At 36.4% G+C, this 72,089-nt stretch overlaps 3 protein-coding genes across 4 annotated transcripts; all 3 read right to left on the bottom strand.

The window, feature by feature from the left end:
• Positions 1–28,179: 28,179 nt before the first annotated feature.
• Positions 28,180–32,451, bottom strand: LOC140144008 (protein turtle homolog B-like). Its single transcript, XM_072165836.1, has one exon. The coding sequence runs from the start codon at positions 31,196–31,198 to the stop codon at positions 29,588–29,590; it is 1,611 nt and encodes a 536-aa protein (XP_072021937.1). The 5' UTR covers positions 31,199–32,451; the 3' UTR covers positions 28,180–29,587.
• A 1,513-nt stretch (positions 32,452–33,964) lies between these two features.
• LOC140143993 (uncharacterized) lies at positions 33,965–38,081 on the bottom strand. Its single transcript, XM_072165821.1, has one exon. The coding sequence runs from the start codon at positions 37,635–37,637 to the stop codon at positions 35,910–35,912; it is 1,728 nt and encodes a 575-aa protein (XP_072021922.1). The 5' UTR covers positions 37,638–38,081; the 3' UTR covers positions 33,965–35,909.
• Positions 38,082–51,446: 13,365 nt separating this feature from the next.
• On the bottom strand, positions 51,447–55,000 carry LOC140143995 (uncharacterized). 2 transcript variants are annotated; one of them, XM_072165824.1, is made up of 2 exons: positions 52,817–55,000; positions 51,447–52,741 (listed from the first exon to the last, which is right to left on the bottom strand). In XM_072165824.1, the coding sequence occupies exons 1-2, from the start codon at positions 54,987–54,989 to the stop codon at positions 52,482–52,484; spliced, it is 2,433 nt and encodes an 810-aa protein (XP_072021925.1). In that variant the 5' UTR covers positions 54,990–55,000; the 3' UTR covers positions 51,447–52,481. The 2 variants fall into 2 exon arrangements, with proteins under 2 accessions (XP_072021925.1, XP_072021924.1); XM_072165823.1 differs by having other exon boundaries at positions 51,447–55,000.
• Between the last annotated feature and the right edge of the window lie 17,089 nt (positions 55,001–72,089).

Here is a 72,089-nt window from a genome sequence, read left to right as displayed (position 1 = left end):
AGAGTGTTTTTTGTTATGATGTACCTAACACATATTGCCAAAAACTCACTTTTTTGTGATTTTCTTCAGAATTGTTGTTTTTACCCCAAATCTGTATTTATATTAAGATTTATTGATGTCTTGCCTTCATACAAATGTATACTTTTATATGTCTTGTGCGAATAATTACAAAGTTATTGCACTTTTACTACATGCATGTCTGAGAGTACACAGCCTCCTTAACAACAATTGGGCGCTATTAATACACATTAATGTTTTTAAGCAAATAAAATTCCAAAATATGGTACGTTTTCTGCCTTTGCTTGCCACGTGGTAAGCCTATGTTGAGGTTGCGATTATATGTAAAAAAAATTCAAGATGGATACCAACAAGTCGTGTGGCCGAGCGGTCTAAGACCCTTCTTTTAAAAAAATCATATCGCATCGCTATAGACTCAATCTCGATAGCCTGAGTCTCGCTGGGAGTCTTGCTCTCTCGTGAAAGTCGAAAGTTTGCAAAAAAATATTTCAAGTTTGTAAAAAAAATATTTGAGTTTGTAGAAAATCATTTCAGTTTGCAAAAAAATATTTGAGTTTGTGAAAAATAATTTTAAGTTTGCATGTCCCTCATGGTACACCGTAGTTCAGGGACTGTGCTTTTAAAAAACCCGCCAGATCGCAATCAGGCCATTGACCTGTGTAGTGGTCATACGTTGCTCGCTCAACCATAACATCATGACTGTCCCTAATAGCTACTCATTAATAATGCGTTGCGTCAGGTCATGGACTCTATTCAATAATTTTAATCCTTTCTTTAAGGTCAATAGATGAAAGGGAGACCTTGAAAAACAGATGCGTGTTTCTAGATAATATTTTATCATCCAAGCTGGTGATCTAAGATATTTCTAGGAGGCGACACTTATTAATTCATACCGCTCACATCTTTCTTCATCCAATGGACTTTGGGGAACTGCTGAGATAATAAGTGGATGTTACAATCTAATCGGCTACAATCGGCATAGTTGATGATATCTGATTCTGATAATTCACTAGTAGCAGCGAAATTACAGCGCTTTGTATCCTCTGGTGCACTATATAAATCTTATATGGATTCATGTTATTTATTTATTTTATAAATATTTCTTGTAAACACAATCTAATGTGGTGCTCACTACATGTAGAAGGCCTGGTCTGCAAATGTTCAGTGCATAAATCTAGTAAAGATAAAGCTTCATATGTTTAGTGTAATCAAATGAAATACCAAAGCTGGATATTATACAATCGTGATGCATTCCTTCTTGTTATGAACGACAAGTATTAACTTTGATATTATTATGGCAATATCCATTCCCTTCTCAATTGATTATGCTTTCTTTTCGAAAAATAAACCATGAGGCCTAGAGGCCATGATATAAACCTATATTCGGTATGCGGAAACCTTCCACGGTTAGGGCGGCGCTTGCACTCGCATATTCGCTAAACTGTCGCCTCCTTCATTTGCCAACCTTTATCGAGGGGCGTGTTTGAGGTTTTATAGTCATACATGTAGGCCTACCATTTTTCACCCTGATGTGGCAGTCAACGTCAACGCGTTGAAGCAGCTGTTTCGCTCGCGCATCTATGTGGCGTATTAAGCGTGTGCATGTGTACACCAGCGCTTTGACCGAACGCTAGTAATTATTTGGCTGTGCCCAATTAAATGCTCACTGTACTGACATCACTACCACATCAGGATGAAAAATCGCATATCGCAAACCAGCCAAATTTGTCATAGGTTTGAATTGTAATAGGAAAACCGTGAATATATGGTCTCAAACTCTGAAACATCTGAGCAGAAACGTGTCCTTTTTACTGGTTTAAAGTGAGTCTGTAGCTGTCGCCATCTTTGGAATATAATACAACATTCTCTGGCCAAACATCGGGTTAAATGTAAGTAAATAGTTCAAATCGTCTAAATTCAATAATATCAAACAGTCACGGACATTAAGTCAAGGCTACATGAGAAGTTTGGGGTAGGTCACGCATTTCCTTGGTATAAAAAACAGCCAAAAGGATGTCCAAAATTCCCTCTTTTATCACAACGCGATTTATTACGAAACAGCATTTTCATAGGGCATACGCTGGTTCTTTCAATTCTAGTTTAAAATCTGTTCGTCACATGCAGTCTGATTTGGTATCTATATGTTTTCATCAAAGTCTTGGGAACTAATGTGGACAGTAGTTTCGTTTAAAAACGGATACTGTTTAAAATATCAGTATTTACGCGAGCGACATTTTGAGTGTGTAAATTGCATTGAAAATTGTCGGCTAAAGAATGCATAAATTAAAATCGCGAACAGTAATAGCAACAATAACTATCTACATTCCAAGCGGAAACGCTTTTCATAAGCATACCACCTATTTTTGGGCAATCTCTGCAACCGAAATATGAAATTCCAGGCCATCTGTAAAAAAAGAGCGTGAGCATATTTTACTATGAACTTGGGACATCAAAACACATGTTTTAATTGGTGTCAGACCTATTTTAATGATACGATAATTATGCCCCCAATAATGGCTTTCATTTGAACTATTATTTGTTAAACTGCTATTTTTACTTTGTGAGAAATTAATGAATTTATCGAAAAACTCGACGGAGAGTGTCACATTAACAGCTACAGGCCTTAAACAAGCAAACAAACCTCAAACAACAAACAGAAAAGAAACCGGTAGAAATTCTATGCTTGGGCTATTCGGGCTCCGGGAATTAATCTCTCAGCCGTTCAGTCGTATGAGGTACATTTTTTTTTCAATCTATTATTTTCTAAAGGAAAACACATCGATGAAACTTTCAAAAAATAATAGTGGTATCAACAAGTTGACATTTTCTTTTACATCATTTTCTGTCAAATCACTGTCCATTAGATTTAGTCCAACTCACCGAGAAGCAATCTATAATTTTGTGATTCATACACGTGTCATAATATTTACAACAACAAAATCATAAATTAATATAAACGTAACAAATTCAAATGGTTACTATGATTATTTTGGCACGCCTGGCTTTTCTTCCTAAATAAGTTACCATTGCACATTTTATTACTTTAAAGTGGCAAAAGTTACTTTCGGGACGGTTGAACTTTATAAAATGATTTGAATACCATCAAATGATCAAACGCTGGAAATTTGCCTCATTTGAGAGCTTTTAGAAAAAACGTTTCATCTGCTTAATTTGCCTGAGATACTGTTATTTTTTTTATGAAACTAATGATTCTCCCGGTTAAAACTTAATGATACAGACAAACGTACTTGCATAAATCATTGAACATGCAACTTCCGAAAACTTTAACAGGCAGAAGTGAGATAAATTTTGAGCTGAGAGAAACATTTAATATTTTTCAATTACTGTGGAGCGATTCTAGAATTGAAATCATTTTCAAAGATACATTACTGAATTTTTGGAGGATAGTCCGATTTCATCCCATGCTCTTTACACTTTTTTTGAATGACATGGACCCACTTCCCAACTAATGCCTGTAGTTCAAATAGTTCTTGTTAAAAATGTGCATTTGATTCGAAGACCCCTTGGCAGTGATCATTGTGACTGAATACTGAATATGTAATTACCGTATGTAATGAATGTAGGTTATAACAAAAGGTTTTTTAAATATATTAGCAAAACAATTTCAGATTTTATAAACTTAAATATCGGTGATTTTTAGGGTCATTCTGACTTGGCATGTTCGTCCGCCCAATAGAACAGGGATCTTGTTCGTCGCTTTATAAAAAGTCTTTTAATTTCCATAAGCATTATTGACACTAAACAAAATATATATCAGGAATCATTATCCAAGCCAAGTGTTATTCATCAACTTTCTATTATCACTTAAGATGATATTCATTTGTTCCTGGAATCAATTAGACCCAATTATTCTTCCTTAATTCCGGAAAGTCTTAATAGTTCTACAGCCTTCCTGTTTACCTGCTTATATGATGATAGGTGGACTCACACATACAATAGTTTCGTTATCATGGTTACTTACAACCAATGTATATAATCACATAACAGACATGGGGTGCTGGTTATTCTGTTTTCTGGAGTACTGCATCCAATTAACAATGTGGTTAATTCACTATAAGCATTCGCGGCTTAGCAGTCATAACATCCGTCTAGAGATCATAAGGTTCCCGGTTCGAATCTGCTTATTTGATGATAAGTAGGTGGACACATACTTAATAATTTCTTGCACCCAATGTATTATAGAAACAGATAATAACAAACATGGGATGGTGGTTATTCTGTTCTCCGGAGTACAGCGACCCATCTTTAAATGTTGTTGATTTAAAGGGCATCCGTACGTGGCTTTAGTGGTCAAATCGTCGATCCATAGAGATAGATCATAAGCTCACCGGTTCCAGTCCTGTTGAATGCAGGATCTGCTTCAACATTTATTTGTGTCGTTCAATTTTATTTGAGGAAAGATATAAGACTGGTATACATCGACTTGTTTTCTGATGGTCCAAATTGACAAGTAAATCATATTTCTTTCTCAACATTTTCAGCTCTTTACATGTGTACCAATTTCCACGTTTCATTCTTCGTCAATTCGACACTATCCAACCTACACAGTCCATACAGGGTGTCTCAAGAAAGATATCACATGTGTCTGCATGCAGATGTGGAAGTTGTTTTATGGCAAACTGCTTGATATGTATTCTATTTTAGTGGGATCATGTCTCAAATTGTACAACATAATGTAATTATGTTATGCTTTGCAGCCTTTGAGCAGCATTCGGTAATTATTGCAAATGCAAAAATACCCTTCTGCCATTTGCATTCTGAAGGACATAAGTATACATCGTACATATAATTAAGAGTGTGAAACCACAGACCCTAGTACGAGAAGTACAGCTACTGTTACGGGGGGTTTGTGTCACAAATTTTTGACGAAACATTTACTGACACTCACTTTTTGAAATGTCTGGAAAAAAAGATAAAAAGTAATGTTCAACGAAAGTTACACTTTTTATGAGACAAGCTGTAAAGTATTCAAGTTATGATTTTAAATGTGACTGTAGGTACCCTAAGTCGCCCGGTTTAAGTCAGATCGCATAGTCCAGCCAGACTTTGACGCATGAGTCATCGGGAAGCGTACACAGTCCTTTGGTTAACAGTCAGGACTTTAACAGGACGTAGCATGCTCTGCAGTACCATGGTGTGTCATTTCTAGTAAACATGAGTGATATTAGCAAAGAAGTTTTCTAGGTTAACATCTAAAGGTTCTTGCCATAATAAGAAAATGATATGATCAGACTAAGATAGTTTTGGTTATGTATCGATAAGCATGAATCCGCCGCCCCTGGTCGGGGCATTTATATATACAAGCTGTGACATCTATGAAAATAACATGAACGAAGTTCAATGTGTTATCATTTCAACCATATGAACATTATGAATGAGTATTGAGCTTCAAACTTTTTAATGAAATTATATCACGTCTATTTTGAACTAATGTCATAATAATCATGATAATGCTGTTAGTGCATAGATGGTTCTTTGCGATGAATGTTTCAGCACTTCTTCAATTTTCAACCTTCGGTGATAGTACTGTTAGTACAGCGTGTCTCAAAATGACTGGTATCGATACCCCCGGTCGGTACCTCCTTTTTAATAGCTTTTCAAAGACATCACATGTATCCGTTATCCAAGTTAAATGTCTTAATCTTAAGTTTATGGCAATCATGGCTATTTTCAAGATGCCAGAGTTAAGGGAAAGATATACGAGTGTCAAGTTAAACTTCTAAATACCATTAAAGCAGACGTTATTATAATATTTTTGGAAATAATTTTTTAACAAAAACACATTTCGGTTGACAATTGGCATCCCTTTTGAAAATAAAATAAGATAAAACAAAAGAAGATTTTCAAAAGGGATGCCAATTGTCAACCCAAATGGGTTTTTGCTAAAAAGTAAATTTCAAAAATATAAAATAACGTAGATACTATTGATTTTGGGATACCCTATTTGCCACAATTGTCAGAATGTTTACATTATGCTTTCAAGACCAATGTCAAATGCATTCAATTTTAAATGGTTGTGAACAGGAACATCGGTTAAGTGAAGCAAACCCCCTATAAATGGCCTTGGAGATCATATCTAAGATATAATATGCGTGTTCAACATTATGATTATACCTTGAAGTTGTTGACCTGTTGGGAGATCCCTGAAGATAATGTTGAATAACCCAGTTAAATGCGTTTTTAAGGAACATGAACGCTAATCAATACTCAAACCAAATTAAAATGGTTTAGGGATACATTCTGGTTAAGTATGTAATTGGAAAATTAGCATAAGACACAATGAACCACAATGACCTCATCCTAATGGCATAGTTCTATAACCTCAATTAAACAATCATAATGTAAAATTTGTCCTCAAGTTGTGCCCTGATAAATGATCATGTTATGGATCCTAGTGAGAAATCTAACTACTGTTATAGTTGCAAGACTATCTTTCTCAAGGTATTTGACCTTATTAGAGATATTCGCTGTACACGGAAAGATTGTCACAAATGATACTATGATGAAATATATAAATAAAGCATGAAGTTGACAAAATAACTTTCTGAGATATTCCAGATTTGAAATCCTGTACGCTTTATAATCAAACCAAATCTGTTAGGATAGTTCCTTGCTTTGGTCATTATTTTCTCCAGAATTTGTTTTCAATTAAATTTGTGATATTTACCAATTAAATTTGTCATATTTAATGGACTGTATCTTCTTTATTGACCAATAGAAATCTTGTAATTTATGACTCCAGATCTAATCTGGGATCCCTGATGAAAGTTCAATATCCTAAAATAAACTGGAATCTTTCAGTAGTTGATCTTAAACATTAGCCGCATATTTGTGAGCACGAGACATACTACTTAATAAGGAACGATGTCCTTTGCAATGTTGACCACATGACATGGATTGACATAGTAGATCATTATCAATTAGCACTGTTCAACATTAATCTATATATTTTGGAACATGGTTATAAGGTAGTTGACCTGACGAAGGTTTGTGTGTTAATTAAGGCTAACATTCTTCAATCATGTCAAACATCACCTTGCGGATTTTACATGTTTTAAGATATTTAAACAACGAACGTCGAACATTATTTATAAGCCAATACTTTCACCATCGTCAGCATCAATCTTTCATGTTTTATCAGGTTTAGGTTAATTACTCCTTTCGGATGACTTCTATGTATATTCGACGCAGCTGCATGACAAAAAGTTGGGTAGGTGGCAGGATGTAAAAATTTCACCAATGTTCAGGTGAATGAATGAGAAGGATCAGGAAACAGGAACAAGAGAAAAGCGGAACAAAGGAAACGAGAAAGTAGTAAAATGCATGAAAACAGATGAAACGAATAAATGACAGACAAAGAGAGTTCTATAAGTTATAGCAAGTTTAATATAAATTGTGGGATAGGCTTTTACCTTCTAATTTTGCGGATAGGTAAGTTCTACTTGTTCTCCGTTGACAAGGGATAGTCTTCGGTGAACGGCTCTTTTCAGAGCCACCAAACCGTCAAATTTAACACATAAGCGAGATCTGCTTGTTTTCTGTTGACAAGGGGCAGTCTTCAGTGAACAGCTCTTCTCAGAGCCACCAGTATGCAAGGGGTGGCCTACATGTCACATTCGTATTGTCCTGAAGAAGTCAGAGCTACTCCTGACGAAAGCTTGACAGTTCTGAACTTGTCCGACGGCAAACCCGCTAAAAACACACTTAGAGTTTAATATAGTGGGGAGACAGACTTAGAGACCGCGAGAGATAAACCAAAAGAAAACAAAGAGGGACGAAAATAAGAAATAAAAAATAAAGAAGACACATTTGACACAGCAAATCATCACATGAGCCAATAAAGAACATGAAATACTTCGCTGGCTGAACATTATATTGGAACACATTAATATTGGTGCATGGCACTGCCAAGTAGAATCATGTCAAAATTCTTAAGTTGGCAATTTTTGAAGATATTTTGACGCCACAAACGACTTACTTGCATAGCAGTCTCTGCTCTACATCAAAAATTATGGATGATAGGAGAAAGCGGCATGTAGTCACACCCAATTATAGCGTGATGTATCTTCTGTAACGCAGACAGACAAGACTCAATCTCAGGAAACAAATGTTCCTCTCCTTTGATTCCGTGCTCCTAGCGGAGTCATTTTGATATATTATATTTATTTATTAATCAAAATACATTAGACTCGGCTGACAAGGTTTATCTACAGAGGACTGTTAATATAATTCGACAATATAATTTCATTGAAAACAAAACAAATCCCTCTTATCGCTCTTGGCGATGAAAGTGATGATGAAGAATTACTACACTCACACTGTAAATAAAAATTACTCAATATTGAGTAAAAGAGGAAAGCTCAACATTGTGCGTCACTTAGTACTCAAATTTTACTCCAAATTGAGAAATAGGTTCCTATGCATTATTATGGCATGTACTGCAAAAGTGTCTTAGCAAGCTTTTGGCTATTATTTTTTAGCTGAAGAAACAAGCTAACACACATTATGTGACGTGTCATTTGGGCACTTTTGGGCAGGTTATCAATTTTGAGGTTTTACATATCGTATATAAAGATTATTTGCTCCACAACGCCGTTTTCCCCAATGAAATCGGACATTCCTAAGCAAAGATATTGAGTTCGTAAGTTATGGTATTATAAAATTGTAAATTGAGATATTGGCCTTAAAAAATATTATTGACAAAGTTTGAGAGTATCAATTGCCTTGAAAAATATCTCAAAATACTAGATGCCAGTTATATTCCGGTCTGAAACTATCAGACAATATTTTAAACATTAATAACATCACAAATTCGCAACAAACCCAAATTGTGAAAAAAGCATCCCGGGCAGATTTTTGGCTATTTCTCCATTTACGATCCTGCCCAAAAGTGTCTACTTTCGATACATTGGATATACCACGTCACATAATATTCAATTGAGGCATTTTTTTGCAGCGAGTCATGTCTATAACCCGAAGACGTGTCTTGCATTACTTCGTGTCTTACGTTTGGAGGTGTCTGGCGTAGAAGCATGCAGATTTACAGGGTGTGTCTTATGAGTAGACTGTGTTTTCACGAGATTTTATTTCTTACGCAATCTTTTAATAATTGTTGATGACATCATGCAGATGTGTCAAATTTGCAAGATATATTTACTATATTTACTTCAAGACCTGATTGTTACCATGGTTACAGTATAGTGACAAGTAAATACTTGCTAATTCTGATCGCTGTTTCAATAAGCATGTTCGTCGTTCAAGCTTTGTCATAGTTGATTGTGGAGTGGCAAGTCGCCAATAGGAAAACTTGTGGTGAAACTAAGAGAGAAGGGAAAAGTCACGATTAGCATTGATGTTAATGAGCTAATTCATCCATTTTATATTTAGCAATGACAGAAAGCAGTGCAAATTTGCTAGCAAATTTCCCCGGGCAAATTTATTCAATCGGAATGTATTTTTCTATACATGTAGTATAATATGTAACAGATCGAGACTCGAAGAGTATTGGGCAAGAGTGTTCTTGAAGTGACCTATCATGCCTATATATTATTATTATGATTTGATGGAAATGTATTGATGTGCCTAAAATTGCGTGTTTTCCTTATTTGCAAACCAAATCTTAATAATGTAAATAGTAAATATGATATATCTGATTAACAATTAAGGTCGTTTGTTTGCTTCTTTAAGATGTGTTTTTCTAAACATTATGTTGCATCACATTTCTAAACAATTGTTTTTTCAATCTGTCATTTTCTAAAGGAAAACACATCGATGAAACTTTCAAAAAAAATTTAGTAGTATCAACAAGTTGACATCATCTTTTCCATCATTTTCTGTCAAGTCACTGTCCATTAGAGTTCGTCCAACTCACCGAGAAGCAATCTATAATTTTGTGATTCATACACGTGTCATAATATTTACAACAACAAAATCATAAATTAATATAAACGCAACAAATTCAAAAGGTTACTACAATTATTTTTGGCACGCCATGCTTTCCTTCCTAAATAAGTTACCACTGCACATTTTATTACTTTAAAGTGGCAAAAGTGACTTTTGGGACGGTTGAACTTTATAAAATGATTTGAACACCATCAAATGATCAAAAGCTGGAAATTTGCCTCATTTGAGAGCTTTTAGAAAAAACGTTTCATCTGCTTAATTTGCCAGAGATACTGTTATTTTTTATGAAACTAATGATTCTCCCGGTTGTACTTAATGATACAGGCAAACATACCTGCATAAATCATTGAACGTGCAACTTCCGAAAACTTTAACAGTCAGAAGAGAGATAAATTTTGAGCTGAGAGAAACATTTAATATTTTTCTGTGGAGCGATTCTAGAATTGAAATAATTTTCAAAGATACATTACTGAATTTTTGGAGGATGGTCAGATTTCATCCCATGCTCTTTACACTTTTTTGAATGACCTGGACCCACTTCCCAACTAATGTCTGTAGTTCAAATAATTCTTGTTAAAAATGTGCATTTGATTCGAAGACCCCTTGGCAGTGATCATGGTGACTGAATACACCGTATGTAATGACCGTATGTAGTTAATATGTAGGTAATAACAAAATGTTTTTTTTTAAATATCGGGTGATTTTTAGGGTCATTCTGACTTGGCATGTTCGTCCGCCCAATAGAACAGGGATTTTGTTCGTCGCAGTATCGAAAAGTCTTTTAATTTCCATAAGCATATTGACACTAAACAAAATATATTATCAGGAATCATTATCCAAGCCAAATGTAATTCATCAACTCTCTATTATCACTTAATAATAAAGACGATATTCACTTGTTCCTGGAATCAATTAGACCCAATTATTGTTCCTTAATTCCGGAAAGTCTTAATAGTTCTACAGCTTTCCTGTTCACCTGCTTATATGATGATAGGTGGACACACACAGACAATAGTTTCGTACTTGCACCCAATGTATAGAATCATATAACAGACATGGGGTGTTTGTTATTCTGTCTTCTGGTGTACTGCATCAAATTAACAATGTGGTTAATTCACTAAGCACTCGTGGCTTACCAGTCTTGATATGTATTCTATTTTATTGGGATCATGTCTCAAATTGTACAACATAATGTAATTATGTTATGCTTTGCAGCCTTTGAGCAGCATTCGGTAATTATTGCAAATGCAAAAATACCCTTCTGCCATTTGCATTCTGAAGGACATAAGTATACATCGTACATATAATTAAGAGTGTGAAACCACAGACCCTAGTACGGGAAGTACAGCTACTGTTACGGGGGTTTTTTGTCACAAATTTTTGACGAAACATTTGAATCTGCAAAAAGAGTACTGACCCTCACTTTTTGAAATGTCTGGAAAAAAAAAAAGATAAAGTAATGTTCAACGAAAGTTACACTTTTTATGAGACAAGCTGTTAAGTATTCAAGTTATGATTTTAAATGTGACTGAGATCGCATAGTCCAGCCAGACTCTGACGCATGAGTCATCGGGAAGCGTAAACAGTCCCTTGGTTTACAGTCAGGACTTTAACAGGACGTAGCATGCTCTGCAGTACCATGGTGTGTCATTTCTAGTAAACATGAGTGATATTAGCAAAGAAGTTTTCTAGGTTAACATCTAAAGGTTCTTGTTTATTAAGAAAATGGTTTGATCAGACTAAGATAGTTTGGTTATGTATTGAGAAGCATGAATCCGCCGCCCCTGGTCGGGGCATTTATATATACAAGCTGTGACAACTATGAAAATAACATGAACGAAGTTCAATGTTTTATCATTTCAACCATAGTTGTGCATATGAACATTATGAATGAGTATTGAGCTTTTTTGATTCAAAGTAGCGCTTCTCTCATAGTATAAATGCTGTTAGTGCATGGTACATTGTTCTTTGTGATGAATGTTTCAACACTTCTTCAATTTTCAACCTTCGGTGGCAGTACAGCGTGTCTCAAAATGACTGGTATCGGTACCCCCGGTCGGTGCTTCCTTTCAGCCTTTCAAAGACATCACTGTATCCATTTAGATTAATGTCTTAATCTTAGGTTAATGGCAACAGCGGCTATTTTGAAGATGCGCAGAGGTACACGTTAAGGGAAAGATATGAGGGTCAAGTTAAAGGGGTACTACACCCTGTGGTAAATTGTGACTATTTTGCATTTTCTCAAAAATAATAACACACTGGTAACAAAAGTTATGTATATTATTGGGGCAAGGAATCCAATTACTACACTGACATTTCGGTGACTCAAGACAAGCGGTTCAGTATATATGACAGGAAATGAGGTACATCCTAGCGGTACCTTATTTCTTATCATAAATAACGAACCGCTTATCTTGGGTCACTGAAATTCCAGTGTAATAATTGGATTCCTTGCCCCTACAACATACATAACTTTTGTTACCACTGTGTTATTAGTTTTTGAGAAAAATGCAAAAATAGACACAAATTTATCGAGGGGTGTAGTACCCCCTTAAACTTCTAAATACCCTTAAATTTTATGGATACTATTGATTTTGGGAGACCCTATTTGTCACATTTATTAGCATGTTTACATATGCTTTCAAGACCAATGGCAATTGCATTCAATTTTAAATGGTTATGAACAGGAACTTCGCTTTAGTGAAGCAAACCCCCTATAAATGGCCTTGGAGATCATATCTAAGATATAATATGCGTGTTCAACATTATGATTATACCTTGAGGTAGTTAACCTGTATTTGGGAGATCTTTGTCAAGTCTCAAACGATTCACATCCCTGAAGATAAAGTTGAATAACCCAGTTAAACGCGTTTTTAAGGAACATGAACGCCAATGTATACTCAAACCAAATTGACTTGATTTGTGATGCGATCAAGCAAAATCAGTCGAAACTTGGAGGTATTAAATTTTCAGGATACTAAAAAACATTTACAAAGCTGCATTTTCCAGAAAAACCCTATAGAAATTGAACAACCAGTTCCACAGATATGAGCAATTAACGAGTTTCCAAAACACCAGGAAACAAAAGGAAATATTTCCTTTGTTTGGCTAAATCTCAAAATCAATATTTCCGAGTTCAACAGATTTTGCTTGATCGCATCACCTAATTATTGTTTGTAATCTTAAGTTTATGGCAATCGTGGCTATTTTGATGATGCCAGTGGTACAAGGAGAGATAAACGAGGCTTAGGTTAAACTTCTAAATACCATTAAAACTGTAAATTTTATGGATACTATTGATTTTGGGAGACCCTATTTGACACAGTTATCAGCATGTTTATATGCTTTCAAGACCAATGGCAATTGCATTCATTTTCAAATGGTTATGAACAGGAACCTCGCTTTAGTGAAGCAAACCCCCTATAAATGGCCTTGGAGATCATATCTAAGATATAATATGCGTGTTCAACATTATGATTATACCTTGAGGTAGTTGACCTGATGGGAGATCTTTGACAAGTCGCAAACGATTTACATCCCTGAAGATAATGTTGAATAACCCAGTTTAATGCGTGTTTTAAGGAACATGAACGCTAATCAATACTCAAACCAAATTAAAATGGTTTAAGGACACATTCTGGTTAAGTATGTCATTGGAAAATTAGCATAAGAAATCTAACTACTGTATTACTATTAGGTGCAAGACTATCTTTATGAGATATCCAGATTTGAAATCCTGTACGCTTTAAAATCACACCAAATATTAGGATGGCTCCTTGCTTTGGTCTTCAAAAATCAATATTTTTCTCCAGAATTTGTTTTCAATTAAATTTGTCATATTTAATGCACCTTAGCATCTTTATTGACCAATAGAAATCTTGTAGTGCATAACTCCAGATCTAGTCTGAGATCCCTTATGAAAGTTCAATATCCTAAAATAAACTGGAATCTTGCTGGAGTTGATGTTAAACATAATTATGTTAGCCTCATGTTTGTGAACATGAGTTTCAAGCGTCACGAGACATACCTCTTAAGGAACGATGTCCTTTGGAAGGTTGACCACATGACATGAATTGACATAGCAGATCATTATCAATTAGCAGTGTTCAACATTAATCTATCTTGGAACATGGTTATAAAGTAGTTGACCTGACGAAGGTCTTTGTTAATTAAGGCTGAAAATGTTCAATCATGTCAAACATCGGATTTTACGGTTTTAAGCTATTTAAACAACGAACGTCGAACATTATTTTTATATAAAGCCAATACTTTCATCATCGCCATCATCAATATTTCATGTTGAATTACTCCTTTCGGATGACTTCCATGTATATTCGATGCAGCTGCATGACAAAAAGTTGGGTAGGTGGGATGTTAAAATGTCACAAATGTTCAGGTGATGAATGAGAAGTATCAGGAAACAGGAACAAGAGAAAAGCGAAACAAAAGTGAAACAAGAAAGTGGAAAATAGAGGAACATGAAAAGAGATGAAATGAATAAATGACAGGGAAAAAGAGTTGAAGAAGTTCTAGAGAATATAAGAGTCCATGGAGAGACAAACATATAGTTTGATCAGCTCGTAACCGGTGGGCCTTGAGCATCGCGGAGTAATATCATTTTTTTTCCCGAGAATTGTCTTGTGACATCTCGCCAGAAGCATTACGAATTATTAATTAAAGTCACATACTTTATTTACTTTATTTAACACGCACAATATAGACCGGGCAGCCCAACTATACCACTCTCAAAGTACTCTACCTTTTGGCGTAGTGGTAAAAGCATGTGACAGTTCCTGCCGTTTACGAGCTGATCAAACTGTAGAGACCGCGAGAGATAAACAGAAAAGAGAAAGAGAACAAAGAGGGGGGGGGACGAAGACACATTTGACACAGCAAATCATCACATGAGCCAAAGCACATGAACTACTTCGCTGGCTGAACATTATATTGGAACACATTAATATTGGTACATGGCACTGCCAAGATGAATCATGTCAAAATTGTTAAGTTGGCAATTATTAAAGATATTTTGACGCCATGAACGACCAGTGTAGTGCCAGTGCAGTACCACTGCTGGTGGGTCCTGTGCAGTAGCACTAGCAGCAGTGGTACTGTATAGGTACTCAGTGTGTTCCAGTCAGGTAGTTTGGCGATGGTAAACCTATGCAGGCGGTCCAATAGAAATCTTGTAGTGTATGACTCCAGATCTGGGATCCCTGATCCCTTGAAAGTTCAATATCCTAAAATAAACTGGGATCTTGCACATGTTGCAGGAGTTGATATTAAACATTGGCCTTATGTTTGTGAGCATGAGTTTTCTAGTCTCAAGAGACATACTGCTTAAGGAAAGATGTCCTTTGGAAGGTTGACCACATGACATGGATTGACATTACCAATTAGCACTGTTGAACATCATTGGAACATGGTTATAAGGTAGTTGACCTGACAAAGGTTTTTGTTAATTAAGGCTGACATTCTTCAATCATGTCAAACATCATCTTCCGGATTTCACATGTTTTAAGATATTTAAACAACGAACGTCGACTTTCACCATCGTCATCATCAATCTTTCATGTTTTATCACGTTTAGGTGAATTACTCCTTTCGGATGACTTCCATGTACTTGTAAAACACTTAAATTTCGCGGGTACTTTATTTCGCGAATTGGTGATGATCGACATTTTCGCGAGTATTTAATTTCGCGGATTTACAATTTTGTTATAAGCTTACACCTAAAAGTATGCCAAATGTTGAACTCCACAGAATTCTGCACTAACTTTCATATTTCTATCCGTTTACATCGCTCTAAACACTGGCTAAATTTCCCATTTCTTGGCCTCAAATGTACAAGGAATATCTAGTATTTCAGATTAAACCTTGATTTTTTTAAAATATATTTTGCCATTTTGACTGTCTATTTTGATGATAGTTTTGGGATATTTTACCACTTCCGTGTTGGACCAGGAGCCATATTTGATTACCTTATTCCCAATGCCCCTTGCCTATTACCCACAATGCTGTAAACACAATTAGCCTAAGTTCCTCTCCTCTTCCTAAAAATTGAAGACTGTGCATAGATTTTAACAGACACATGGATTTAACCTATTATAAATTTTAAAAAAAACATTACCCACAATGCCATATTTCAGGATGTTGGTGCATTACTGGAGTTCATCAGAAATAAACAAATTAACCTCACGAGAACTACCTGCCGATTGGCCAAAAAGAAGTTTTAATTATCGATTGGACCGATCAGTAACATTGTTAGAGTAATTTCACCACGCAAAAAATGGGGTAAATTATTTGCAAAGCTCCATTCTGATTGGTGATTAAAATGAAGATATTACATAATTGACCAATCAGAAGCAATGTTAGATCAGCAGGTAGTGCTCAGGGTGGTTAAAGATGGCCTTTGATAACAAAAATATCAGCTGAAAATATATCAAAAAAGAATGTCCAAACAACTCCAGAAGGACTGAAAAATTAACAAAATAGATGTGCACTAATAAAATTAAGATATTACTTTACCTCCATGCATCATGAAAAATTAATTTCATGCAGTATTCTGAGCGATGTAAATGGATATAAATATGAAGGTTTGTGCAGACAGAATAAGCTTATAATACATAAAACTTGTTTTAAGCTTTCTGTTTTCAAGGATAAATTTCGCGAGTATTTAATTTCGCGAATTTATAGACCTCGCGAAATTCGCGAAATTAAATACCTCGCGAAATTAAGTTGCTTTATATTTATATTCGATGCAGCTGCATGACAAACAAAAAGTTGGGTAGGTGGGGTGTAAAAATGTCACCAATGTTAAGGTGATGAATAAGAAGGATCAGGAAACAGGAACAATTTAGAGAAAAAGCGGAACAAAGGAAACGGGAAAATAGAAAATAAAATAACATGAAAAGGGATGAAACGAATAATTGACACAGAAAGAGAGTTCTATAAGTTCTAGCGAGTTTAATATAAATTGTGAGATAGACAAGGGGAAAAGGGTCGGTCTTCAGTGAACGGTTCTTTTCAGAGCCACCAAACCTTCAGATTTAGCAGATAGGCGAGATCTGCTTGTTCTCTGTTGACAAGGGGTAAATCTTCAGTGAACGGCTCTTTTCAGAGCCAGCAGTAGGCAAGGGGCGACCCACGTGTCACATTCTTAGGTACTTTGTCCTGAAGAAATCAGAGCTACTCATGTCGAAAGCTTGACAGATCTAAACTTGTCCGACGGCGAACCCGCTAAAAACCCACTAAGAGTTTAATATAAGACATAGGGACCGCGAGAGATAAACGGAAAAGAGGGAAGAAAATAAGAAATAAAGAAATAAAGAAGACATCTTTGACGAAGCAAATCATCACATGAGCCAAAGAACATGAAATACTTCGATGGCTGTGCATGGCACTGCCAAGAAGAATCATTGTTAAGTTGGCAATTTTTGAAGATATTTTGACGCCACGAACGACTTACTTGCATAGCAGTCTTAATTTTGCTCTAAAACAAAATACAAGTTATGAGCGACAGAAGAAAGCGACACGCAGTCACACCCAATTATAGCGTGATGTATCTTCGGTAACGCAGACAGACAAGACTCAATCTCAGGAAACAAATGTTCCTCTCCTTTGATTCCGTGCTCCTAGCGTAGTCATTTTGATATATTATATTAGATTTAATCAAAATACATTAGAAACGGCTGACACGGTTTATCTACAGAGGACTGTTAATATAATTCGACGATATAATTTCATTCAAAACAAAAAAAGAAATCCCACTTATCGCTCTTGGCAATGAAAGTGATGATGAAGAATTACTACACTGTAAATAAAAATTACTCAATATTGAGTAACAGAGGTTAGAAGTTCAAAATATTGAGTCACTTAGTACTCAGATTTTACTCAAAATTGAGTAAATTTTTTTAGTGTATGTTCCTATGCATTATGGCCTATACTGCAAAAATGTGTCATGGCAAGCTTTTGGCCATTATTTCTTAGCTGAAGAAACAAGCTAACACACATTATGTTCATTGGAGACGTTTTGTATCGAGTCATAATCCGAAGACGTGTCTTACATTTGGAGGTGTCTTGTGTCCCATGCAGATTTACAGGGTGTGAGTAGGCTGTATTTTCACGAGATTTTATTTCTTGTGTAATCTTTTAATAATTGTTGATGACATCATTCAGATGTGTTAATGTTCTCAGGACAGATCCAAATAAGTAATATTAGGTACTCACTAGGAATATTTCGATTCCTATCAGGAATCTTGTTCACTCTGGTTTGGTGAGTGATGGTGTGTCTATTTGTTATCGGCAATCTTTGTGATTGATCTTGATGACGTCATGGGTTGCTTGCCGATTGATGATCTGATCGTAGATTCGATCAAGTCTGTACGCCCCCTCGTCCTTATTCATGGTGGTGTTACCTCTTCTTGTGACGTCATCAAGATCAGTCACAAAGATTGCCGATAACAACTAGAAAACTAGAAACACCACCACTAACCAACCAGAGTGAACAAGATTCCTGATAGGAATCGAAATAGGAATCGATTTATGAACGATCCTGATGAATTTGTTCAGAGTATCATTCAGATGTGTCAAATTTGCAAGATATTTTTGCTACGCTACAAGACCTGATTGTTACAATATAGTGACAAGCAATCTTGCTCATTCTGATCGCTGTTTCAATAAGCAGATCAGCATGTTCGTTGTTCAAGCGTTGTCATAATTGATTGTGGAATGGCAAGTTACCAATAAGGAAAACTTGTGGTGGAATTAAGAGGAAAGGAAAATATCACGATTAGCATTGATGCAAATGAGCTAATTCACCCACTTTATATTTAGCAATGACAGAAAGCAGTGCAAACTTGCAAATTTCTTCAATCGAAATGTAGTTTTCTATACAGATCGGAACTCAGCCCGTATGTACAAAACAAGGTAGACCAGGTCTAACTTTAGTGGAAGTTAGAATTATGGAGGTATCCCTTTAATCTGTTCTTTTCCTCATTTACTGGCAAATTTCACAAATTAAACGAGACGTCAAATAATATTAACCTACATGTATTTATCCTTCACAGGATCTATACTAGAATAAGGTACTAGTATGTAGATTCCAAAAAGTCCCTTCTCCGTAGGACTAATCTCCATAGTTAGACCAGGACTAAAGTCCCGAAACTTGTTTTGTACAAGAGTTTTGATCAAGAGTGTTCTTGAACTGACCTATATCATGTGTATATACTCTTATTATGATTTTATTGAAATTTATTGATATGCCAAAATTGCGTGTTTTCCTTATTTGCAAACCGAATCTTTCTACTGTAAGTAATATGATTATCTGATTAAGGTCGGCTATTCTTAGACTGCTTTGCATTCCCTGTTTGATACACAAGACATACCATTCTATGCATAAATATAACACATCCCCAGTGACCGAATGATAGCTAGCTGTTGGATCAGAACAGGATTGGTGGCCTTTCCAAGGTCAGAGGGAATAGAAGGATGATAAATTAAAATTGTCTACTAAAGTAGACTAGCTATTCTGAAAGATGGACGTATAATAGAAGAGGCAAAGAAGAGAAAAATACCCTCGGCCTACACCACTAAGCAAAGGTCACGTCATACACTTCCTGTTTTTAACAAAAAGGATATTAAGATTGGGCAAAATATCACATTTTCTTATCCATTTCTTTAAAGCCTGTTTGTTATTATATAAACCAGCGTTTTCCTATATAGGGGGCTACATTGACCACATGCAATATTCACCGTATCACTAGGCATAAACAGTCAGTGGTTATTCTGTCCCTGAATACAGCATCCCATGCCAACACTGTTGAGCATACGGAGACAATACAATATAGACATGGAATGCTGGTGCTAGTTGGAATAACATGTTCATTTGCATAATTATCGTTTGACACTTTGAATGAAACAGAAAGTTTCGACATTTAATCGTTAGCGCAAAAACCTTTGTTCCACTTCAAATCCTTCCCTTTGTTATGTTCATGGTTTGATCATTGCTATCTTAGTCACTTTTGTAATAATAGCTGCTAACTTAAGGTTAACAACTATTTTAAACTGTTGCGATTTGGTAGTTCACAGCATCTTGCGAATGGTAGTGAACTTTGGCAAAAATTGCATTGGTCATTTCATATAGCGAGTGTGCAGAACAATTCAAATATCACATGTATATACTTTTGTAGGTCCGTGGTTCTTGAGTTATCGATTGAAAAAAAATTTTTTTGGCTGCTTCGACCACGAATACATCGTGTACCCTTAACTGCGTGTCCTTTACAGGTCCCACCTAGTCCGCCCAGTTGGACCCTTTTTTATATGTATATATCACATAAACTAGAAGGGAAACCGAAATAATTGGCGTCTTTTCTCCACTCATTTGTCAGGAACATTAAATGTTACACTTTTCAGCGAATGAAAGGAAACATTCGTAAACCAAACCCCAAGTGTCTAAAGGTTGAACCGCAATCTTAACCTATTGCACATGAATCCTTTAAAGCAAAGAAACAACATTACTATGCGCCAGAATGGGTTGTTATTGAATGTACATTACAAGCACAAATAAAAATAAACATGTTTTAAAGTATTGAGAAAATATCTTCTTTTTAGGAATCCAACGTAAAATTTGGAAGTAATTACCGCCACTCATCGAAATAAAGTTCCCCAAATGCAGAGTAAAGAAGATACTGAAATATCTTTATTTGAATTTATATTTTTCGTATATATTGTACTTATTTATTTATCTATTTATTTATTTATTTATATTTATTTATTTATTTATTTATTTATTTATTTATTTATTTATTTATTTATTTATTTATTTATTTATTCATTTATTTATTTATTTATTTGCTTGCTTGCTTGCTTGCTTGCTTGCTTGCTTGATTGTTTCTTTCTTTCTTTCTTTCTTTCTTTCTTTCTTTCTTTCTTTCTTTCTTTCTTTCTTTCTTTCTTTCTTTCTTTCTTTCTTTCTTTCTTTCTTTCTTTCTTTCTTATTTCATTCATTAAATCATTCATTCATTATTAATCTGTTTGTTTTATATATTTATTAATCTATTTACTAACCCATTAATTATAGATTTTGCTTATCTTTTCAGTTTCAAATATTAACTATTGATCTGAGTTCAGATTTATTGCTCAAAGCTGCATGTTCTGGAAATAAAGTGAATTTATACTTTTAAAATACTAAATTAACTGTTGAAATTAGACCCAAAACTTTCTTGGCGCACAAACAGTTAAAAACGCATCCGTATGTGGCAGTAAGCCCCTGGTAACATTCAAATTACTGAGAGGAAGTCCAAAGCCTCAGCAAATCTCGGTGCATTTCCTTTTGCAATGAAAGAAGGACAGCGAGTGCATCATGCTGAAGACAGAGATCAAAGTTTTTATTTCTACTAAATTCGACTTGTAATGAGTTTTATTTGAAAAGTAGGTCCTATCAGCAGCTTGTTTAAACAATTTAGGAACAAATAGAATGTTCTTTTAATAATAAAAATGGCCTTTCTTTGTAATTGTCATCATTAAAGTATAACAAGTACTTCCTAAAAAACTACGATGCAACTGATTTGGTTCCAAATACACTAAGCAAAAAAAGAAACTTATAATTTTTCTCAAGGTCATAACTTAAAAAATTGTGCATCAAAATGAATCAAAATTACACACAAGATTACTTCAATACTCTACTCTAACTACATGTCAGTAATCCTGTGTGTAATTTTGTTTCATGTTGATGCACAGGGTTTTAAGATATGACCCTGTAAAAATGTATAAGCTTCTTTTTGGCTTAGTGTATAATGGTCCTTGTACAGTATGTACACCTCACATAGAATCTGCGTTATATTCAACAGGTCGACGTACGTTATTAATAACTTAAAATTGTCAGATTGATTAACTTGTAAGATAAAATGATTTCAAGTGGTATGCTCTCCAGATATTTTCAAAGAAAGATCAGAAAATTCAAAGATTTATATTCCTTTTTTTTCTCCAGAGAATTGCAGAAATTTGATTTGTAATGGTTACGGTCAACTATTGCCAATTTAGCGTGGATTTTTGAATCAGCATGACAAGACGTTCTTTAATCAGAAAATACATAATCATGATTCTGGCACACGCAGTGGCGACGGAAGCATTGAAATTTAGGGGGTCAATATTTTGTTCCGGTTTTTACTGGTCTTTCTTTTGCTCGCGCGAAATACGAGACAAATTTCAGTTTTAGACTAAAAGCCCCAAATGAAGGCGTGTTTTGCTATTTTATGGCCGAGTGCAATTTTACTCTTTTTCGGCCAAAAACTGTTTGTGTCAAAAAGGAAGATGTAGAGATCAATTGAAGACCTGAGTGCAAGAAGACAGTAAGTCCACTTGGCCCCTCAACATGTATACACTTAAGTTGCGTACGGTTTCGTATAGTTTGGTAATGTTTTATACATGTTCAGAGGCCAAAACAAATCTTTCATAACCTTTCATGATGTTTTCACCCTGGAACATGTATTAAACATTATAAAACCCTAAGAAACTATACGTAACTTTGGTGTATACATGTTGAGGGGCCAAGTGGACTTACGGTCTTCTTGCGCTCAGGTCTTCAATTATTGCTTTTTCCCCTTCTATTATAATGTTAGGATGCGGCGGACCCCAAATGAGGGACAGCGAGGACATCATGCTGAATATAGGGATCAAAGTTTTTATTTCTGCTAAATTCGAGTTGTAATGAGTTTTATTTGAAAAGTAGGTCCTATCACCAGCTTGTTTAAACAATTTAGGAACAAATAGAATAATCTCTTAATAATTGGCTTTCTTTATAATTGTTATCATTAAAGTTTAAACACGTACTTTCTGAAAAACTACGTTGAGAATGGCACACTATGGTTTCGAGAATTTCATCTTCTCTTTCAATTAAAGTGAAAGGAACTGATTTGGTTCCAAGTACACTAAGCCAAAAAAAAAAAAACTTATAATTTTTCTCAAGGTCATATCTTAAAATCCTGTGCATCAGAATGAACCAAAATTACACACACGATTACTTTAATACTCTACTCTAACCACGGGTCAATGATCCTGTGTATAATTTTGGTTCATTTTGATGCACAAAGTTTTAAGATATGACCTTGTGAAAAATTATAAGCTTCTTTTTTGGCTTAGTGTATAATGGTCCTTGTACAGTATGTACACCTCACATAAAATCTGCGTTACATTCAACAAATCGACGTTATTAATAACTTAAAATATGTCAGATTGATCAACTTGTAAGATAAAATGATTTCAAGTAATATGCTCTCCTGATATTTTCAAAGAAAAAAAAATTCAAAGATTTATATTCCTGTTTTTTTTTGCTCCAGAGAATTGCAGAAATTTGATTTGTCATGGTTACGGTCAACTATTGCCAGTTTAGCGTGGATTTTTGAATCAGCATGACAAGACGTTGTTTAATCAGAAAATACATAATCATGATTCTGGCAAACGCAGTGGCAACGGAAGCATTAAAATATAGGGGGGTCAGGGGACGAGCATATTTTGTTCCGGTTTTTACTGGGCTTTCTTTTGCTCGCGCGAAGAGTGAGACAATTTTCAGACTACTTACGGGCTCGGATAGCAACGTTTGCACAGTATTTTGGGGGATATGAGAGCACATCAAATATATCGAATTGCATTCTGAATACGAATAATATCCTGCTGATATCAAATAATTTTGATTTTTTGAAATTCGCGATTTAATACAAATTTTATGGCAAATTATTAAAAATTGATATTTATGATATTTATCAGTCCTCGAAGTAAATTTTATAAATCTAATGATAGTGTATGTAGCTGGGAGGAAAGACGAAGATCATTTGAAAATTCGTATTAAAGTCAAATTTGGGCCAAAAACCTGAAATTTTTTGTGCTAAAAAGGAAGATGCAGAGGGGAATTATTGTTTTATTTTTTCTTCTATTATGACTATAGGGGGAGGACGGACCCCACATAAAAATTTAGGATATTTGTTTAACATGCATATTACGCACAATCTGCTGTGAAGTTTTTAATTATTTGCTGGGAGATTTATATATTAATGATAACAATTAATTGTTTTTCTCAAATTTAATTAACAAATTAATGTAAGGTCTTCATTAATTGCAATAATTGTTCCGCCAATCCCAATTTTGTTTCTGTAAAAATGTAATAAAATTTCAAAATGAATTGAGTAAGCATATGTGCAATGTATTGTGGGAACGAGATTTTATGGTCAGGAAATGGGCGATTAATTAATTTGGGTCATTATCTAATCATGTATAAATTTGCCCGGACTGTTCACTATTACATAAGTGTGAGGATGCTACAAAGTCACGAGTGTTTTCGCGCATTCTCTCTTTTCTAATACAATTTTTGAAGAGCTTATTTCCTAACCGTGTTAAGTCCACAAACACATGTTTCTGATTTACCTGTGCGATATTGCAATGGGTTGTGATGCTGTAGGTGTTAGTATTTCAGTTGCATGCACCATTAAAAAGCAAACAGTGGATGGATGCAATGTAACAATACTGTGTGAGGCCTTTGATTCCCAAATGAGAACAATAGTCTGCATATCATCGTTGCTAATGTCAAACTTGTCAAGGGAATTGTGATTGTATCACACAAGTAAATGAGAAACATGTTGTTGTGGACTTGACACGGTTTGGAAATAAGCTCTTCATTTCTACTCAAAGTAAGCAGTCAAAGACACAACAATATAGGAAAAAAAGAAGCGAGTTTATTTTCATACATACAGGCTATATATACACATTCGATGGCTGGTATTACATGTATATTACAAGCTATTACAATCCACGTGTTGTTGGGGTTTTTTTTTATTGCAAAAGGGTGTAAATGGTATTCAATATCTTACCTTTACACTTCATTTTTGCCTTAGATCTCATAATAATTAAGCCATTCCATTTAAAATCCAAACTACCCCTGTGGAAGATTTCGGAAATAGCTGTCACAGGTGACAAGGGGAGTATGAATTTCAAATGGAATGAGCACATTAAGCAGCTCCATTTGAATTCCATACACCCTCTAATGGAGCTGCCTAATGTGTTCATTCAATTTGAAATTTATACTCCCCCTGTGGCAGATATTTCCAAAATCTTCCACAGGGGTAGTGTGGATTTTAAGTGGAATAGCCCATTACCAAACTTAGTTTTGAGGGGTTTTTACAAGTAGAATAAGGTTACCATGGGGACATTTATCTAAATAGAATTTTAATTTATAGAAATACTCTGCTTAATTCAAAAATTTATTATTGTAAATCTTACCATAAAGTTATAGAATTAACAGATCGCCATTGCTCTATGAAAGGAGACGTGGCAAAAGGTCATTAAACTTTAAAAGCTTTTTTTTTTTATTGATTGAACATGTGGAAACCCAATGCATAAGGAAGCTAATCATTAAGAAAACGAATTTCGAAAACATCCTCTTATTTTTAACCATAGAAATCCACAGTTCAGTATTTCCACTAAACATTCTGCATGTATTAATCAAAATATTGGTACAAATTATTACAGTATTTTCTTCTCATTTTCAATATTCATGATTCTATTTCTACCAAAATGTATTTCATATTTACAGTGATTTACACTACACATACATGAATGACAATTAAAAAAAAGCACATACACTTTATAATCATGGGTGAATTATGCTTGAGACAAGAACATTTTTCAATTTATTAATTTCAATTTTGCGCAGAACATAACGTTTGACCAGCACGCATATGTTTTTAGTATTAAACTCTCTTCTTGCAAAATACGTTATTCTGAGATATTGATGAAGAACCTGCGTTATTTCAAAACTTGAATCACCTGACGAAGTTGGGTATTTGCCAAAATGATATAATCTCTAAATTTCCTTTCAGCGAGAGTGATTTTTTATTCAACAACTATAGCCTATATAATGTACATTCAACGTAAGCAGTTTATATTGCTGTTTAAAGTTGGTTACTACTTTACTTATGTTATAATGAGAAGATGTGCGTTTATTATAATACTTAATGTGTAATACTACAAAACAATGATGCCCTGAGATATGAAGTTATCAAATAGCTTTATGAGTTGCACTTCGCATACAAGCGGTATCTTTCTATACAAACAGTATACAAGCGGTACAAAAGGTCTATTTTGCTTCTATAATATAATGATAATTCTACACGCCATCAAAAAACTGTATAAGATACAAACGGTATCGTATACAAACTTATTGGTGAATAAGAAGTGGTTTACTAATATTGATATTAGGTTAACCGCTCATATAATACTAATAAATTCCAACAAGAACCTTTTTTCGTTTTCGGAATAGAGAACCCATTTTTTCATATTCGGAATAGAACCTCTTTTCATATTCGGAATAGAGAACTTTTTCTGTTTTCGGAATCGAGAACCTTCGTAATAGAGAACCTTTTTTTATTTTCAGAATAGTGAGCCTTCGGAATAGCGAACCTTCGGAATAGCGAACTTCGCCCGGCTAGGCTACTGGCTTATGCAGTCTGACCACTGCTTCAAGAAATTAGACAAATGAATCCTCACTTTGTCGCTTTCCCTAAGCTAATTAAACCAATGAATCCACACTTTGTCGCTTTCCCTGTTAACATCAAAATTATCAGGTCAATTTCAAATGAGGTCAAGCTCAGCTGTTAGGCCCTAATACTTCAGAAGATGTTACTTAACACATCTTGTTTTGGTGAAGTAATAACTTAATTAATGTCACAAGTTACCAATTAGTTTAATTAAATCTTCCATTCTTGTTGTAAAAATAACCTTATCTTGTGAGTCGAGTGGAAGATCATCGTAAGTGCAATAGAACATAATAGCTGCCATTTGCAATATTTCAATTAATGTACTTTATTTTTGATCAATAATACATGAAAAATCCCAACTACTACATGTAAAAGCGACTTTGGTTCAGCTAAGTGGCTATCACGAAAGTAATACAGAACATCAACAATTTACAATGATGGGGCTGTGCTACAAACAATAGGTTTCTTACATAAGGCAGTTATTAAATTCTACTGCTTATGATATCTTCCCTCTCCAGTAAAAACACAGTATCTGAGCATAAATAATACAGCAAATACTGCCTTTTGAAAGTTTTAATTCAAGTCTACTCTCAAAATACAAAATGTAGTATCTGAAAGCAATAAAAGTATATCCCGGTAAGGCGACGAAAAAACCTGTTCTTCGGCCCGGGCGGACGGACCTTCCAAATAGGGTCGGTCGGGCTGTTATTTTTTTTTGTTACCTAGCCGGGACACCGGCTAGGTCTTGTGATGCTATCGGATCTTTCTTCTTCTGGCAACACGTGCGTGACTTGCCACGTTTCGCCCTAGCTCTGTTATGCTTTGACCGATTTTGACCGTACTTGGTCACAAACAACACTGACTATGTCCCCACATGTGACATGACATTAAACTCCATTTGACCTTTGACCTGCTCACAATGGCAAAAATGCGATTTTTACTATAAAATGTATCTTCTTCCACAAATAACATGTGATGGTGACATGCTTAGGTCATGTGACTTGACTTTGGTCGGTGCCTATAGGGTGTTCACAGATAAGGGGTCAAAGGTCATTAAGGGGTCATTTCCGGTCTGAAAGCTAAAAATATTCAAAAATCACTGTTTTTACAAATTACATAGCAGAGTGTTGTCATTAGCACACATGCATTGCTACCAACTAGGGTCTTTGGGGTGTCTACAGTTTTGGGGTCAAAGGTCATTAAGGGGTCGCTTCCGGTCAAAAACCAAAAATCATCAAATATGTTCCTTTTTTTATATCTCAAAACGTAACCAGACCAGAGTGATATAAACTTCATATATGCATTAGTGTTACCCGATGTATGCACAGTATTTTTCTTTTTTTGGTCAAAGGTCATTTAGACGTCATTTCCGGTTTTAAGCTAAAGAACTTCAAGAATTTTTATCTCCATAACTAGGCATAGTAGATTTTTTTAATTTAAACGGTAACAATGCATTTTCTCGGTGTATATGTGGTTTTTTTATATTGGGGTCAAAGGTCATTAAGGAGGTCAAAACGTAAAAAAAGCAAAAAAATGTTTAAAATTACGGAAAAGTAGGTGTATCTCAGCCTATGGAAGACGGATAAAGCCCCTGCTACAGTGATGCACCATTAATGGTGTGAGATGTCTATAATAGCCGGTCAAAGGTCAAACTTTAAGTTAAGACTGGCATTTCCGGCCCCGGCTAGGTCCAGATCTGTAACCAGATCTAGTTCTTCTTTTCTCTGGAGGCTAACATTACCCTAAAATAGCACCAAAATAGGAAAAATCTAAAAGAAATCTGAAGATTTTTTGAAAACATTATTTTCTAAAAGTTTTCAGCCAAAATCAATCAATTTTGGCCCCAAAACGGCTGCTTTTACATGATATTAGCAAAATAATAATAAAAGATTCTCCAAAACGCAAAGTTCTGAGTCTGTCGGGCCCGTAGGACAGCTGTTTTTTCGTCGCCTAAACAAGAGATAGTAGAGATACTGTGTGTTTAATTACTCGGAGCTACTTGGACAGGCATATTATGTCTACTCTTCCAAAAGTAGCCACTTACTATTATCATTCTTATCTTAATCCTAATTAACACCGCACGAGGCTAAGGCTCATTAGCGGATGTTGTAAGATAAGTGTTGAGCGATATGAGACACCATCCGATGACATGATCACACTTTTAGCGCCAGACGAATAATGGTAGGCCCTGTGGTGTAATATGTGTGTCCTTGAAAAATAACTTTAATTAACCGCTCCGTACTTTATTTTAACCATTTTAAAATCCTCATTATTAATCCCTTCAATTTGTCAAACATATATCAAGAACGAAACTGTCAATATTAAAAATTAAGAATTAAACAAATGAAACCCGTTTTATTGTGCAAATGCAAGTATTCGGCCATGTTTGACCATAGATTATCTAAGGTTTGACTGTGGCATTACAATACCCAAAACATAAAGTGTCCGACGGTATAGTTCTTTTAGGGACACCCTGTACAAACCAACAAATGGGGAAATACTTTTTCTATATTCGCTATCTTAAACAAGTAATAAGAGAATTGGAATATCTGATAATATTAATGTTAAATTTGTGCGTACTTCACATAGATGGCCCAACAAATATTCACTTTGCTTGACCACCATTGCATGCATTATGGAATAAACATCGTTATCTTACACACTACTTGTTAATGATAACTATAACACTACCACTGAAATAAACTTAAGTTTGTGCCAAATATGGTCCGTGTATATGACTGGCCAATCGTATTTCATTTTCCACCAAGATAAACGAATAAAGCTCACTATAATCGTTTTCCGTTCTACATGTTCTAGGTAACCATGGTAACACAAGTATAAAATACGAATTTCTCTTGTTGTTGATATTTTGTTACCTAAAACGGAAAACGAACATAGTGGGTTTTTTTTTCTCGTTTTTTCTTGGTTGAAATGAAAACAATAAACGATCAAAATGGGCCTTATTTGTTTTTCTTGGTCGAAAATGAAATACAAAAACGATTGGCCGGTCATATACACGGACCAAATATACATATTAATATTAAAGAACAATTTTCATTTGTCTTTAATATAAAAACAAACCTAGCAATACCCATATCATTGCTTGTATTGACATTAATTCATTTTTTACACAGAATAGTTATTTTGTTAAGTTTGTCTTTAATACTTTGTTGTTTTTTGTTCTGTTTCTTTTTACCCTTTCCTTTTTGATCTTTTGTTTTATGTTTCCATATTAAAAATACAACTATTGCAATAACGATGGCCAGAAATATGAAACCAAGAGGTAAACCAACTGCCAATCCGTTTGGGCCGTCTGACGATTTGTGTTTTGATGAAATAGATGAAACGTCATTTTTCCCGCCAAAATCAGAATCTTGCTTTTGTTGTTCTGTTGTTACCTGCGTGTCAATTTTATTTGATGGATCGGTAACATTAACAGATGATGTTGGAGTGTTCTTTGTTGTCACTGCCATGCATGTGTCTCCTCGGCATATGATGTTACTTTGTTCCGTCATCGTCTTCTTCGTTGCTGAACGACGAGTAGGAGCGACCGTTGTCGCTTGCGACGTTGTTGCCTTTTTCGTTGTTGGGACTTGAGTGGTAACCTTTTGAGTGGTAGCCTTAGAGGTAGTCACTTTAGGGGTAGTTATCTTAGGGGTGGTAACCATAGGAGTAGTGACTTCTTTAGTGGTCGGTAACGGAGGTGCTGTCGTTGTTTCCCACACAAAATTGGGATTCGCGTCTACGTTGACCCAAAGTAGCGCTGACGCCGAGCCGGTAAGATTGTATGTAGCATCAGGTTGCTCTACAACACATTTGATCATCGATCGATCGTCGCTGTGTATAACTGGGAAGATTATGAGTCGAGCTCCGCCTCGTTTGAAAGAAAACCTTCGATGCGGAGTCTTCACAAGTTTGTCATTCACGTACCATTTATACACAAGGCCAGGTACTACTTCGCTGGTACAGGTAAATGCGGCTCGCATACCAGGATCTGCTGTATGCGTCGATGGTTTAAGTTTTAAGCCGACGGAACTACGTAGTGGCTTTAGGAAACAACTTAATGGTGCATTGTTGGTTGATGGATTCCGTGCAAGGCAAGCGTAGTTGACATCAAGATCCTGCTCTGCGAGAGTTATAGTCAGTCGGCTTTCAGGTCGGAAGCCGATGGGAGTGATTTTCTCAGATAGAGGTGTCCTACCTTTGAACCACGTTAATGCTGCCGGTGGGTTACCGCCTTGCGATTCGCATATCAAAGTAACAGTTTCCCCGATACCCTGCGTCGCAAAAGGCGGATCCATTGAACACGCTGGAAATCCTTTATCAGGGGGTGTGAACACAGAAACCGTAACGGCATTAGAGAATCGATCCGTCTTAGCCCTTTCGTCAAAATAATGGCACCAATATTCGCCGGTATCAATTCCTATAGTATTTCGTATCTGCAGATGATATTCGCCACTTGCACGATCGCCGATTAAACTGATTCGATTTCGATGAGTCCTTTTGTAATTATGTTCCGGATCGATTACGTTTCCCTTCGTAACGATGGCACCGGTGTCTCTTCTCTGCCACGAAAGTGTAGCGCGGACATCGTAACTGACACCACATCTTAACAAAATCGTGTCACCTTGAAGAGCAACTATATAGCCTGGAGGTTGGTCGGTAAATATCCCGAAAGCTCCTGGTAATGATACCCAAAGTAACAAACTCAAATATAAAACAAGTTCCATAATTGGTTCTAATTAGTCAACAGTGTTCTCAAAATTTGAAAGATGGTGTCATTGACGAGAGACGTAAACCAGTAATTAGGATTGATTCTTCACCGGTGCACCATGTCAAAAATCACCCGCCTACGCAGAGTGTCACGTGTGCATGAAATATTTCAGAAGCACTTTCAGAAGCTCGAAGTTATGTAGTTAACAACAAAACAATACAAAGTTTGTTTAATCCTAGCGTGACGTTTAAAACGTTTGCTCGTTTTTCACAGTTCCAGAAATTTGTATAAAAACAATTGGCAAACTGTTCAGTCTTTTTCGTACTCTACTTGAATTCCACACAATTTGTCATCTATACGTAGAATTTAGTCACTTTATAGTCACGATTCTTGTCGGAAGAACGAAACAATTTAGGCTTCCCTAGAAAATGTCAAACATTGTGGGTACTGCGCAATACACGATATATACAACTGACCCCAAATTCCCTTCTTCTCTAATTTGATAGTGAGCTGGCCCGTTGAATTTCCTGAGCTGTTTGTCATTGGATTTGCTTGAAAGAAACTTCTTGACAAATCACGGAGGGTGAACTTCCTATTATAGTTTAATCCCATCATACATTTCTTCATTATCAAGATTGACAACCATATGTTGTTATTCTGTGATATTTATCCTTGTTGACACCAATGATAACGCAGAGGATCATGGGGTAGCATCCTGATTAATCATGGACATTGATTTCCTTTCCTTGATTAATCCCATCATGCACCGCTGTCTTATCTAGACCGACAACCGCATCAGATTCTCAAGTGGGTTCTTGTCTCTGGATACGTTTTCTGTATGTATATCGTTATAACAACACAAAAGCATCTCGGGAAATACTCGTGACTGATCAGTGAAGTTTATTTCCGATTTTAATCCCATGATGCTCTGCTTTGATATTGAGATTGACATCCCGATACACCAAGAAAGAATATTTTTCATTTTTATCTACATTATTAAGAATGACAGAATTTAAGGAAATCCGTACGGTTAATACCCGTATCTCTTATCAACCTAATGTAATGTGTTACTGGTTTTTGTGTAAAAATGCCAAATACAGACAATTTTCCCCAGGTACAGAAGCTTACAGACGCTTTTGGGAATACATACAGTGTAATGCAAGGCAAGCTGTGAAAACTTGTTTTTGTATCTACAATCTGTGCGCTTAGTCATTGTTAATGGCAAGATGGCAAAACAATAATGAGCACTTTTGTTGTTTGTAAACTGGAGAAATGTTCTTGCTTTTTTTTTTCAAAGAGATAAAGCAATACCAAATGAGAAAAAATAGCCAAACAATTTCGGAGTAACACATGATAAACAGGATAATACATGCAGGCACTTTTGTATTAAAATAGTTTGTAAAAATCCCAGAAAAGATGCAAGAGTTTCGCGCCAAAAAGCTACAGTCTGCGCGCTACTATGTACTATTATAATGTTTGTGCCTTTGATACGAAAAACTACTATATACAAAATTATCTGTAACCAATCTTAACAGTATATATAAAATGTTGATTTTCAAAATAAATACGATATTTAATGAAAAATACTTTTTTAATACATTCGGTTCAACCAGAGAAGATGAGAAGAGACTCTATATTCTCTGGTTCAACGTAGTGGTGCAACAGTATAGTCGTATACAATATTGATTCTCAAAATTATGACATTTAATGACAAATACTTTTTGAAAAAGCTAATACATGTACATTCAATTCAACGGAGTGTTGTACAGTATCGTAGTTTGGTTTGACTCGTTTTGCCATTGGATTGTCAAAAGTGTCACAATTTTGAAAGCTTATAAATAGCGCCTGCGCAACTCAGGAGCACAAAAGAGTATAAATACAATCTCATGTCGGTCGGTGTTAACAAGTAAATTCAAAACTACCGTCCTGTCTGTCACAACACCTTCGCTGTAGGCAATAGTCCGTCACTATGTACAGAAGAATAAAAGTAAGTGCTTTACCACCTTCCATGATCCCTGCTCCCAATATAGGCATCACATGGTTACAAAAATAGTATGCGGCCCTTATTCTGCCAGCTGAAGAACAGCTGAAGACAGCATCCGTATTAACAAATGTCGTTTACACCATATTGAATACGGAAGATACTCTAGCGCCTTTGCTCGATTCTTAATATTTGCATAAAATGCTCTAAATTATCCCATGAATGTTCTACCATTCTCTACTACAGAGTTAGGCTGGATATTTTGCTGTTTCTCCATTGTCCTTGCAATCCCATTCCCTATCTTCCGGTCAATTTTCAAATTACCCACGTCTTCCCCCTTGTCTTTCGCGATTTTCATATTCGTACGTTATGTACATTTTAGAACTTGACATAATGTAAAAATTTGACAAGGTAGATAATAATAATAAAATATTTTGTGCTTAATAACATTAACATGAAAACAAAGTGTAGAAATTAATCTTTGATTTACTAAGCCTGTTAGATGTTTGTGACCACACTTCTTATTTTCCGATTTTGGTGTCAGAAGAAAGGTCATATTCACTTCATTTACCCAAGTACATTAACGCCCGAGATGTTTGTAAAACGTGGTTAAATGTGGTAACCACATGTATGTACTATCCTATGGGGCATATTTATTATACACGTATTTGCTTCTTATTTCAAAACTGCTGAAGCAATGCAACTCAAAATTTGGAAACAGATCATTTTATTAGTATGCACTAATGTAAGATCATGAGATTTAAATATCTTACTTTTTTTTATTTCAGTAATATTATTTTAATTGATAAATGTGAGCATATTAAAGGTTCATAATGATTAAATTACAAAAGTACATAATGGTTATGAGCTGTTTATGGTTGCTTGTTTGCCATCTTTATACCGCCATATTTGTTGCTCACTTACAACATTTCATTTCAAAATATTAGGAATGAAATCAAAACTCGACCGGGCGTTGACGGACGGTTGAACCGCGTTCCATTGTTTAGGACAATAGAAACCGGCTCCAACCGGACGGAACCGCCCGAAACACGGGCACATGCACCCCCACACGCCATAACGGCATCACTCGTGTATATAATAATAACATAATTAGAAGTGTTTACATAATAAACAACCGCATGGCAACATTGGTCATCAATCGTTGTGCGGCTATATTCAAGCTGCGAGTTTTAAACCGCGAGAATTCATGTGACTACCTTGGTACGATCGAAACTTTCATTTGGGAGCCTGATATTCGAACTATAATCATATGCTTAGCCAACAAATGTTACAAACTCTCCTTAGGTATTATAATCTCCTTCAAGATCACGGAGAAAACGGGTTATTCCATTTGAAATACACCTCATATGGAAGACATGACCTTAACCTTCCACACAGGAAGGTTTCTATTGTCCTAAACAGAGGGGAGCGTGGCCTAGCGGTTAAGGCGCTGGACTCTCCTCAGGTATTATAATCTCCTTCAAGATCACGGAGAAAACGGGTTATTCCATTTGAAATTAATACACCTCATATGGAAGACATGACCTTAACCTTCCACACAGGAAGGTTTCTATTGTCCTAAACAGAGGTGAGCGTGACCTTGCGGTTAAGGCGTTGGACTGTGAATCCAAGGGTCGAGGGTACGAATCCGAGGTCCGCCCAGCGCCTGAGCTCGGCTGGCTCTTTGTGTCCTTGAGCAAGGCACTTCACTCTACTTGCTTAGTGTTTCGGAGGGCACTTTAAGCCGTCGGTCCCGTGTACATTTATTTCTGACATTAATGCAGTGTACACGTTAAAGAACGTCACAGGCTATTCGAAAAGAGCAGGGGATCATCCCAGGACTGTTGACTGTACTTCAAAAATACACTCATCTACTCTAGGTGCCAGAGTAAAAAATAAGTACAGCTTGTCTGTACGCAGTGCGATAATAAGCATACATATGAGGGAGGCACTAAATAAGGAAGAAGAAGGAGGAGGTGTGATTTCAAATGGAGTCACCCATTCAGATAACTCCATTTCAATTCACACTCCCTGGGTGGAGGATTGAGGCCATGTCTTAAAAGGAGGTGTATGATTTTCAACTGGAAATGCCCCAAAAAGGGTAATACTTGATCATGCTTGAATGAATATTTGAGAAGCACTTCGAAGGTATTTTGTTCACTCATCTGTGCAAAACCCGATCCCTGCTAAGATCCATGCAAGGGAATTAGTATGACAATTGTGACGTCCCTTGGTGGTGACATGTCTGCATTTTATTTTAGGTCATAAATCAATTTTTACAGCAAAATGCATGACAAGATGAGTACTAATACTGGTGAATGATGCAGGATATAGAGGCACTACATACTTTTATTGATTGGCTCCAAACAAAGGATTTGAACCGGTGTCCTTCACCGTAATCATGGCGCAGTGCAGTCCATTCAATCAAATGTTGTAATCAACCTATGTGTCGTAATGCATTTGCTATGTGTGTGAGATGAACTGTCGCGGTAGATTGCAATCATGCTTTTGTTGAATGTATTTGAATAGCCCGCCATATTTACGGTATGATACGTCATATGCACAACCTCTATATAGTGACAAAAATGTTGATTTTATTAATCCGGGTTAATGATTCAGACCGAATTTACCATTTCTGTGTTTGAGAATACACCATATATCACTCACAAAACAAAATTAAGTATAATAAAGCTTAAAAATAGTATCAATTTCCTCATTGTCATTGTCAGATTTCTTGGAAATAGCATTATTTTGTAGTTTTCTTCGCAGCTGGTTTTTGTTTTTCTTTATCATGCTCTTTCTCTTTTGTATTTCTGTTTCTCCATACCATAAATGCAATTATTAGTACAATCAACGCTAAAAATATTAACCCCAATGAAAGGCCAACCGCTAAACCTTTTGACGATTGTTGGTCTGATGATATGGGTCCATCGTTTTGGTAAAATCTTTCATTCGGTGGCGTGACCATTTTTGCAATACCATTGTCTATCTCATTATCTGAAACTTTTGTTTGTGTTGTTTTTCCCACAGTACATTTCCCTCCTGAGCATATTGAGTTATCCGTCGGGCTATCCGTAATGTTTTCCGTACTTAGTGTGATATTTTCAGAAAACGGTATGGTTGTTGGAGTTGTTGCCCAGGTTGGAAAGGTAGCCGGGGTTACGGTTGGTTCCCGTTCGGGTATCATGGGCTCGTTTAAGTCAGGATCAATAAGGGTTTCTAACAATTCATTAACATCAAACGTAATTCCACCAATATCAAGGATATTCTTTCCTTCACTGTTTTCATGAATCCCTCTCGGTTTTGTCGTCTGAATTTGAACCGGAGGAGTTGTTGTATAAAAGATGTTCTCCTCCGTTGTTGCTACGGGCTGTACTGTCTTGTCAATGTTATTGTATATTTTTGATGGTAATCTGTTGTACCCTTTCGTTGGTCCTGCCGTCAATTTTGGAGTCGGTGTTGTTGTCCACACAAAATCAGGATGGTCTTCAATATTGACCCAAAAGAGAGCCGTTGCGGAGCCGGCAAGCTCATAACCTACATCCGGTTGTTCAACGACACACGTAACTAACGTAAAATCGTCTTCCGGTAGTACTGGGTATATTTTAAGACGTCTTCCGCCCCGTTTGTCGCTAAATCTAGCATGACTACCATCAACTCTTTGATCATTTACGTACCATGTGTAAACGAGTCCAGGCACGGGTTCACTGATGCAGTTGAACGTAGCTGCGCTACCGGGATTGGCTCGCATTGTTGGCGGCGTGATGCGTAAGCCGATTGAACTCCGTAACGGTTTTACGGAACAACTGATTGGTTGTTTTGTAGCAGGATTTCTCGCAAGACATACAAATTTCTTATCCTTATCTTGTTCAGTTAAAACAAATGAGATCTTATTTATTGGCTGTATATTATTAGGTGTATATCGCACATTTACGATGTCTCGTTCACGAATCCATGTCAGTGCAGCGGGTGGATTACCACCGCGTGACTCGCAAACTAGGGTTATGTTATCACCGACATCAAGACGCGTAAATTCCGGCTCTGTTGAACACCTAGGATAACCTTCATGTGGCGGAGTCATTACGCTTAAAGTAACGATAGTGGAGTGTATATCCGTCGCCGTCGCTTCGTCGTAATAGTAACATGCATATCTCCCGCCATCGTCGCCGACAAGGCCCCGTATCTGCAAATGATATTCACCGTTGGCTCTGTCTCCAAATAGTTTAAACCGATCACGGGTGCTCTTATCAAAGTTCTGACCCGGATCAATTCCAGGCCCTTTAGTTAAGAAATTCCCCGTATCTATATCTTTCCATGATAGTGTTTGGGTAACATGGGGACCGACGACACAGTTGAATAGAATATTATCACCTTGTATAGCAACTACATGAGATGGAGGTTCAGCAAGAAAGTCCTCAAGAGCATGTCCAAGCTGACAAGATACACCCAAAAGTAGATACACAAAAAGCTCCATCTTTATCGGCCAACTGTATACTTTATAAGTTAAATTGTGTGCATCAAAGCAGTGAGGCTTATAATCTCATACGTGTTTATCCAAATATACTAGACTCAGCATCAGCGCAAGTAAGGTGCTTTGGCTTTCGTTGTAAGGCAGCAGTTTGTGTGATTTCAATACAAGTTGCACTGCGTTGGTTGTAAGTAAATGTCACTGTCAAATTTCCTCACAACTGAGCTTGAAAAATTACGTATCACGCCTGTAACGTTTAGAACAAATCCACTTCCTTTGCAAGTTCCAGTTAACGGTCGTTCTGATTTTTAATTTCATAAATTCTGTTTCATTGATCGTCTGCAGTAGGTTTGTGTGTGTGGTTGTTAGGAAGATATATACACAGACGACACCGAGTCATAGCAACTTCCCGCCAAAATGTCAGACATAGCCTGCAAAGGTTTGGTGATCTTTTTTTTCCTAAACCTTCTTTCTTCTGAGTGATTTATATGGTGGCCACGTGAAATTCTTGTCTTGGTTGTCATGCATGGCTATTGTCATAATTATTATATCACTGAAGAAAGATGAAAAATGAAAATTGTTTCTTGAGTTAAACCATTGGGCGTTTAAAATGACGAAGTTGATACAAATAGGCTGTCCAACATAAATATAACTAGATTTGATGACAGAGTGTAAGTCATAAGCCTAATTATGTAATTTTATGATACGTGTTTACAAATGGATTAGAAATTGTATGAATTATTTTATTATGACTCATATGACTCGTATATAGCAAGCTATTGGGCCCATTACGTATTGCGGCAACGCGTTGCTTTCGAAAGCAACGCGTTGGTTTCAATAAACAACGCGTTGTTAATTCAGCCAATAGAAAGGGAGCTTTTGGCAACGCGTTGCCTTCGAAAACAACGCGTTGCTTCCAAAGCAATGCGCTGTTTTCATTGCTCAACTCGCCGAGTCGGCAACGCGTTGTTTAGGTTGGCCAATCATCTCAACGCTTTCAAGAGCTGTTGACTTCGATGTTTCTGATGATTAATAGGTGAATAAAACACACAACGATATATCTGCACCTGTAAGCAAAGAGAATATTTTAGAATCACTGCCTTCGAACTTCACGTAATGGACATTTATTAAATAAGTATATACATGTTCAGTACGTGTGAAAAAATAAAGCATTTGAACAGCACCAGTCATGTTTTCATGTTTAACCCAGGTACACCCCATGTAGTATATAAAATACTAGTATGTAATATGCTGTGTAGTAGACGGAGAAGGTCACTCCAACCATGCTCCAACGGGTCACTACACGCAATCGCTGTGTGCATATAAGGCGAAGGTCATTCTCCGTTGTTGTTGTTATCTTGAATGGGCCGGTTTAATATGAATGTTATGATGTACATGTTGTACATAGACTTACAATCGCTGATATAATTATTAATATATCCCTACCATGCATGTGTTCCAATTAACATAGGCCTATGCATAAATTTAGGATTATTATATGGGAAACAATGAATACAGAAAGCATAGAAACCACGTGGTATCATCGACCACCGAGTCTTCTATAAGATTCACTGTGATTGGCGCTCTTCGCAACACGCTCTAAAATGAAAGCAACGCGTTGCTTTTGGCATCTTTAAACAACGCGTTGCTTTGGAAAGCAACGCGTTGTCAAAAGCTATGTTCCTATTGGCTGGTTTAACAACGCGTTGTTTATTGAAAGCAACGCGTTGCCGCAATACGTAATGGGACCAATGGCTTGCCATACTCGTAAGTTATTATTACCCAACGTGACGAAGACATTTGACAGAGTAATAGGTTTTGTTTTGTTTTTTTGGTGTTTTTTTTTCGTAGCTACGAATTTAGCGTCTATCGCTGACATGTTCGCCGTCTGTCGCAGAGCTACCAGCTTTAAAGACATGGGCAGTAGGGCAAGTTTCATTTGGCTGAAAATCGACTTATGCGTGTAGGTACCATCAGATAATACTGGAACCTTGAAAATAGCTAAAGATGAAAGGAGACTTTCTTTGATGGCTCTGAAAAAGGAGACAATTTAAAAGAAAAAAGCAATACTTTGAGCGAGATAACTCACTTCAAGAGTAGTCAGTGCCCAAGAGGCCAGTGTAACAGCTCTTTTCAGGGCCACCGAGCTTAAAGTAGCCTGAGTTCGCTATTACTTAACTGACTAGTCAAAGTTTTCATTAATAAAAAAAAAATCAAATCCAATAATTTAGTATATTCGGGTAATTCAGTTATAATAATAACACTTTCTTCTTGGTATGAATTTTTTAAAATCACATTATGTTTTGGTTAACTTTATGATTAGTATGCAGCAAACAATATAGCCGATAATCAAACAGATCGCACAAGCATGACAAGATTTTTTAGTTAAAATGTCAAACGTGACCTAATGCCTTTAGCTAATTGCATCTTTTCCTGATCGTAATCAAAATCCCGTCCTTACTGGTAAAGAAGTGCAGTACACTCTAAAAATTAATATATTAACACTTTTTGAGCAACACTTTTACTTACACCTTAACACTAGTAACTACTAGTTTACGTGGTCAGTTTTTAACACTTTATTGTGTATAGTGTTAGCACTTTTATATTGACGCTAGTTTTAACATGTAAGTTTCTAAAACGTGTTTTGGAAAATCTTAGGAAATTTTCGGAAATCTGAACTTAAAATGAATATGAAATTTTAGGAAAATAATTTTTGACGTATAATAGTAGCAGTGAATGTTCTTTAACTATTAAAACCAAAAGGAACTGTTTTGGGGTCATTATGTTTGGAAAAAAATCATTGTAGTTAACAAAAGCTGTAACTTTGGAAATGCTCAAGAATGTCATTTTGCCGGATTTTATTAAAAATTCATAAGTAAAATAGTAAATGAGATATTTAAATTTTTCTTTTTGATTTTGAAAGCATTAGTCAAGTTACATAATGTAGTGCAAACAAATGGGCTCAAATTTGATTTCTAGAAAAGGGCTAAATTTATATATTTAGTTGCAAAAGCCCATACATCCACAAAAGGCGCGATATAAAAGAAATAATAAAATAAATAGGAAGGCTTGAAAATTGTTTTAGTTTCTATTTAACACTTTATTCAAACCCAAGTTGAATCAAATCGAACAAGTAAATACTTGCACAATAAATTAACAAAGCTGTTTTTCTCAAAAAATCAAAAAGTGGATGTAAAGGTTTTTGCAACAAATATCTTCATAATGTTGAAACTGGCGTAAAGTGTTTAAAAAGTGTTCCTCAAAAGTTGTGAAAAATATTAAGACTAATTTTCAGAGTGTAATTGATCCTTCTGAAAATTAACGTTTAAGAAGTTTCAACACGCTGTCACTTTATTCCTGGAAATTGCTGAGATATTTGATTTTCCCCCTTGAAGTAACTGTAAGGAGATTAGACATTTGATTTTGAATTGCATTATAAGGATATCTAATATTTCCTTAAGGGAACTGGAATGAGCGTTTTGAGCGTTTCGACAGTATTTTTTGTGGGACATGAGAGCACATCAGACATATCGAATTGCATTCTGAATACGAAGAATGTCTCTCTGATATCAAATAATTTTCATTTTTTGAAATTCACGATATAATACAAATTTTATGATAAATTATTAAAATTTGATATTTTTCACATTTTTGACATATAACAGTCCTCGAAGTACATTTTATAAATCTAATGATATATTCTTAAAGTGTATGTAGCTGGGAGGAAAAGCCGACGATCAATTGAAAATTTTGACCTTTCATATTGAAGATATGGATTTTTTCCCAAAAGACCTTATTTTTTTTGGTGTTTTGGAAAAAAAATCCATATCTTCAATACGAAAGGTCAAAATTTGCAATTGATCGTCGGCTTTTCATCCCACCTACATACACTTTAAGTATAAATAATGATCAGATTTATAAAGTTTACTTCGAGTACTGTTAAATATCAATTTTTAATCATTTGCCATAAAATGTGTATTACATTGCGAATTTCAAAAAATCAAAATTATTTGATATCAGAAGGTCATTCTTCGTATTCAGAATGCAATTCGATATGTCTGATGTGCTCGAATGTCCCACAATAAATAATGTCCAAATGTTCATACCCCAGCCCTTAAAGGTGGGTGGGCCGACTTTTTTCATATTGTGTTTTTCTTACTTTGAGGCATACCATTATCACAATTTGTTTCCCAATTTTAAGTTTCAGTAGGCTGTTTGCCGTAGAAGTGACGTAATAATCGGATTAACTACCAGAGCAATAGATGAACATAATTTGTGAATATATCACCCTGCACTACAAGCTGTTTGCTTGAATGAATATGAATATTCTATAGAATTATGATCCAGGTCTTTATCCCTGTTCTTTGACATCTATGGTTGTGCATAGGTACCGCGTGAACGTTGTAGTGCAGGACGATATATTCACAATTGTATTCATCAATTGCTATAGTAGTTAATCCGATTAATTACGTCACTTCTACGGCGAATATTGCTCCAGGGTTGTGATATTAGAATAAAAAACTACCCCATAGAATAGTACATACTTGCGGTAGTGGGCGTACCCACCGTTTTGTTTACACCACGTATACACCTTGTAATCAAAACATATCCCGGGCCTTACATTTTAGGGATTAAATGAGAACAATATGAGCTTTCTCCTGATATCAATATTTCAGTTTCGACAAAGTTAATCGGGGAATGAAACTGTCAATTGTGTCACCCACCTTTAATCACAGTTTACACAGTCGACAAATGGAAGCACCTCGTTCAATAAATTTCTACGTAATTAATAATTTAGCGTAAATGGAAGCACCTCGTTCAACAAATTTCTACGTAATATTCAGATTTCATAATTGTGACCCGGCAGCACAAACGAGCCGTAAATTCCCTAAATTGTATTCTGAGTTATGGTGTAAAATGTGTACGAAGGTCGTATTCATCGGTCACTTAAGCTGGCGCGACATCTGTCTTATTTGGATAGTCACAACACCAATCAATAATCCTATTATTGAAGTGGATAATAAGCTTCTACCTTAGATGGCTATAGAACTTTTAATAGCTCTGGTCTTTGTTTGCTTTTGCTAAATCCTTTTCAAGGGGTGTGTTATTTGTATAGGTATGCATAACCAACAATTAACAATGAGAGAACCTTCTTAAACCTCGTTGACTTGGGGATGATTTGAAATGACCGCCAATTATGACTGTTTGATATTTATTGCCAGCAATGTGGAAAAGAGACACACATAGAAACGAAAAAGCTATAATTTTGTTGAAGGAGCAAAGTTTAACTAACCATAACTCCGCTTCTGGATATCGTTTGAAGTCAAATGATATACCATTTTAAGTTTATGATGTTTATTTTTAAACACGAAATAAAACAAAATTGACTGGGGAGGAATTTACGGCTCATTCGCCGTGGACGGTCACAATTGAGCGTAAATAGAAGCACCTCGTTTTAACACATTTCTACGTAATATTCATAATTCATAATTTAGCGTACCCCAAACAAATTTTAATTTAATTTTAGCTACATTTCAGCGCAGGTACCTAAAGCTGGGTAAAGACAGGCAAGTGACAACTTCCTGTCGGTCAATGAAGAATCTTTCGACACACTTCTCAAAGACCTGAAAAATTGTCTTCCTTTACACAGTCCAACGCTTAACTTTGTCTGGGCGGTGTTTACCTTAAGGCGGACTGTATTTTTCATTCATTGTTTATTTGACTTGGCTGACAGATTATGATTTTTTCTTTAATGCTTTGACAGATGCTTTTGAATGACGGAATTTTAGCTTAACGTATGTATGATCGGTGGCGTAAATTTGGAAATTTATCAGGGGGGTGAAGGGGTTGCAAAGGGTCGAGGTGAAATTCAAGGCCGGAGCAAAATTTGACAGAAGTTGTCAAAAATGGACAAAAACATTTACAAAATATCACGGCGACCCGCGTTCTACAGGACGGGCAAGATATCCAACAAGGGGCATCATGCTCTACTCATTACATGTCTATGCTACGTACCTGCTTGGCAAATCCATCGAAAACATGTTGTGTCATATTTTCCCTGTTTTTAATTGTGAAGACTTACTCATTCTTTCATTTCTCTTGACAATTTTTCATTTGCCCGCCCTATTCCTTTTAAAGGAATTTTTATTGTAAATAAGTGTTTCAGGTTATAGGTGTTTCTAAATTTCCCTAAAATCAAAAATTCTAAAAATTATTTTTCTAAAGAAATTAGACACTTTATCTAAAAATCTGACGACAGAATTCAGATGTTAAGCTAATACACTAACTATCCCTAAAGGTGTTTAACCTCTAGACACTGATGATGCAACATAGTCAAATGGATGCTGTGTTAGTTGCTGTATTAGTGGGAGGTTTTAGTCAAGAAAAGCAAGACGTAGGAGTACATTTTTCGACTCGTTCTGAAAAAAAAATGCTCAAAGCATAAGCGGGTGAGGCGGGGGAGGGGGGTGCAAGGTACGTGTCCCCTAAATTTTTGCATTGCGATGTTTTTGCATGCGATTATGAAGAGGTTGGGTGGTTTCTCCTATGTAGGAGTCCTGACAGCCCTCTCTAGAACAGCGTACCACCTAAGACCACTCAACTGGTCATTCCCTTAGGCCGCCCAACCTCTTCATAATCTAAAGCTCAAGTGAAAACGACTCCGCGGTTTTTCTACACCTGAAAGTCAGCGGACACCATTTTGGCACCCAGGATATCCAAATTTTAGATCGTGAGCAGCGTTGATTTGGGCGTGGCGTGGAGGAGGCGTCCGGGCCAAAATTTTCACACGGCCAGGACAGAATCATAAAGGATATTCCTTGCCGATTGTCATCTATACCGGAAGTATCTGGTACTCAAGGTCATTTGCATCACAACCCAGCTGAAGACTGAAAGTTTCAGTCGCAACGTCGGTTCGTCCGTCAAATATAGGTATGTCTACATGGTTGACCAGATTTAAGTTAAATCTTAATAATTATACTTATAGCATTTGTATAAGTCTACGAGCTTCCAAAAAGTACTTCACTGGTATTTGGTATTTTACACTATTTTGGCCCATGATCGGGGTTAACTTGTGGGGAGACGGGTTCCTTGCCGCTTTTCATTGCCATTGCCTTACCGATTTTCTCTTTCATTTTTTTGTCACAGGAGCACTTTTTTCCCTTTTTTTGTCAATGTCGGGGGGGGGGGCGCTTCCCCATCTGTCCACTGCTGGCTATGCTACTGCTGGGAGAAATATCAAACACTTTTGCATTTTGTGATGGTACAACAAAACTATCTGCAAACTTTTCCTCAAATCGCAAAACTATTACAATCAGTTATTTCTGTTATATTTGATAAATGCGATTTTATAAATACGCACGTGACCACCTTTTCGCTGCCATAACAGCTTGTATGCAGTAAGTCTCGAAGTGACCTTCTACATAGCGGGTGGTCTTCCTATACATTTGAATGAAAAGGCGAAACAACATGAGACTACTGGGCAACAATGTGATCTATTTTGTTCAACTTTGTGATTTTATAATTGTAAACATTTCCGTCGTTAATTTTTTTTTTTCCGTTGTGAAATACTTTCAAAATGTTGCTTTGATAACATTACAAATCCACCCATGTGTAATAATTTTGCTATTCAATTATTACTTAAATTATTTTGATGATACAGATATTCATCTACATAGTTCCTTTTCTGTATAGTGGTCATAGGTCACGCTTGCTGGTCTTGGTATGTCGTGCCCATGAGTCACGTTCGTATTTATAAAAGCGCATTTATAAATATAAACGAAGTACACTGGCAATTGTACTTTTATTGCCAGTTAGAACTAAACTAACTAAAGGATTAGGATTTAGTAACGTTTCATCATTTGGCAAAACAGGAAAATATTTTTACATTTACATTTGACATTTACATTTGGTAACATTAACTTAGCTTTATTTCAAAAATCTACTTGTAACCGTGTTTCTTGACACCCGGTACATGAAGGCCCTACTCGCCAGGCGGCGAATGACATGATAGAGAGAGACGGCAAAACTGCTCAGCTGTATGGCACTTTCCATACAATCGGAACACGGAAGTAAATCGGGACTGAGTTTCGCAGCTGCTGTGATCACTGTTACGCGCCGTTCAATTTTCGGAGTGATCGGAGCCTAACCAACACGGCGAATTTAAAACCGTCACAGCGACTCGCACCCAGTAATAATCAAATGTTACTGTATCTAATTGATTTGAAGGTTACTTTTGTGGGGTTCATTATTGAACCCCAACGGTTTTAGCTTGTATTAATTAATATTATCTATTAACATAGGCCTACTTGTTTGTGATATTTTAAGCGTTTTAAAATTTCAAAATAATCCCATTCAATTACACGGCTGACAAAGGAAATTTACTGAATTTAGAGAATGCACGACGCTCGCCACCTGCTACTCGCAGAAAGTGCGTTGCATGTGGGTGTTGGGGTGTACGTGTGTTGGCAGTGTTGTGGGCCATCATGGTTGGTCGATGTCTTGTATACTGATACTAAACTGTCTTTCCGTTTCCATGGTAATTTATTAAGTGATTCACAGGACGATGCCGGTTAATCTCAAGATTAATAAAGCTAGTGTCAATTACACCAAAGGTGTTCTGCCCGGGGGCACTCAACTTTAGAAGCAACAGGTATGTGCTTGTCATTATACCCCCTTTTTGAAGTCGAATATACCCGATTTTTCTAGAATTTTATCTTCAAAACGGCATAAAATAATTCCGAAACTACCCGTTGACCTTTTTTTGTCAAAATTTTATACCTAATGACCCCCTTTTTCAAAATTTTAAGCGTTATTATTATTAACAATTAGGCCTAAGCTTATTACTCCGGGCCGGGCCTATTGCTCAAAGTTCATAAATTTAGGTGTGCGACAATAGAAAGGGACCGGTAGCAAACATTTTTGGGAACGTCGAAAGATGAGACAAACGATTTTTAAATTCACTCCCGGATATACGTAATTATTGCACCGCCCTTAGCATACAGTTTAAAAAAAAACTGTGCCGGGTGTTCCTCGCCATTATAAGATAGGCCTATATACGAATTAACACACATATCATTCAACGATATAATGGCAAGAATTGAAATAATAAATTAACATGATTAATCAAGAAATTTCTCGGGGATGTAGCCAATATGTTTGCGCATTATGTTTAACTTATGTACTTATGGTATGATTTGAAAATGAATCACAAAAATGTGTATGGATTTAACTTATGTCATAGCATCATGCAACTTTCATTGAATTAATATTTTGAAAATGACAAAGTTATTACATTGCAAGTTTCTGGAAAGAAATGATAAGTCATCATTAATGTGTTAAATGGTTTTAACCTATGCTATCATAACAGCTTCCAGAATGTTTGCGACATCATGATTGGATCGACGATTCGTCGGGTGCATTACATAGTGACGGATGGAGTGGAGAGGAGTAATCGAGTTAAAGTGCCTTACTCTAGGGCACAACACGATGGCGTCGCCGGGGCTCGAACCCGCAACCTTTCGATTATGAGTCGGAGCTCGTTCCGCTCGACCACCGTGCTCCCCTCACTTTGTTGATAACGTTTATCAATAGAGGGCGAACTACATGCTGCAAGGCAAATTGTCTGGAGTTCAGACAATTACCAGACAGAGCTATATTTCAAACATAGTCACCCATTCAAGTAACGTATTTATGAAAATTTTCAATCATATTACATTTCCTGAGTCACCAAACGTGATATTTACTTCGCACGATAGACTCATGCGATACACTCTTTTCATGTTCATTCACCTTTATAGGAAGGACCGTGTGCACAGAAAAAAGCATAAAAACCACCGAGCGTGAAACTGTGATTTACATAACAAGGCATAACATTTGAGATCATAACCCCTTTATATCAATTTTTTGTAGTTCTGGTTTCTCATGATCCAGGTGGTTAAATGTAGTTAGACTTAATTATGAATCTGTTCAACTGGACTTACTGTTTTGCTGGCTACAGTATCATGTCATGTGATCAGGCCTACTGATCTTTAATTGGCTCTGTCTTATTGACCAGTGACGCCACGGTTATAGAAGTGACGTTACACTGGAGTCACCAAGGACGTTATGGCGCGCGTAGTACCCCTTCGCGATTCAACGGGATTAAACGATGTGTCTGTATAAACGCACCTCAAAGCTGCCATAATTTTGAGGACAATGCCGTCATTAGTCTGTCATTGTGCTCGACAAAGAACATAAGTGGTACGAAAGAGGGGTGAAAGAAGCAATATGTGTACGCAGTGAGGAACCAACAAGTATACAAAATACCTAAGCTCTAGGCGACTTTTCCACAGACAAATCATGTTCATGACTTGAAAATGACACCTCATATCAAGTTTTGGGATCTCCGTTATAGAACCCGTACCCATATTGTGGCAGCTTTATTTTGTCTCAATATTTGAGTGTAAACAATACAGCATTAGGTCATGCCTCCCCTTCGACGCATCTTAACTGTAAAACTTAATGGTAGACTACAATCCTCAAAAAAAAGTCTTGGAACACTTTTGTGTCAAGAACGGAAAACTGACACCCCTCGCCCCCATGCAATGTTGGTTTTCCAAAGTTTTCCAACATTGATTGATGGGGAGAGGGGAAGAGTAAATCATTGTTGTAAGTGTCATGTTTGTCCATAAACAAAATACACAGCATTTCCATGATCATTTCAAAATCTGCACGGAATTACCACAATGTGTACCAAGTGTTCCAAGTACCTTTTTCGAGGTTTGTAAGTAATGTTGGTCGAAGCAGCCAAAAATCGATTTTCACTATCTAAATCAATAATTGAAAAATAACACTTTGATGTTTTACAAAAGTTCTACAAATCATATGCTTTGAACACTTGCTTGATTTATTGTTGTGAATGAGTTATGTACGTTTTACAAAAGTATTGTTGTTTCAGGCCTCTTTACAACATATAACTCACGAACCACAGGACCTACAAAAGTATATCTGTGATATTTTCTTTCTATTTATCAATTATTTAAATATATCGCTCCGCGGTCTTTCTCTCATCAATCACGCTCGCCTACGATCCTTTGTAGTCAATAGCCAGCTCTAGAAGGAGACACACCGCAAGCGTACTCAATCCATAATCTATGTTGGGATACTTGGTTGATATTTGATGATGCAGAATTAAATATTATTGTGAAGTTATATTTTGTTATCAGTCTATTTCTGTTCATGTATTCAGCGAGTCTTTACCCGTGAAACTTGGAGATCCATCGGTCATCTATTATGGTGCGAAATCTATATTTCACGAGAATGAATAATTGATGGATCTCGGGTGAGTTTCAAGTCATAACAACATCATGAAAGGTTGTGAAAGATTTGTTTTGGTCCCTGAACATGTATAAAACATTATCAAACTATACGAAACATGGACGAAAGAGATAACAGACCGCGTACCACCAGTCAAAGTCTCCACCTCATCCGATAATGAGGGCCGATTGTTCCATGAAATGCGACAGGCGAGACTGCTAAGCAATAACCGCGTATTTTCACGGTCTATCGCGTAATCGCGAAAGCACGCAACGCTCGATCGCGTATACGCGAAGGCACGCAGCGCTGGCGTGATTGTTAGACACGGCAAGATCGAACAATCGGCCCTCATGAATATGCGAGAACTGGTAGCATACAATACACGGGGACTTTGACTGGTGGTACTTTCTCTGTTATATCTTACTCCTCTGTGATACGAAACTATACGCAACTTTAGTGTATACATGTTGAGGGGCCAAGTGGACTTACGGTCTCCTTGCGCTCAGGTCTTCAAATAAAGCCGCATCAAGCTCTAAAGCACTGGATTATATTAACCGCACTTCGCTGGTACACAAAACGTGGAGTGATTTGGTCGTGCGACGTCATAATCAAAAATAAATAAATAAAACTTAAATAACTGAAACAATATTACACACCATATCATGAGCAGTTGGACAAATCATTTCTGAGCAAAAAATTAAAATATTTCTTGCACATACCCCTTTAATGTTAAAAATCACGGTAGTAGTGATGTGAGTAATCAAAATGTTTTTATGTTTCCGATGCGGTTACATTTTTAGCTCCCAATGCGTAATTCATGCGCTATAGGCACACAAACTAATGTTTACCATACACATTATCCAGACAATCAACTTATCATCACAGTCGTCCTTATATATTCATTTACTGTATTCCTTTAACGAGAGCGAGCGTACTCTAATTGAAGACCGAATTAAAAAGACTAGTTTGCGTATAACGCCCTGTCAATCAGACCAAAAATGCTGTACTGCGCAGGTCAGCAACCAATCACACCGCGCCTTTGCCCTGACGTCAGACGTAAACTTGTCTTTTTAATTCGGTCTTTAATTATATTTGCGTTTTCCGTTACGACAAACGCAGTGACAATTTTGTTGACCAACGCCGAGGGATTCGTAAACATTATCAAGCAAACCTAAACATTTTGAGCGAGAAATCATACGGAAATCCGTAAGGGAGAAAGAAAAACGTGATGTTTGTCGAAACGGAAAAATACAGGTATGGGACTATTATATTCTGGCATTTTATAGATGAGGTGACCGCAATGTTTATCAACAAAGGCAAGGGACTGGTATCATCTTTATGCTTGAATGAACCCCATGCAACCACTACACTGTTTAATAGTCTTATTGTGATGTGGCGGGAGTTTTAAAAACACGAGCCCTGAACAAAATATGTTGCGCGCGCATACTGCCAGGCAAAAAACAATGGAAATTGTGATGATGCGTGCGCATTTTACTATCTATCATAAGTCTCATAATCTTTGGTACACCACCTTTGAAGTCATTCACTATGTTATGGGCCACAGTAATACACATTTTTGATTATATATAGAACCCAGACCACTGAAGCAATAACTCAAAACTTGCATCGAATAAAATGTTTCGGACTGGGCCTAAAAAATATAGATAGAAAACACCACGTGTTACAATCAGACCACCCACACCATTCACAGCACCAGTTTCATACGAACATTCACCCATTAATGACTGTTTGACGCAGAATTGTACCAGAATTATGATACATTAGAGGTTACTCTAAAACGAGTTCTTGTCCTGAATCAATTTTCATTATACTCGGGAAGTTCCTATTCGAAATAGTTTATACAGAGGATTGAAATTAAAATTAAAATTCACAACTTCACAACTACTGCCAAAATAGCCTGGCATAAAGGGTGAACAAATTATTGTGCCTAATTTAGTTCGTGTATATTGATCACCACTTCTGTTTTAAACATAAACACTGGAAGTGTATACACAATGTGTATTACACATTTTGGGTAATTTTAAATCACGAACTTACCACAGCAGACTCTGTGACCGTTGAGACGACATTTTAAGACATGTTTCACGCGTTATTTAGGGCACCAAACTGCACCGCCCAAGGTTGTTCAACGGCCCGCGAAATCATGCGCGTACATTGAATGGGGGGGGGCTTTTTTGTTTTGTATGAAACATAAACGATGCATGATGATGGAGATGATATGATTATGAATTAGTTTATTGTCCCCGGTAAGCATAACCCATGCCGCTTACCTAGGCGCCCCTCTCCCTCACTTATATAACCACCTCTTCCCTAACTCAAGTCTTCTCCCCCCTCCTTGCCTCCCCCTAAATTCGATATCTCCTCTACCCTACACACTATTCTACTCCACTCCAGAGCTTTCCTCCCTTCCTTTCCACTTCCAATGCTCTCTCTCATCTGTTTCTTTTTCTTCCTTCCATTACCCCCCCCACGAGCAATAAATAACTCAGGCTTCAAGTGTAATCTGGGTTGCAATATTTCGATGGTCTATATTTTCTTCACAGGGAAATAAGCTATGGCTAATTTGGAAATCGAACACACGCTTTCAAATGTAGATCGATTGACTTGTTTGACTTGTCTGCTCACCCGTGAATATTGCACTGCTGCTAAATTTAAACATTTCTTTTGTATTCTTAGATCAGGTAACTTCAAACCAAGTGATTATCTTCTTCACACGTTTATATAACAAACTGAAATGAAAGCCGAATCGCCTTCTAAGTTTTTAACAAATTTTAAGTTTCTAACAAAGGGCAGGAACAAAGATATATCGATAATCATGTCAGTCAAGAGCTTAGGCAGGATAATAGGAAACCATGTGAAACTCAATATTTGAAATGAGGGAGTGTGTACGTTTTATAATATATATAACACAAAGATCAGGTAACATGAGTTTGATACCTATTAATGTCATCATTGCCCAAGACTGAAGTTACCAATTAAATAGTGTTTTGCTTTTCAAATTAAATAGAATTACTACCAAACAGCAGTGAACGAACATGTTCAGCTGTCTTGCTTAATCTGTTCGAGTAAAACATATAAGTTCTCAGGCTCATATTCTTGGAGTATTCAATCATGGTAATACGCCTGGCCGTTTGTACACTACCTATTATAACGTCTAACCTGAACAAATATACCTTATGTTTGCCTCAGGTTTGGAACACATAATAAAAATAAATTTTTCTTAATTGTACATAAACTCTCAATTAAAAGCAATGTCATACAATTTTCACATATACAGCTAAAATTATTTACAATATAGCTTTACATGATTTTTACACTAGTTTATCAAATATAGAGTCTTTATTTGGTTCACAGTGCTCAGGTTCTCAATAATTGACATCCACAAAACCTATGAATGTCAAATTAAATTAAATTCACTTTAAGGCAATTTATAAACATTTCAAATTTTTTGACACCTTCGCTGGGGTCACTGAATGGGTATTCAAGTTTTTACATTGAATCTTTCATCATGTATATGTCTTCCTCATCATTACTTTAACCACCTTTTGTTTTGGTCGGTTGAATTTGGTTTTCCTTATCTGCCACCTGTTCCCCCATTCGCTCATTCCTCTGCCTCCGTATCACTAACGCAATTATAATTAAAATGACTACCAAACATAACACAGCTAGACACACCGTTAGAGTCGCGGATATATCAGATCTTGTACTAGATTCACCGTCGGAATCAGAATGTTTAGTTGCCTCTTCACGAGGTGGTGTTACCATTTGATTGGTTGGGACTTTGTCTGTGACACCTGTTTTTATATCATCTGCTTTTTTATCACCTGCTTTTTTATCACCTGCTTTTGTATCACCTGCCTTTGTATCACCTGCTTTTGTATCACCTGCTTTTGTATCACCTGCTTTTGTATCACCTGCTTTTGTATCATCTGCTTTTGTATCACCTGCTTTTGTATCACCTGCTTTTGTGGTTAGATCCATATTTGGGACCTTGACGAGTGTCGATTTTTTTGTGGTCAAATCGTTATTACTGATCTTCGTAGTTGTGGGTTGTTTTTCTGATGTGGTCTCTTTGCAAACCCCATTGGAACATTTGTTACCATCTGGTGTTGTTGTCAAAGAATTCACAGTTATGCGGCTTGGCGTTTTCAAGGTTGTTACGTCCATATTAGCGTTGCTTGACGTTGTCTTGTCCACATTGGCGTTGCTTGATGTTGTCTTGTCCACACTAGGGCTTCCCGACGTTGTCAACGTTGCCACGTCTAAATTCGTGTTCACATTTGCATTGTTTGACGTTGACGTTGACAAGGTTGTAACGTCCATGCTGTCTGACATTGTCGCTGGCATACTTGTCGGTGTATTAGGTTTGGTACCTTCATGCCCATTACCACTGGGTGTTACCGTTGTTAATGTCTTTGGACTTATCAAAGTAGTAGTCTCACTTTGAACAACAGGAACACTTGTAGTTTTAGTGGTAGTTAATACCACCGGTTCTTCTGAATTCGGAAATATTGTCAAAACAGGCACATATTCTGCTTCAGAGAACGGAAAGGAATCGTAAGATTCAAAAACTGTTGTTGGAATTTTACTTGGTACGTTCGATTCTGATTCTCCAACGGAGGAGGATGAGGATGAGGAAAAAGGAAATAAAGGTATATAAGAATCTGTTGCTGGAGTCGACACTGACGTTGATGTTGACGTTGATATTGTTGGTGTCAATATTGACGTTGCAACCACAATACATGACTCCCCTCGACATAACTCACGTGGTTTGGTATGACTTCCGGTTGTTAATTTTGTTACAGAATCAGTTGTGAAACTTTCTACTGGAGTAGGTTTTAGTTCTGTTACCACAATTTTTCTCAGGGTAGATTTAGGCATTTTGGTAGTTTTGATATTTTGAGTTCTTATAGTAGTTGCAGTTCTTGTGAGATAGTTAGTAGTAGTTCTTCTTTCTGTCGCTGCAGTCTTATAAGGTACTCGGGTAGGTTCCATATATTGTGTTGTCACGGTATGCAAATCTGTTGTAAGTTGAGGCGTGGTAACTGGTTTGGGTTCAACATGGAGAATAGCCGTTGCTGAAGCCTCTAGGTTGGATTCAGGTTGCTCAACAACACACGTAACCTGAGTAAGATTATCACTCGGTAAAACTGGGAAAATTATAAACCGTCTACCTTTTCTTCTGATTCGGAATCTTTTATTGGTATTGTCTAGCGCCCCTACAAAGCGTCTATTAATATACCACTTAAACAAAAGACCTGGAACAACATCGCTAATGCAATTAAATTTCGCTACTGTGTCAGAATATACTTTCAAGTTAGATGGACGTATCCGCACATTAATGGAAGTCCTTAACGGTTTAACTGAACAACTTTGTGGTTCTTTCAGTGTAGCCGGATTTCGTGCAAGACACATGTATTCTATATCGATATCTTTTTCAGTTAGAATAACCGATATACGGTTAATCGATTTTTCCTTATCTGGTGTGTATTGTACATTCAAAATTTCTTTCTCGCGAATCCACGCGAGAGCAGGTGGTGGATCTCCACCCATTGATACGCATATTAAGGTAACATTATCACCAATGTGATTTTGTGTTGGCTCCATAGTGCACCTAGGCTTAGTGTATTTTGAAAGAGGTCTCATAACATTAACTTCAACAATATTGCTTTGTTGTTCATACTTTGCCTTGGCGTCATAATAAAAGCAGGCATAATGACCGCTATCATCGCTGACAATATCCCGTATCTGAAGATGATACTCGCCGTTTGATCGATCACCGATTATGCTTAACCTATTCCGTGTGCCCGATTGGAAGTTAAAATACGGATCAATTTCAGGTCCTTCAGTAATTATATCACCAGAATCCATATTCTGCCATGACAGTGTTGCTGTCACATGACGCACCACACCACATCGTAATAGGATTGTGTCTCCTTTAGTAGTGATGATACTCGCCGGTGGTTCATCTACGAACGGTTCCGCACTAAAAATCACCGATGGTGCAATTAACAGCAAGCACAAACACAAAACGAGATCCATTTTGGTGGTTGCTGGATATTGTCAGTGTATTTGTACCTAAAATCTGCTATTTATAAGAATTAATATGGTAAATGTCACAAATGATAAATAATCATAAAAACTAGCATCTGCTCAGTAAATTCACGTCTCCGAAGATCTCTTGTCATGTGAAGTACCTCGTCCATAGCAACAAATGTTTATATGTCAAAAATGTATCATCCTTATGGTAAAATATTCCTCGCCATATTTTGTAAACAAAACTATCGGCACACATCGTTGTTAGTAAATGATACCTCAGAGTTCTGGATCGACGCAATTCTAAATGTCAAGCGTATAGCGTAACGCCGCATAACCCGTGTAGTTGAGCGCCTCAAGCTCAAATAATAGAACCATTGTCAACTTTTATTGCTTGGTCTAATTTTTCCCCTAGCGCCCATGCCAAACTTTTATAATTTCCAGTAAAATTCAACGTCGCCTGTTTAAGTACTAGTCATCGTGGTCATGGTGCACTTAGCTAGAAAAGTATACACTCATGTTTTTCACTTAAAATGTCAGACATGGCCTACGCGGGTTTGGTGATCCCTTACAAATTTGCCAGGTTCTTGGCTCAATGATACGCCTACTACTAGATAAAAAATATGACACCAACATTGTGCCATCTTTCCGATGTTGCTGATTAACATGTACTTGGATTTCAATCATGCTCATCTGTGAGGACGCAGTGATAAATTTGCATATTCATAGAATCGACCCTAAACGTACTGGGTAGAAAAAACTCATGCTCCACAACTTGAAATCACAGTTTAGCTATGATTGGTACATGGGGGTTAATGAACTTCGTCATTAGTCATTGCAGTGAACCTATATTGGTTCATAATGATGATGATTACCCATGACACTTTCTTGATGGTGACTCGCTTATAAAAAATCAAGTCAAGCTAGATTTATATTTCAGTGGCTGCAAAGAGGACGGCAAAGAGCGATTGACCATAATTCGTAACCAATGAAATTAATCGTTTCTTCCTGTGACATACAGTGTGATCAATTTTAATGGCAAATGCGATCGCTCGATACAACTAGACACGGGAAACTAGGCTATAATGTGGCACAATATACATGTCACGTATGTGTATCATCATTAGGGTATGCCTAAGAACAAGTATCTCATTGGTTAGAAGCGTTAAGCTTTTTAATCATTTTGTCAATGAATCAGTTATGGAAATAGGCTAATTAGACAAATTTGTGATAAAAAGATCATTTTATAGAGCATTATGTGCAAGACAAAATCACATACACAGGAAAGTGACATACGGTAGGATAGGTCAACCATTTCATATTCTGTCAGACGGCATGACGTCACTTGTGATAGATCGCTTCTTCCTATTGGTTGCTTTTACCGAGATTTGGCTTTCCATCTCGCCCCTCGGACAAGGAGGGGACACTTACTGTTGCACTCAATTGGGGAAATAAAAAAAACATGCCATAAAATAAATACCTTTTGAAAAACTTCCAAAAGTTGCAATAGATGGAACAACCACCGAGAGAATGAGCATTACTTTTTGTGACGATCACGCATCATATTTGATTTCAAGTTTGACCCTGGGTTGAACGTACTGCTGTGATCTTATAAATCCTCAAATTACGATAATTGTATTGTCTATACGCAATATTAATTTATTTATTTCACTTCTGTTAAACAGATCAACAAATTTGGTTTAATATTTTGTTTAACTTTAGTTTTACTTATTTGTTATTTTAAATTTGTTTATATAAATCTTATAATATGCGCTCTGCAACACAAAACTTCCTTCAAGAAGTTATATGATATTTATATTATTGTTATTACTATTATGTATAATACATTCAAACCAAAAGCTTTAAGTAAAAAGCTTCCAAAAAAAAAATTATATGTTTTCAATTTAATGTAGCTTAATTCCTTTATATTTCCAAGTAATATTTCACAATAAGAATGCAGTAGAAACTATGACCAATAATTATTTTGGGAAATTACCAAAATAGCCAGGGAAATACGCGGGAAATACGTCACCATGGTAATTAACAGGTATGATGTCATCGTGTGTGTGGGTGTGATTTTGCAGCAAGAACTCATGACAATCTCCTTTCCAGCCGTTTGTTTGTGCTTACGTTGAAAAAGTAAATCAAATTGGACAAGAGACTAACAAGATAATATGGAACTTCACATAACTGACAGGATACGTTTTACTTTCGTGAACGCGGTGACGTCGATGGGGATTATGCACCCTGAGGAGAGTAAAATTGGGAAGGGGAAATATTTTATGGATCAGTCGAAGGGAGGGGGGGCAAAATTTGGCAAGTCGATAGGGAGAACGCGATTTGTGGCACACGCGCATATGCCACATTTAAAATAAAACGCTCTAAAAAGGTAAATAGTACAGAAAAAATATTGCTGCTCCCTGAGCTTTCAATATATAATTATCTAGATCATTTAAGGTTTGTATTGCAATTTGGAATCCCAAAATTTTGGCATATAGGCAAGGGGGGGGGCTGGGACGCTATTTGGAAATTTTAACCCCGGGGACGGGTCTCATAATTAGTGCACAGCCCTTATTATATCAATTTTATTCTACATCAAAATGAACTTTCGCAGCACTTACGAATACGTAAACACGCCAGATGTCACGTGATGCTAATGTAAACAATTGGCACTCTTGAATGGTACCAAATTGACATCACCCGTCAATATATACTGTGTACAGTCAAGCCCAGGACATTCTGTACTTTGCTTATACCGATTTGGAGGATGTCGATTCGTAAGAGTCACAAAATGGCCCTTTGGTAATCGTCGCCGGCCATATCTCACTATACGTACCATGTAATGCGAAGAGACAATAGAGCCCTATTAGAGCGCCGGGCTCTGTTGGAGAGAAAATACAGCGGTTCCGAATTTTGACCCTTCTGAGAGCAACAAAATGGCAGCAATTTTTCCTTTTTGAACCTGGGGCGGAAATAATCAGTGATAAAACGTTAAAAAAAATCTAAATAGGTATCCCTATATCCAGTGATAACACATTGTATTTCCAAAAGGTAATATAATATCCTATGAAAGAGATACGTAATTAGATCATCTAAATAACGTCAGAAAATACGCCATAATTCAATGTCGTCTGCTTTACGTCATGCATGGTGTATTAGCATAATTATAAGTTCCAGCTCTTACACTGTCCAGTTCTTACACAAGGTTTCGCTCTTACACTGTCCTTGCGATCGGAGTGGTACATCTCACAGTTAAGCCTCGGGTACAGTGCACGTCTCCTTCACGATTATAACACATCTCGACTTTAGAAGTCCCTCAATGGCGTGAATAGCGAGAATAAAATCATAATTTAATAATTATGCTTATAATATGAAATTGGTTATATTTTCAAACCTGATTTTTTGCTTTATTTGTAATGTTTACACTTGTCCAAACTTACACCTAAATAGAATCAGCCAAATTCGTTTTGGTTTTTATGTCAACGTAGCAATTCATTTTTGAACTCTACGTTAAACGGCCAAAATATCTAGTGGATTACTTTCACTTTGCTTTACTTTACCACGTAGTTTTGGCATAAAATATCCTGACATGCAGTTACTACTAATATTATTTCAGTTCTTTGGGTAAAAGAATAATAAACAACATTATGGCTTTTAACAATACGCAAATTCTTTGATTCTTCACAATTTGTAATGGATGGCTATCTCACATTCTAAAATGATAGAGTTATAACATTAAAGGAAGCTATTAATCAACAATCTCATTTGTCCAGCTTATTAATGACAGTGATCAATTATGACACGATTGGCAAGCCATCGTATGTCTTTTAATAAACGTAATTCCACTTTGATTTGATTGACCAATAATATAGATTTCCGCTAGGCTCTCATGAAGTTCAGGAGACCTTTGCCAGCAACCGAAACTCCAAATAGAAAAGAGAGATAGAGAGGTGGGGAGAAAAAAGGGGCAAGAAATGGATTTAATATTTTTATTTACTATGCAAATGACATATTTCCTTGTCCCATAGAACTTGTGCATCTATCGGGAACTAACCTTACGTACTACCAATTCCCTCCCACGCCTCCCAACCCCCACAAAATTATTTCAAGAGAAATTCTACATGTAAGATATCATCCCTTATTTGATGCTCGGGAATACGTTTGATATCAAGAACCCCTTTTATATTAATATTGATATAAGGCATTGGAGAAGTGAAAGATCAAGCAGAGACAAGAGTCATTCTAAACTTCACGAATGCTACCTGCTGATTGGCTACAAGAAGCAATATTATAGGCCTTTAATTCATTGAGCCAATCAGCAGCATGGTGAGGACCAATTGAAGACCTGAGCGCAAGAAGATTGTAAGTCCACTTGGCCCCTCAACATGTATACACTAAAGTTGCGTATAGTTTCGTGTAGTTTAGTAATGTTTTATACATGTTCAGGGACCAAAACAAATCTTTCACAACCTTTCATGATGTTTCACCCTGGAGCATGTATTAGACATGATAGAACCCTAATATAATTTAGTGTATAATACGTGTTGAGGGGCCAAGTGGACTTACGGTCTTCTTGCGCTCAGGTCTTCAATTGTACAGCTGAGGCAAAATTAGCATATTTAGTAGCTGTATTTTAATTGGTCACTTTGAATATATCGCATAATTAATCAATCAGATACAACGTAAGGAAGTCTTTCTAAGGAGGTTATCTCTAGGCTCTTCAAAACATGCAAACTAAATTTATGATCACATTGAACAATAAGTTCTTGACAGTACACAATGCAGCTATGTAAGCATCGTAACGCGAGTTCAAAATACAAATAACAACGATGTCAAAACAATATGATCACAACAAATTATAGCACTAACTGCTGCTAAGGTATCCAGATCTTTCTAGGCTATATATTCGGTCTATTGTCGTTTTCAACTGACATACATCACAGTATCACTTTCACCCTGATCGCTTTCCACAATATGGAATAAAAGGGTATGGGATACTTATTTGACATATTCGACCTTATAACTCCTGCACTAAGCACCGGAGAAAAATATGACAATTGTCTTTTTGGGCGAGAAACGTTTCTGGCGCTATTTGCGATGGGTTTTGGTCTACTTATTCCTCACATGTCTATGTAATCAGGAAACTACAGAGGCGATAGTGTACATTTAAATTTGTCATTACTACTTCATGTTGATATTCAAACAATGCTATAAAGTTGTCTTACCAAGGAATGTGTTTGTATTAAAAGAAATAATTGTTTTACAACTTGGGTGAACTAGAATTACTTTTATGCAAATCCGAAAATTGCAACAGATATTTTCATTTCTTTAAGATTTAGCGGTATTGCCAGATTTTACGTACAGTTGGGCTACATTAATAGCCTCATTATAGTTTTATCAATACTGGCAAAATACTTGCTTGTATGTGCTTGCTGTTTTATCTATAGCGTATATAATCTGTTAATGATACGATATGTAAGAGGTAGAAACCTTATCAAAATAGTATTATTAGCTAACCCATAACGAGTTACTGTTCAAATATTTATAATGTGTTAACATGTTTTAAAGTCAACAACACACCTCACTTAACAGACATTAAGTCTCAATCGGCAGGATCCATAAGTGCTAAAGTAAATATATTTTCTCTTATCTTGCCGAAGTTACCCCATTTAAGTACTCTCTTTAATTTACTCAAGGTTGTGTTTGTATAAATGAATTCAGTTATACAAACACAGCCTCATGACATAGCTCATCCCCTTTGATAGATGTATCAAATTGTTAGGCCAAGTAAAATAAAAAACATGTTTCACGTCCGGGGTTTTGATTATTAAGTTCATGTTAATTTTATGGAGAAACCTCACTTATAATTCTTTTGTGTCAGTTCTTTGATGTTTAATGCACGATAAGCATATCTATGCGCAAACATGGCAAAAGTGGCCCAACACGTTTTCTGGACGATTTAATTAATCGGACATAACTTTTGAACCCAAGCTAGTAAAGAAACCAACTAAACGTCTTCTTGCAGCCAAGATATTACTGATTGTATTGCATATAACATTTGTGCCCTAACTCTTTTAGTTTTTTCCTGAGAAGTCAAATTGCAATATTGTATAAATTTTATTGTTACACCCTGTATAAGCAAAGCTATAGAGAGCATCTCTACTTCCTAGACATATTTTTTGAAATGTTATGACTGAATTTCAAAAAATAAAAATAAAATTGAAGAAACCTCAAAAAAGGAAGCGGGAGGGGACATGAAACATGTTTATTTTTTTATTTGGCCTATACGTTTATGAACATTAAGAAATAGATGTATAGAGGATGTTACGCGTATGAACATGATTTTCAACATTGTTAACAATTGCTAGTGTGTCAACAAATGAAAGTTCTGTAATTTGTTTAAATTCTTCAATACTAAATTCTTTTGGATGTCATCAAATTGTAAATCTCTAGTCAAATTTTCGATGTATTAACAACTAGCTATGTATCAAAGACGTTACGTTCATGTACAAAACATTAACGATCTTATCTTGTAAACATTGTATACCCATAGCTACTTTAATCAACAATAAATGTTCTGTAATTGTTCTTTATCCTTCGTTTCTATTAGACTTTCAGTGTATTAGCAAGTAGATGTATATGTATAACAGATGTTATTAGTTTGTAAATACTTTTTTCCCCATAAACATCATAGTAGGATACCCAAAGCTACTTATTATGCTAACAATGAACGTTCATTGACTGTTAGGCTAAGTGAACGTTACAGGATAATATGTATTCAAATTCTGCCTGAAGGTTCCTGCTTAAATCGTGTTCAAGAATCAACTAAGATTTATTTGGCCTCACCTTTTGCCAGTAAATTGGCTGTCCGGTGTATTTTTACTACGTGCCCGGCCTTATCAATTGGTACACAATAGCTCACCAATCTGAAAGCCTGTTTTAATCACATGGTCAGAATCAAATAGTCAAAATGATTCGGACAAATAGGCTACACTGTCCATACACTGTACAGTCTCATTGCAAGATCATAGTCCTTGTCATTTGAGGCACGTAAAACATACTCATTATGATCGATGCGAATTATAGAAATAGTTCAAACAATAAAATAACTACACCTTTATCTTGACACTTCCTCATTTGCTCGCCCTATTCCTTTTTAAAGGATTTTTTAATTCCCTGTGACGAGAGGAACAATTTAAGTTACATAACAACACGATGGGACTATGTTTAAGTTTTGGCCTCACTGTACTGTGACCCTCGACCCCTCGTTGGAACAACAGGGGGATAGAAAAAATTGAAACCCATAAAATGTTTATCCTTGCAGGTTTAAGGATGCCAAAAAAATTGGTTTCACTAATGTAGCAAAGAAAATCCTAAACCCATAGCGATACTTTTTTGGAGGTTTCATAATTTTCGTATTTTGAAATCATGATTTTTGTTTTTGAAAACGAATCAAAACCTAGTGCTAATAGATAATTCCTACTTATAGAATTTGTCAATATTGGATTCAAGCATTAATTTATATTGACGATATTTCATAGATGAAGAAATATGGAGAAGAACTGTTACCTCGTGTTCAAATAACAAACAAATAACGTTTTATTGTGAGAGTAGCTGGAATTAAGAGAGGAATTCTATGAGATGATATTAAATATTTTCCACTATATGAAATTTTAATAATTTGTCATAAAATTTATTATATCACGAATTGCAAAACAATCAAAATTATTTGATATCAGAAGGCCATTCGTCGTATTCAGAATGCAATTCGATATTTCTGATGTGCTCTCATGTCCCACAAAAATACTGTCCAAATGCTCGTATCAGCAATTAACACAATGGGAGAATGATTGCTTGTTACTGGGGAAAACTAAAAATATTTTATAGGAAAGAGTGAACAGTTAAGGATACAAAATGCAGTGGCGTAACTAGGGTTGGTAGCGCCCAGGGCAAGAAACAAAATTGGTGCCCCAACCCCCTCCCCCATCCGAGAATATCTTAAACGTCCCCCTCCATTCTTGAAACAATTGCGCGCAAAATTTTGGACAAATAAGGCCTACCACTAATTAATTTTGGTTACTAGAAGTTGAATACTCTCTTAAAATGTTCTTTCAATTGATTTTGTGCTGAAATGCGCGCGAAGCCCGCAAAAATTTTGACTTTCATCGCTTGGAGGGGCGCAGAATCGATGCTGAATTGGTCAATTTGGAGCCCCTCTAAGGGTGGCACCGGGGCACGTTGCCCCCCCCCCCTAGTTACGCCACTGACGAAATGACATGATTTTCATCAACTCTCTTCTTAAATTTATGAACTACATAAATATTATTGTAATTATGGCATCATAGTAACTCAAGTCGTGTTCACACGATCGGACAGAATAAGAGAATTATGCCCGACCGTGTGAACACGACTTAAGATGTGCATCTCATAACAAAAGATAAATTTTATTCTATTCAAATAGTACTTGAATAGAATAAATTATCTCAGCTATTAAGAGGCTGTACTTAATCATGCACGCTAAAATTGATCTCATCAAGAATGCATGCATGCAAATTTAATACTAGTAATTTAGTGTCATTTGTTGTTTGGGTATGGAGACTTCTAAGGCTATAGGTCATCATAGGTCAGATTATATGTCACTTGGTTGAGGTCAAATTTAGGCAGCCATTTTGAGTAACATGTGATATTATAATCAGACATCAATTTTGATATTTTGTGTAGTTTTTATTGGATACATGTTCAAATCGCATGTAATGGAAAAATATCTTACCTTTATACACATAGGTCAAAATTAGAATCAAAACAGCGGCGAAGTAGACTAGACCTCAGACTATCGATATTGTCCCATGGTGCTTTGCGCGTAACATTGTCGAAGCCCACAATTTTTTAAATATCACGAATTTCTAATGAAATACAAACTTTCAAACACAACGGTTACACATGGTAATGTAAAGATGGATTATTAGTTCAGATATGATAAAGAGAGATTTTCGATGGTATATCTGAATGCCCCTTTTAAAGGGAGTAATTTGAGACCAGTCTCGATTAAATCGGCCCATTTTGTAATTTTGACCTCTTTGTATGAATTGTTGACATTTAATCAGTAGAATCTAGACCCTTTTTCTAGCATATTAATAGTGCTTTTTGCTCTTTTTACATTTTTGTTGCTCGGTTTATGCGCCTCGATAAAGAAAACAATGGTGCTTTTGTAAAAGTGGACTTAAAACGTTAAAAACGGGGTATTTTTTAAGCCAACATGTACCAATTTTTGTGCAAAATAGGAGTAAAATTTGCCGGGAATATTTGCTTAACATGTTCCTGAAACAGGCGGAAGGAGGGGGTCAGCTTGAACATTTAGATCGATCGATCTTTGAATACGAAGTGAGAATGCCGGGCATTAAAGTTTACGTCGTATATCATTCATTTATTGTAATAAAACTGAACTGAACTGAACTGTAATGGTTCTAGTGCAAGAACCAGTCATTTCGTACGACTAATAAACATCTCAAAAAAGTAACTAACCCCCCTTAAATAATGACCATTATTCAAAAACAGCAATTGTATTACAAATCTGTAAAATGCGTTGGAAGCATTTTGTTTCTGCACCTCATTTGTAGCAGTTGGCTAAATTTTGACGTCACAGCGTACATTTAAATCAATGTAACCCAAGATTTGAAAGTTGCAGTAAATTGTATTGATTTTGTATTCAGTATAATGGAAGGAATTCTGTGTAATGATATCTGAGTGTTTTGTATTGTATGCAAATGCAACTTTCAAATATGGACCTCACTACATTAAATTGACCGGTGTTTTATTGTTTTCTTGGCCATCGTATCAAATGAGGTGTCAAATGCACAGAGATAAATTCTGCTTCCAACGCATTTTACATATTTGTAATACAATATCCCCTTTTTGAATAATGTCTATTATTTAATGGGGGTTAGCTACTTTTTTTGAGATGTTTATAATTCTATGCACACGTAGGATCGACCAATCAATTTCCATCACATTAGCGCTGGTCACTCATAACTATTGGGGTGCTAATTTACATCCTCTGGCGTGTATGCTCTTTAAGCCATACTTACTCCAGAAATGCATTTCGTCAATATTAGTTAATGTTTCTTGAATTTATCAACGGATAAATATGTCAAATTGTGCATAAACATGATCCAGTTGACGTCATTTTTGTTTCTGTTACTAGAACTAATATCGGTTATTTCGGGGACTACAACGGTGCAACCATACGCTACGACATGGGGAGCTTACGGAGAAGAAATAACTACTGGTGAGATAGATATTATGTCCACCCATGTAACAGATGTACCAACCACGACAGATCCTTCAGAATTAGTAGGTAAGGAGAACACCTTTACTGACATATTCATAACCTCGTTAATATACGCGATGCGTGTGATCCAATCATATTTTATTATTTGTAAAAACGCGAACGCAAAGTGAGGTCATTAATATTGTGACCGCAAAATGCGTAATTGTTCCAATGTCGCACACAATTGACTCGCGTTTGAGCATTGATTCTCAACACGCTAACAATTAGAGGTTAATAACTGCGCATCGGTTATGTGGAGGGCATTGTGAAAAATCTAAACATTTTGCCTTTGGAACCGAGGAATATCCCGAGGGGCGTAGCCCCGAGGGATATTCCGAGGTCCAAAGCAAAATGTTTAGATTTTTCACAATGCCCGACATATTACCGATGCAAAGTTATTAACCTCATTCATAACCGTCACTTTAATCTCTTGACCTTACAAAATAACACAAAATTTTGCTCAAAAGTTTACTAAAATAGATGATTTTTACATCTTCCCTTTCCAAAAATCGATCAGGCTAAAACATGACGACCAATAACAAAAGTGCGTATCACAATCTGTTCAAATATGGTAGCGCGCAATCCATATACGGCAGCCAGTGCGCGCGCAGTTTGTTCGGCGCACAACAACACGCAAACGCCGGTCAATTGTGTGCGACATTGGAACAATTACGCATTTTGCGGTCAATTGTGAGATATTAATGACCTCGATTTGCGTTCGCGTTTTCACAAATAACTAAATGTAATTGGATCGCACGCATCGCGTTTATTAATGAGGTTATGAAACACGATTAATCACCGCGAGTAAGCTCGCGTACTTGTTGATCGCGTATTAACTGCTAATTAAAATAGTGAACGGAAGATACATTTTCAATCGTATTTTAAGCACAAAAAAAGTGTCATTTTCATGAAACAAATTTGTAAATTGGTGGTAATGAATGACAATAATAACTTTGCACAATCTGTTTTACGGTCATTGCGTGAAATCGCAGGGGTTTGTGTTGGGCCTTGTATTTTCCTCGGGAGCTTTTGTGTTCACTTCAAGGGCGCTGGTCTGCGCCGACGAACGATTTGACGCACAATCGGCCAATCAGGTTATCAGTCTGTTGGTATAATTGTCAGACGATTGATTCAGCCAATCAGAACCACATTTCCGTGTTTACGCTCTGCACGCTTTCAAAATGTAAAACAAGTGCTGTTCTTCTTTGACAAAAACTATAGTGGAAAATCATATTTTTGATAACAATGTGTTGGGTGGGTGTGTATGTGAAACTGGCTTCAAATTTTAGTACTATGTTAATTTATATTTTCCTAATTAAACTGAGTTTCCATTTTTTAATCTTGTTTTAATGTAAAGCATATCTAGGCAAATATTGATGTTCTGGTTCAAATATGGATGAATGTGGATATGTGGAGATGGATGTGGGCTGTGTATAGGGTGCGGGGTAGTGTTTTACGTGTGTTAATATGGAGCCCGTTTTCCACCAAAATTCATCCCGATCATGGACCAAAATAGTGTAAAATACAAATTCTTTGCTCCCTACGCGCGCACATTGTCCCAATAAATCATTTTTTGAAAACTCAAAGACTTTACATGTACATTCTCTCACGTTGGTCAACAATACAAGTAGCCGAGCGGTCTAAGGCGCTAGAAGTAGACCAATAATAGCGGCGCGGCATGGGTTCGAGCCCCACCTCTGCCCAACTTAATTTACCTCCTAAATTTCATATTGGGGGATTCATATTAGGGAAATGTGGCTGGGAGAATTTATGTATGTCGTAGGGAGGAGTGTACGGGACCTTTGAACGTCCAACAGATCGATATGAAGGTACCAAGGTACCATTGGTCTGGAGAGGAGGCACTTCTGTAGAACATAAATAAATATAACCTTCATCCAGCGAGGATAAGCCAAGCACTAAAAGTTTTAGTGCATCAAGTATGGAAAATTACCCCACTTCAGAAGATAGCTTTTACTGGCTTGATTTCTTGGTGTTGTATGTCAACTTAGTATATTTTTTTAATAATACGAGAACTGTTTGATATTTGCAATTTAAAGGCACATTCAGTGATTTGCTCATCCGGACCATGGTAAAAATCATCAAAATTCAGATTTTGGTACCTTTGTCATTGTCATAGATGTGCTAACATAGCCTGCGAGTGGTTCAGCCGAAAGCCGTGTATTTAAGACAAAATAAGACATTTTACACGAATCTGTAATTTAGATACTGACAGTATCTAAATTAGCTACATGTATTTGAATGGGGCTTCCACTTCGTTAGTACTGCTGTTTTCTTCGTTAGTACTGCCGTTGTTTTGCCAAATTTGTCATTTCAAAAATACCAAATGACAATTTGAATGACTTATCCTTCACCTTTAAGCAATTTAAAAACAATTTTATTTTTTTTACACTTGGGATCACTGAATGTGTCTTTAATTGAATGTGGAGACGTTGGTCTAGAAGTTGGGAGGAGGTAGTGGATACTTGAGATCCGGAGATGTGCTGTATGCTTTTATGCACAATATTCCCAACTGTTTCACCGTAGATTATTTATTATATTAGTTGGTTTATATATCAAATTTGGTGTCAAAAATTGCCCGAGTTTTCTCCGTGCAACGATACCTTCATCTTTGTTATCACGTGCTGTATACAAGAGTTATGAATACGTTTAAAATGGTATCGAGACGTTTGGGACACCCCTGTACATCTAGCGCATCCAATTATTATAACTGGAATTACATTCATCCACATTGCACTAAATGGAATGATTCAGTCAAGTTTATGGTTTCAGACGTTGCAACGGGATGCGGGAAATTTGTAAAGAATTGAGTGTTTGTTGAACACTTTTTGGGACTATTTAGCAACATTTACTTCATGATTCTTCACATTTGTCGCTACTTTATCAAATATTGAATAAAAACACATACCCTGCAAACACAAAATGTTTTAATAACATTTAAATATCGGGTTATATAAAGATTATGAATACGTTTTTAAAACGTTATTGTAAAATATTTTGGGCAAACATTTTTCGTAAAATATTTTGTCAACAGATAAATAACATATAAAAACAGGAAAAATCTGTTCCAACTGACCAGCAGGGAACCAAAGAATGGATCCAAAAGGATACAACAGTGTCACACTAGCAATGGATAAAATTAAAAACAGGGAAAATATGACACAACATCCAATGGGGGGAGTAACACAAAACATATAATATAAACAAAGTTAAAAACCCGACGTTTCGAAAAGACAAAACTTTTCTTTTTCAAGGGATAAAATGAGAGACCTGCTCTCGATATAGTGGAGACCAGCTCTTAGCTTTTCGAAACGTCGGATTTTTAGCTTTGTTTGTTTATATGTTTTGTGTTACTCCGCCATTGGATGTTGTGTCATATTTTCCCTGTTTTTAAAAATAAATAACATTCTGTTAGATTGTTTTGCATCACGTTTTCAAATATTTACACATTTATACTTTTTCTGTTAAACGTTGTGTGCTTGCTGGGTAGTCTGAGATTTTGGGATAATAAATTCTTGCAATAAAATATGAGGCTCATATATTAATATTCCGTATTATTATTATTCTGTGGATTTATGAAATGGAAAAGTAATAATCATCCAATATAGTGTGTGACGAGTAAGTGTATTGTGCTGTTTTTAATTAAGGTTTGTGATTTCAAATTATGTGTATGAAGGTATAGGTAATATCATTATTACATCAATTTGAAATTTAAAACTTGTACATTACTTTTGGAACCGAGGAATATCTCGAGGAGCGAGGTCCAAAGCAAAATGTTTAGATTTTTCACAATGGCCGACATTATAACTGATAACCGAATCCATAACTGTCACTTTTTAGCTCTTCAGTTGACAAATTAACATATCAATTTGTAAGCGCTCTTTAGCAAAGTCATAGTTCATTTAATTTACAACTGTATCACAAAACAGGCGAAAAAAGTAACTTAGTAAATTGTTGGTCTAAAGTATATAAAAGTATACAGATTTAGATTGGCAAAGACTTGGTTAATTCATCTGTGAGGTCAAATTTGGACCAAAATGCTCATTTTTTTTATCAATTTTTAAAAACTAGATAAAAATATTTAGGAGCCGTATTTTTGTTGGTGTTGTTGTTTTGACCAACTTTGAGAAATTCGCACCAAAAATGGTCAAAAAAATGCTTAATTTTCAAAAAAATCATAAACAAGCCCTTTTTTGCCCAAATTTCAAATATTTTTGGTAAAGTTGGTTCAAGGGACACTTTGCTTACATTTTTGTCAAGGGGGACTGGCTACGCTACTGCTCCGACCTCTTGGCTTGTCGTTGGGAAAAATACGTGTTTGTTTAACATTTATGCACATTTAAAATAAGTCTTTTTAAGTATTTCGTTCTGGTTGAAATATTCGAGTATGCAAGCTATATCGTAACGATATGTCATCATTACTCTGCATACCGTAGGCAGTTGAAACATATTTGTCATGTGAGATGCAATGTTGATTTTTTTGCAAATTGAATGCAAATTAGCTCATATCTCAGACTCCCTTCTTTTCATACACACCAACATGTTGATGTTGTGCGACCGTTGCCGGTTATTCGTTCACTACAGCTCATTTTGCCATCCGTCCCGCTTAGCTATGTGGATGGTGAACAGAAAAAAAAATCTTAATAGTTCTTTTACATAATTATATTTTTGATTTTTACAGATGACGGTGAGTGCCCCGAGCCGACAAGGATATACGTACGACCTGGAGATGTGTTAAGCATCACCTCACCACGTTATCCGCTACAATACTTATCTTCCTTGACTTGTTACTGGTATATATCTGCTACTGACGCAGGATTGGTCAAACTCACTCCTCTGGACGTGGAAATGGAACTTCTCTATGATTTCCTTACTTATGGTAGTGGTTATAACGCTACAGAGGAAGGTAAAATGTTCAGATTAACTGGCACCGAAACACCCGAGTCAATCTTTGGATATCATCTATGGCTACTTCTAGAGTCAGATACGACTGTCGGGAGGAAAGGATTCCTGATGCAACTTGAGTGGAATAGTCCTTTAGGTAAGAACACCCCTACGCGTACTTGCGTTTACACATTCCTACCAATACACACCCATAAACGATTTAAAACGTTACGGTGAAAATGCAGTAAAATATATGTGTTTAAAGAGAACAGCAATCGGAACTGAGTGTATTGAGTTTCCAGTTAGTGTATTGAAAACAAACCAGAACGAAATTCAAATTTGACGATATTTTTACTAAACGAATTAATCTGCAAGACATTTTTGGTACATAAACATTAGGTAGCCAGAGGTTTCCAGTGGTATGTAAATCTCAACTTAAAAAAAAAAGTGGGGGGACGAGGCTCTGGATCACGAAATTAATCTCCAGAAAAGGGTTAGCTGTACTATACAAAAAGCTCATGATATTTTAGCAATAATAGTCGTAGGGAAACACTCGTTCCCCACGTTTCCTTGCACTCGACATGCGGTAAAAATCAGCATATTTCAACGTCGCCCGTGCGTTTTATACGACGTCATTTTACGGAAAGTATCACACACATTTCAATGGACAATCTCTGCGTATGAACATCGCGTATAAATGATGTCAATTTTTAACACATCACTGAAGCTTTATTAATAATGATTTGTTACAAACAAAAAGGATCATAATAATAATTAGACTTTCCTTCGTATGTTTACTATCCTTGAGTGTCTTTAAAATATTGTTAAATGGATAAATTTTGTGCATTTTCAACGATGTGAGGGCGGGTTAGTGTAGTGGTCTTCTCACTCGCTTCTCACCGCTGTGGCCGGGGTTCAATTCCCCGCGGCGCCACATGTGAGTTTGGTTGCCGATCCATGCTCGTCCTCGCAGGTTTTTCTCCGGGTGCTCCGGTTTTCCTCCTGCATCTAAAATCGGACTTCTTTCCATATCCCTGTTCCGTCATATCCGGATGGCATCCCTTGAATTTAGTAGCCTCTGAGCACTATTGGGATTAGCCTGGCTTCGGCCGAATGTTATAAATAAATAAATAAATGTCTCCACGTTCATTTCGAACGTGCAAAATCTTCAAAACTGGCTAAATACGCGACCTTGCTTCGACGTGAACAGATCACGGGCGTACGATCACGGCGTTTGGAAATCGCAATCTCTCTAATGTGTTGTTCGGCTTCTTCCCGATCGTGTGTGTGTTGTGTTGTGTTAGGCACTTGGTAATTACATATATGTAAAATATGTATACATGTATATATAATAGATGGTGTGTGCGTTGATCGGGATTTCACGTGTTACCATGACAGCAGCCATAGTCGCTCGTGTTGGCATCCTGGAATACAATGTGACAGTCATCATCATTGTCCTGACAAGTCAGATGAAGATGGATGCAGTAAGTCATGACGTAATGGATGTATAATCAGTGGCGTAGCCAGCTGGGTGGGGGTAGTAGGCGAGTGGGCATCATGTCTCCCCCTGATAAATCAAAAGAGAAAATCGTAAGACGTAACTAGTTATGGTGGTTCAAAACATTTGTGTGGGAAAATCCAGGTTTGGGATCCGTTCAAACATGGATAGTTTTGTCAAAATCCAAAAAGACGTTATTAATTTTGTATTCCGTTATTATCTAATTACCCTCATTATGCTTATCTTTAAAATTAAAACAGTGTACATGATGATAATCTTATGGCTATACCGTTTCCTTTTAAGATTATTGTGGAGAGCTTCACTTTGACGTTTCCAATGGAGAAATAGCCAACATATCATCACCATTGTACCCAAATAT

This window comes from Amphiura filiformis, unplaced genomic scaffold, assembly GCF_039555335.1.
Source record: "Amphiura filiformis unplaced genomic scaffold, Afil_fr2py scaffold_36, whole genome shotgun sequence".
NCBI lineage: Eukaryota > Metazoa > Echinodermata > Ophiuroidea > Amphilepidida > Amphiuridae > Amphiura > Amphiura filiformis.
Note: the sequence above shows the minus strand (reverse complement) of the source record. Positions and strands in the feature narration are given on the sequence as shown.

Coding starts and splice junctions, on each gene's coding strand:
- LOC140144008 (XM_072165836.1), bottom strand. CDS start 31,198: ATGGAACTTGTTTTATATTTGAGTTTGTTACTTTGGGTATCATTACCA.
- LOC140143993 (XM_072165821.1), bottom strand. CDS start 37,637: ATGGAGCTTTTTGTGTATCTACTTTTGGGTGTATCTTGTCAGCTTGGA.
- LOC140143995 (XM_072165823.1), bottom strand. CDS start 54,989: ATGGATCTCGTTTTGTGTTTGTGCTTGCTGTTAATTGCACCATCGGTG.